Here is a 70945-nt window from a genome sequence, read left to right as displayed (position 1 = left end):
ATATCTCAAAAATCATCATATTATCTTGAATCAAAGTTAAAGTAGGCTGCGACAACATTAGTAAAATCATTTGTATTTGAAACAAAACAGGTTGGTTGCAATTGAATACTTGAAATCAAGAAGGGCCCAATTCCCACAAAAGTGTGTTTAAAATAAATGTGTTGTAGTTATTTTGTAATGGAATTTCAGGGGGCCCACAGGTAATAGACTTTTGCGTTTCAGTAACAATGTGTTTTTTAGTTGTTAAAGTTTACTGCGTGTAGCCTACTTGTCCATTAAGAAGATAATTTAGGCCCGGTACCAATGAGATGCTGGGCCCTTATACCAAAACATCTCTAAAAACACCACATTATCTTAAAGAAAAGTTAAAATACGACAACATTAGTAGCCTAAAATTACCTGTATTTGAAATAAAACAGGTTGGTTGCAATTGAATACTTGAAGTTAAGACGGGCCCAATTCCCACAAAGGTGTGTTTAAGATAAATGTGTTAATTATTTTGGTTGTTTATTTTTTCGTATTTTGTGGTAGAACTTTGGAATTGGCAACTGTTGAACTGAAACCATTTTATACACTGGTAGGATCACCATACTTTGTAAGCTACTGTTAAACCACGAAGTAGACAGCTCATTTTAAAATGATTGTCATAAATGGGCAAATTATATAAGACATTTGCATAACTTAATTGCAATGCCTTGTCTAAATTTTACAAAAGCATAGATTGAAACCTTTCTTTGGCATACCGGGTAAGGTGAAAGCGTTCATGTTTTGTAGGTTAGCTTCTCTTTAGCATAAACTTTAAGAGTGAGGTACGATTGATTTTGAAGTCTGCCAATAACTAAACAAGACACATAAAATACTTTTTGTAATACTGGTCTAGCTGAAAGTTTGGTTGGTCTATTGATATCCCTTTTAACAATAAAGTATTTTTCTACATCTACTGGTATAACTTGCAAGGTAAAAGTATTTTTTGAAGTGTCATAAGCTGCATTAAGGCTGTTGCACTTTTAGCTTAACGTTTTGGTTTTACAGGGTGTTTTGTTTTCTTAAGCTTAACTTCAAAGTGAATGTTACTACTGGTTTACAACTGGTAGTCTAGTTCTAGAATGGTGTAACCTTGCTATGTACCAAGATTTCATTCAGCATTCCATAAAGAAGATGTCTTGTTTGAACTAGCGACATTCTTGCTTTGAACATTTCAGATTTATAAACAAAACTCTCAAAGAGGAATTCTTTGAAATGGCTGACCATGGAGGTTTGTCAGAACCAAGCAAACTTTGCTTTGCCATTATTGCCATTGAAGTACATTCGTTTACTATGATTACCAATGGTGCAGACGTGCTGCAAAAGTTTTGCAGATGTTCCAAACAAGGGAATGTTTTTCTCAAAAAGCTCTTTGCATAGTTTTTTATTTCAAAAGTTATGTTGAGCCAAATGTTAAACCTTGAATGTACCAGAAACCATGAAGCATTTAATGCGATCTTTACCCATGTCTTTAATTGCTGTGGTAAGATCCAGATAAAGTGACCAGCAGGCCACAAGCTGAAGAACGACCACCAAAAGTAAGGCAAACAATTCAAAAACTGACCTCAAAGGTCAGCAAGTAATAAGCGGACAGCGGACATTGAGTAGGCCATAAAAATGTCTTATTTGTAGCCTATTCCATTTCTGCAGTCATATTTTGTTCACTGCTAAAAAATTGTAAACAGTAAACAAAATAGCATTTCTCATAGATTAATTAGCATTTCATTTTTAGCATTTACAATCCCGTAATTATAAATATCCCTTACTTTTGGTAGCTATCAGCAAGTGTAACCAGCATACATTTAGATACCAGTATAATAAGTATTTTATGACAGTTGCCAGGATTTTGTTTGTGATTTCAAATCGTTGCCGCTTTATATTTCACTTCTTTCATTCCAAGCAAAGATGAAGCTATAACTTGATAGACCTGTGTTTACTATAAGTTATATTTCTGCTGTGTTCTGTACACTGCTGGGTTGATGGTTGTTTTTGAAGTTATAAAAGTTTAACTAGGTAGTAGTTATTGTGCAGTAAACATTACAACATTTCATTAAGCACCAGTAACCTATGAAGGCTTTCTGAGTACTGCAAAGTTGTCAGTGAGTAATGAAGCTGTTAGATCTTACCTAGAAACCTCTTAACTAGTGTTACACTGTAAATATTGCTCCGTTTTGTTAAAGTTCATAGTAATTTTCTTATGTATATATGCTGTGATTCCTGTGAAGTAGTTGCAACATGTGATAAAGTTATTAAACTTCATCTACATAAGTCAGCATTCATGCCCATGCACCATTCCAATAACAGCTGCTTTTAGCATGACCAATGGTGTTTGCATATGAAAAAAATAATTACATGTAGTAAAGTTAATTCAACAGTTAGATTACAGCAACTGCTGCTCATAATAATTGTGCTTCTTAAATTCAACAACCACAATGTTCCAAAAATAAAGCAATTAATAAAAAAAATGTTTTAGTGAAATATAGCATGATTAACAACAGGTTTCTAATAATAGTGTATCTTGTGTGAGTAGGCCTAGTTAATAAACCATGTACGCCATTCTGTGCTGTTATAAATTAACACTGTTCTGTTGTGAATTGAAAGTATATCACTCGATTGGTAACTACTGTTTTTATCATACTAAAGTTCCTGATTATGCACATTTGAGTTTTGAGTACACTTGAGTTTTCATGTTAGCATTTTGAATGGGTAGGCTACTTGGGTAGCTTTTTGAAAGTATTGTAATGGTGAATGGTTTAATCAATCAATCACTGGTTTATGTTTTTTCACAAAATATTACATCAAATGCACTGGTACATTATTATACATAACAGTGAGAGAGGAAGGAAGCGAAAGACCTTATGAGGTCACCAAGTCAGCCTCCACCCCGGTGATCCTACAAGGCATAACATAATTTCCACTTGGTGAAAGTGTTAAAATGTTGTTTGTTAAAGCATTTGTGAATTCACTTTTTTTTGCACTTCTAAACTGTTTTGCTATGTTATGGCTATACATTTAAAAATAATAGGTTAATGAAATTTCAAATGCCAATTGTAACTTTTGGAAAAAATTGCTTTCAAATGTAACTAACCATTTTAAAATTCTCATAATTTTGTCAATTCTTGTTCGATGTAAAAAATTGTATGAACTCAATGTGATAAGCATGTCAAATTTTTATGCTAACTTCTACTCTATATATATGTGATATAAGATCTGGGTTGAATGACCCCTACGCTTCATGAGAATCATGACCGTTGCCAGTATGTTTAGAAATCGTTAACACTTTTGGCTTTCATTGCAAGCAAAGGTGTAGCTATGACTTGATAGACCTGTGTTTGCTCTTATTTACATTTGTATTGTTTTCTCAACTGGTGAGAAAGTCTAGTGAAGTGAACCACCTTTCCATATCAGTGCAGTTAACATACACACTATATTATCATAAGTCTGCTTGCCGATAAGGGGCCCAAAATTATTTTGGCCCCAGGGCCCACCAAGGGCTTAACACAGCACTGTCTGCAGTGACAGTGTGGACATATATTCTATAATTACGCAAAGCGCTTCTTTCAAGCATTGTTCTACGCAAATTGTAATGGGTCATAGTCCAGGGATTTGGCAATCTTGTTTTCGATGGTAATTGCAAGAGCAGAAAGCCTATGTCATCTGCCACGGTTAAGCGCAGGATATTCTTGATCAGTTTCATTCTGCTGAAGGTCCTTTCAGCACTGGCGACAGTAACTGGTGTGGTCGGTCAGAAGAATTCTGGTGCAAATGCAAAGATTCGGATGTATCTCCCGAAGGCTGTTCTTGTACGTTCAAAAAATGCTTGCCGTGACAAGTCCTCTCTCTTTCTCGATGACATAAATAAAACGATTCAATTCCATTATTAGTTCGTCGGCATCAATGTCTCCCGTTTTTCTTTTAATTTTTTTTTTCAGTGCTTATCCAGTTCCATTGTCCGCCTCATTAGCTCAGTGGTTACGTGCCCGCTCTAGACCACGCGGCGCAAGTTCGACTCTCGGGGTGTGCGCTTGAGCAACGCATTTCAGGACTGCTCTCCATTCAGCGGCACCTAGTGAATGGAATAATTCCCTGGCAACAACACTTCAATAATCGGAAAACTTCACTCTGCCAATCTCGGTAACCGGCCCTGCGTCAAGAGCCTCTACAAGTATGCGAAACTACCAGGAATAACCAATCAAGGCTTTGTCAGTCCCAGGATAAAGATTTAAAACCAACCATTTTCTCTGAGACACTTCTTCAGGCTGCTAGCGTTGTACAGAAATTCAAACAACTCCACAAGTTGGTCAAAGCGCGAAGAAACAGAAGACATGGCCTGATCAGTGAAAACAAGAAAAAATTGCGATTTGAATTTTTCTTCAGCAGAAAGACGGCTCAAATCATCAGGACATTCGTAACCAAACATTCTCTTCCTACGTCGTACCGTGTTTTTTTGAAAACACCTACTCAATACCAATAAGCTCTGCTATTTCGCGTGCGTTTGTGACCACGTGGTTAGCCTATATCCTTTATTTCGATAGTCTTTCAAAAACTATGGCGGAGGGGCCCTCATTTCTTGCGGGGCCCCCTCCGATCGGAGGGTTCGGAGGGCGGTTGCTACGCCTCTGGGTTTCGTGAACGAAGAAGCTTCCATATCAAGCGGTGCTGGTTCGATTCTCGGGGTGTGCACTTGAGCAACGCATTCTAAGCACTCCATTCAGCGGTACCTAATGAACGAATAATTCCCTGGCTACAAAACTTCAAAAATCGGAAACTTTACTCTATCAATCTGGGTAACCGGCCCTGCATCAAAAGCCTCTACAGTCTACAAGTATGCGAGGTTCATCAAATTGAAACAAACATCAGGTATTTATATGACTGTAATGTACATGCGTACCTAGCCAGCAAATTACCCTTTTTATATCGATTCAACGTTGGCAGAAAACAAATCAATGCAAAAAAACTGATTTGCTGACTGGGTAAGTCCTGGTTCATAAAGTATCAGTTTTTATTGTCTATAAAAGTAATGCGTTGAACGCTGAACAAAACAGCAACACATTTATAGAAAATAAACGCAATTTAACTGCTACGTGTGTAGAAGAAATACGCGCATCAAGACGTGTGAGGAACGGTAGGAACCACAAGATGGATGCGAACTATTAAATTAAAGATAGTTGCGGTGAGATTACTCAGCGAGTAAGGCGTTCTTTTTCCAATCGTGTAATCCTGGTTCGACTCTCGGAGTTTAAGCTGGCTGTTGATAAACACCGCTAATCTCCACTCAGGGTGTAATATATTGGGCTGGCGTAGTTGCTGAACAAAAGGCGGCCGAGAGAAAGGAGCCAACCACCCTACTCTCGTTAGTGCAGAAGGCTTGATATAGGCCTAATAGTAACCTCATCTAATCCTCCAATGCTTAGATAAAAGTATGGGGCTTACTTTTACCGTTAGTAAAAGCGTAGGCTAACTGGGAAAAGTTTTGTAGTAGGTAGCCTACCTGGGCATTTAAACTTATTCGAATCTTGACAATGCATCATACTTGTGTGACTATCAGTAGCGGATCTAAAATAAACATGGGAAGGAGGGTAGCCTACTGATGAGTGGTATTTCAAAATAGCAAAAAGGGTCTGGGGTTTGCCCCCAGAAAATGTTTTCAAAATTTATTTACTTCGTTTTGGTCGTTTTTAGTGCATTTTGTGTCCAAGTAGCAGATGTAGAAAAACAAACTGGAGACCAAAGACGTTTCAACGAAGTAAAATCTGTGAAAATTTTCGGAGAGCAAGTCCCAGACCTTTTTTGCTATTTTGAAATATATAAAAAACTGGTGAAAAGCGATGGGCAATTATAGTTTTTTGAAGATATCCAGCTCAACGGGAAAGATAATCTCAACCTTTACCTGTCCCTCCATGGGTAAACCTCTACCATTAAACAAAAAGATTGCCCATTGCTACCCATATATGATATCAGGGCCGTTGAGAGGATAATTTGGGCACGGTACCAATGAAATCCTCTGGCCCCAGATCACGACACTTTTAAAAAACGCATCATATCCAAAGAATACGCTTCTTTAAACTTCCGGGCTCCTTGGAAACTTTTCGGACTCTTAAAATCATGCCGAGCCGGGGTCCAAAAGTACCCAGTGAACCCTCTTCTTAAAGCTACTGTATAGATATATCATCACCAAGTTATAGGCTACCTTTATACTTATTTGCTCACCATGCGCGAGGTTGCTCTTGTATCCATGGTAACCGATTGCAATTATGACGTAAATAATCAGAGGTGCCATGGAAAGGGAGAAGGCCAACGAAACTATTTTTAAGACGTTTATGTCATAATCTGATTGACTGTTGGTAGAATTGATGGTGGAGTTTCTCAGTTCATCATTATTCATTGGCCAGGTAGTTGAAACACTGAGGGTCTCCGAAGCAAAGTTTACCACAGCAACCATGCTTTTTAATATCTCATGTAGCCAAAAGCTTACCATTCATATCCCAAACTGGTATGAAATAAATAAGTCCATGTCAAATAAAAAGTACCGTACTTAATTACATTATAAAATAACCATACAGATCATTTCACCAATCTCCATGCCAATTATAGGTGAATATTAGCTTAATCTTCCGAGTGAAAAAGTTTCAACGATTCAACTTAGCAAACGCATTTGTTTATTCATTTCTACTCTAAACAATAAAATAGGTAAACTTTTAAAAACACGTTTTGTGCTTGCAAAACAAGTTTTAGTTGTAGGCTTAGGCTACTGATACATAATGTGACAGTGCTTTCTACTTTCCGGCCTTCCGTGGTAGGCAAAGCTGAATTGTGACAAGAAAAGTAGCTAACTCGTGAGCAATTATGCCACTACTAGAGACAGCCTAAGGGCAAACTGCGATCTCTTATGGAAGGTGGAACATTATTCGACTTTGTCAATCCAAGACTACGCTATGTTGCGTTAGTTTATTAACTTTAGACGCTTTTTAAATGCAAGTTTAGCTGCCAAATGGTTTATGTCGACAGTATCACAGATACAAAACAACAGTAAAAATTCATTATAAGGACAAAAAGACTGCTTGTGGAAGTTTAATTCTAAATTTATCTTCATCGGTCACATGATGACTTCTGAATTTTTAAAAAAGAAACTACAATCAATTCGATAGAAAACTCCTGTTTCAGGCTAGGTTGTATTTTATTCACTAATAATAATTGTTATTACAGCATGCCAATCGCGCATAAGGAAGGTACAGTAGCCTATAAGTTAAATTTGGCAACAAACGACGATCTTTGATCTTGTACTAGGCCTACAGAAAAGTTGTTTCAACATCTAAATTATTACAGATGCCCTATTCTTTTTAATTTAATTTGTTGAATACGGTAATACAAACAGATATAATTATAACCTATTTCACTCAACGAATTGCGTCAGCAAATGGTATATTATGGTTGTTGCTCGTCCTAATTTTATGATTGCGTAAAATTTTGTAGGACTAAGTAATACCTAAACCTGACATTTGAATGAGGGTTTTCACCAGGAATTTAGTTAATGCTGAAAATTGAATGAGGCTGAGTACATGCCTAAACAGTGGCGTAACCAGGGGGGAAGGTTGGGGGTTTCAAACCCCTTTGGCACGACGGTGACGTCACGATATTGAGAATGATGCTTTCAGTCTCTTTATGTCTCTAAAACAAAGTTTGCCTAATTTTAAGCAAAACTGCATTAAAAGAGCGAGTTTTGCCAATAAAAAACATTTAAATATCTCAGCCAGGAATTAGCAACAAGAAAACATATAGAGCAGTGGTTTTCAACCAGGGTTCCGCGGAACCCTAAGATTCCGCCAGTAAGTCTAGGGGTTCCGCAAGTTTATATTCAAATCCGAGAGTCTATTTTGTTATTATATGCATATTGTTTAAATATAATCTAATATTGATTAGGTTTGCCACTATTAATAAATTTGCTACCACGGCCTACTAAAACACGGCCAAATATGTTGCTATTTGGAAAAATTTCTAAGAGTCTGAATTGTTACAATCATAGCCATGATAAACCTGTGATTTTTCCACTTACAGAAGTATGTAAAACAAGCAACATTTGCATCTAGACATATTTTTGGCTTGTTTTGCCAGAGATTAGATATGTATGTTAAGTAGGGATGCACAATACAGAATATCGAATCTTAGAGATTCGAATCTCAATGTATTCGAATCGCATTTGCAGTTTTTTTTCGGATATCAGGATTCGAAAATAAATCTGTTAAATGAACAGCTGTGCAACGTTAAACAAACATAAAGTTGATATTTTCCGTCTTGCGCGCCGACTTTTTTCTTCATGAAGTGTTTGTTCCAAGCGCCTTTTTTCTTCCTTCATAGGGTTCACGCAGTTATCAGAACTGCAGACACGCAATGCGTTCCCGTACGAGTGAATAATTTGTGTGCGCGGCCACACGTGTGCTGTACAGTGCATTCGTGCGCGCATTGATTCACTCACCACGCGCTTGAGATTCGTGAAAAAGAAAATGATCACTGTAAACTATTTTGCTAATAGTGATAGTGAACATGTTCATTATTCTGCTATTCTTAACAATATATTTTCTTAACAATATATCAATATATTTTAGCCAAATTTATTTTGGATTAACCACATATTTCATACACTTGTGCTGCTTAGAGACTAAAAGCACATGAGTCTGGTGCTTTGGGGAAAAACCCTTACTATGCTACCCCAGTGTAATTTCGCCAAAGCCAGGCTTGGCCAGCACGATTTATGATTAATATTAGATTTATGATTTAAGAAATCTGATGAGCTATATTACTATGTCATTTGATTCAATAGAGCAGCAACACTTGTATCCAGTTGGGATTAGTTAGTATGAATGGATTGTTTATCAGAGTTGTATTTACAAACTTTTCTTGCCATTTTAGCATCAGTAGGTTTATATTGTGTGTACTGCAATCTTTTTACTATGACTGTGGCATGTTTATTGTACTATAGGCCTAAGCAGTATGATGACCAAGTTTTTGTAGTAGTTAGAGGGTGCGGTCGCTCGCTTTCAAAATGTTCACTATTTTAAGAAAAAAATCTGGCAACCCTCATCGTATGATGCTTGTTTTATCATATGTTGTACTCTGTTTGACATGTGATACTAATACAATTCAAAATATTAATGTACCTACAAATATTTTTGCTTTTTGTTCGATATCATTTGGAAAAAATTGCCGCATAATTTCAGAATAGATTCGAAATTCTGGATTCGAAATTAAGTATTCTAGAATATTCTAGAATAGCCAGGTATTCTGTATTGTGCATCCCTAATGTTAAGCACAATGTATGCAATAATAATGTAAATATGTAAGACTTTCCAACTGCATCCTGGATATAGTCTCATCATACAGTCGTTAGGTTTTTTTGTAAAGCAGGAACTTTCGCCAATAGCGATATTTTTTACTTGCAAAACTAAACTTGGCAAAAAACAAACGAATTAAAATTTAAATTGACACATCAAATGAACAGTTTACAACATAGAATCCACAAAAAATCCTTGATATTTTAAATGGAACATGCAATTACACCAAACGATACTACCTCCAGGGTGCAGTTGAAAAGTCTTACATATACGGTATATTAAATTATTATTGTGTAAACTGTGCTTAACTGCTCAACGTCCATACTTAATCTCCGGTTAAAAAAGCCAAACATATTATGTGTTGGTGCAAATATTGCTTATTTTACTTACTTCTGGTAATGGGAAGATGACAGGCTTATCATAGCTATGATTGTAACAATTCAGACTCTTAGAAATTTTCTCAAATAGCAACATATTTGGCCGTGTTCTAGTAGGTCGTGTTGCTACACTTTAACACGTTCGCTGCGATCCCGAATTTTCGTTGTTTGCTTGTGGTGCGATCACTGGTGCGATTACCTTTAACTTTCTGCTTTCACGCCAAATTTCGTCGACATGTTTTCTTCGCTTCAAAGAGTTCTTTCAGGCAGTTTCATCGTTTATACACCGGTGGGTCAAATCGCCGTGAACGTGTTAGAGATCATTTTGTTTTGCCAGTATTAGGTTTGTTTTTATATATATTTATAATTTATAAAATTCTGCTTACAGCCTGAACATGAGTATTTTAATTTAATTTTATTAATCAAACGATGTTTTTTGGATAAGGCAATTAACTTATTGAACAAGGGTTCCTCGAGCTTTTGGAATGTTTGATTGGGTTCAGTGGTGCCGAAGTTAGTTGAGGATTGGGGGGGATAAATTAGAATTTTATCAAAATTTAGACGATTTTGAACATTGGGGGGATGCATACTTTTATACACAATTTTAGTGGTACTGGTATTAAGTTTATTAAACAATCACCGGACCTCGGAAAATTAGCTGCTAACAGCATAATATAGGCTACAGACAAGAAATCATCGAGATAAAAACGCTACCAGTGCTTTTGTGAATGACTGCTGCAAGATTAAGAAACAAGCAAAGAAAAATTGGTACCTCCAACGGGATTCGAACCTATGACCTTCCAATGAATAGGCCTACTTAGTTTTTCCAAACAAAAAACAAAAAAAAACAGAAGTAATACTTTTCTTCTTGGCCTCTCCTTCAGCACTAGAATCACTACACTTAGTGCACTATAGGGTAAAGTCACTAGTCAGGAGACTGAAAACAATCGAAGCTACAGAAGAACATCTGCAAATTTATGAAAAAAAAAAAAAACTTTCAAACACATCACAAGAACTTGTTACAACCGAACATATTGCGTCTTACGGTAGCGCGCATTGAAAACTCATTAGCAATGTCATTTATGCTGATGTCATTAAGAATATTGTGGTGAATGTTGCAAACAATGCTAGCATTACACCTTTCTTGTCCCAAAGTATTTCTCAGCCAGGTTTTCAATCTACGAAGATTGGAAAACGACCTCTCACAAGCAGCAGAGCTTACCGGGCAAATTAAGAGGATCTTAATCAGCTGGAGTATTTGAGAATAGAGAGGTTTTTCCAACTCGGACAATGCCAATGCCGGGTAAGCTCTTTTAGCAGCGTAGCCTACAAAGATTTTGCTCCTGTTGCCTTGCTGAATGGTTCAATTTGATAACTCATCGATTGTCTTTTCAGCTCTGGATAATTTTTGACCATTTCAGGAACTAAGCCGGTCTTGAAAATTCGTGCAAGTTCTTTATACTTTGCCGAATCGGAATTCAGGCTACTTTCAAACCGTTCGGTCAGTTCAGAGATAACTCTGTCCATGAACTGATTGTAAAGTATTTTATAACGCAGTTGAGTTTCTGCAGTAGCTGCCATCGAGCCTCCACCCAATCTTCCAGGGACTCTTCTTCGCCGTCGTGCTCGCAAAATGCAAAGGCCTGATAAAATTAGCAGCAATTTTTTCCGGAAGTGAAGCTGCATTTTTGTAATTGTTCTTAAACTCCAAATCAAGATATTTCTCTCGAGTGATTTTCAGGGTCTGAAACAGCTCTTGACAAGAGTCAATGTCAAGCTTTTCTCCTTGCAACGTGATACTAAATTGCTCTATATAAGTGCCAAAGGGTTCAAAATCAGCACAAGTCCCAAATATGTTTCTGCAGTTTCTTCATTACTGCAGTGCCGTGGCCAGTGGCTTAGTCCAACTCGTCCTTAATACATTCAATGAAGGTCCTTCATTGTCTAGCGTCAAATCCAAAACAATTCAGAACTGTGATCATACAACAGCAATTGGAAATGCTTGCAAGCAACTAAATAGAAGTAGGCCTACAACTTCATAGCAAATAATTTTTTTCTGAATTATTGGGGGGGATGCTGCCAAAATATTGAAGGGGATATATCCCCTCATCCCCCCTACTTCGGCACCACTGATTGGGTTCCGTTCCACCAAAAAAGTTGAAAATCACTGATATAGAGACTTATAGCTTTATATCCGAAAAATGCCGAAGAAAACATGATCTTATCCTTTTGCTATGCCACCGGTCAGCTCCATTTTACAGGAATATTCATACGCACATTTTCGTTGAAAATGCTCTCAGAATGCACCAAATTCAAAGTAATTTTTCAAAAATTTTTGGGGGTGGCCTCCCATACCCCCCACCGCTAGGTCTCGTCTTAGGCAAACACGCCGTCGGGGATCGCCCGTCGGCCGTCAAAATGCCCCTCCTTTCAAAATTCCTGGCTACGCCACTGTGCCTAAATGCTTAACTATATGCCTAATAACTAATAACTATAGGCCTATGCCTAAACCTACTAACAGTGTAGAATAACAACAATTTCAAAAGCCTGTTGTCCAAAGACATTCATCACGTTGTTTCGCTATAGCCTACGTAATTCGAGCTTATTGAGTTAAAGAGTGACGCTTGTCAATCTAAATTTATATTGTAACGCATCATGGTATGAGTGGTGTACCAACGCAATATACCGCCCTTGGATTTTTACACGAAATGCCGCTCCCCTTTAACACCTGTGTGCTTGAGAAACGCATTCTAAGGACTGTTCGCCATTTAGCAGCACCAGCACCTAATGAATGGAATAATTCCCTGGAAACAATACTTTAACAATCGGAGAAACACTGCACAAAGAAGTTTAAAATTACTTTTACTGGATTTGATAATTTGATTGCTTGATAAAAGGATTAAGGAATCATAAGTGAAGCGTCAGTGTGTTCGAATTTTTTTTTGTTAGAGATCACACTAATTTTAGTGGGAAAACACCACCTGACCTGACAGACCAGAAGACTTTTCCTGTTTTCCACTGCAATGTGGTTTTTGTAACTGTCCAGGAGTTACTGCGGTCTGAAAGTTACCGTAACTTCTGGACCGCGTATACGCGGTCTGAAAGTTACTGCCAGTCCAGAAGTTACTAAAACAGGGTTTTCAGATTTGACGCTTGCAGCAGATTTGTATAAATGATTTCAACATTGGAAACATGTTGAACTTGAAGACTTATCCACCATTGCATCTTAACAACATGATTTATAGCAAAAACGTAATTGGGAATGAAGCGAAAATAAGATAAAAGTTAAAAGATGAATTTTGTACCAAAAATTGTTGCTGTATTGGAATGAAATTTTAATTTGTAACCTAACAATTTACGTAGGCTATCATTTTAACCTGATTTGTTTGTATTACCGTATACCATTTGAAGTTGTGTCCGTGCCTTACGTGCGTTGGCAAATAAATTTGCATTGGGAGGTGATTGACTAGATGACCACTTAGCCTATAGTCTTTTGCTGTCATCCTGATTCTGTTATACTGTAATGTAACCTACGATTCACAATGTAGTGTTATGAGTGTTTTATTGACTCGTTGTAGGCTATATGGCGCTGTGGAAACAAATAATTTAATTGATCATCGCTCCAAACATTTCAAAGTTTGAATCGTGGCTATAGGCTACGTGAATCGGTGGCATTTAATGAGCTACAGGCCTTAATATATCGTGCAAAGTTTGCATTTGAAGGCTGCCTTGTTAGCCTCTGGTTTTGAGTTGTAGTTGACGAGCATAGTCTTTGACTATATTTTATGTACCGGTATTTCATGAAAGTTAAAACCAAAGTTTTCTAGTAAATGAAGCACTGAGCCTATTTTTGGTCTGGTTTTTCATAACTACCGTTTTGAAGAAGTATAAAGTAACTTAGGCTACATGTAGGCCAACCGGTAGTCAAAACGTCATCAACCTTTAATGAGTAGGCCATCACAGTCTCACACGCGGGGAAGGCTTTAACTTTTACGAAAGTGTTGAACACTTTGAGATTCCAATGAATTTCTGTTGGACTCCAATCGAAAACACGTGGCACGAAACTTAAAGTCAAGAATAATGGTTTCGTGGTGAGAATATTTATCCTTGGGATTCATCTTTCGCATACTTGCAGAGGGTTTAATCCAGGGATTGCTGACTCTGTTTTGAAGTGGACAATAGGAGGGTTACTGCATCATTACTGCACAAACTAAAATGTGGATTTCTCAATATTTACAACTCATTTCTTGTTTTTAAAATGATGCTAAAAGATAAAATAATTTCAAAAAAGCAAATAAAATTTTGAAAATGTGGCCGTTTTTCCCCAAACCGCCACCAAGTGGTGAAAAATACACAAACTTTAAACACAAATATTTTTAATACCACTTACTGAATTTGAATCAAATTTTAACAGAATGTTTATAAGTATCAAGACTGAAGCTCTATGGAAGAAAATAAAGATATTTTGAGAAAATAAAAAGTTATTCGAATTGTTGCATTTTTTCAAAAATTTTTGATCCTCGGACATGAAACAAATGAGTGCCGACAGCATCATGGACAAAATTTCCAAAATTCTTTGACCAGAGGCTTTGCATGTTTACTCTGTCTGATAGTGTTAAAAATTTGAGAGCGATTGGCAAATAAATGAAAGAGATATTTGGGATTAAAATTTGGTACTTAGTCAAAAATCACATTTTACGAAAAACAACAATAAACATTTTCAACACCTTAAAGCCTCCTTTATCATAAGTAGACCCTTTTTTGCCTCTGCTTGGGTTTGTAATTTTTTCTTAAGTGCTTTTAATGTTTTTCTCCTGCTGGCCTTGGATGTGTCAAAGCTTCTTTTTTCTTGATTTGTCAAGTCAAAACTTGTCGAGTATTTGGCAGATTTCTGAATATGCAGAGATTTTGCTATTGTCTTGTTTTCCTAATTTGTTTTGCTGAAGTAGAAGGTTGGCAAAAAGGGCTTTGATCTTCTGTTGTTGGATGGCTTTCTAGTGTTACAGGAAAGGTTACACTTGTGTTACAGTAACAGTTCATCAAGTCTACCACCATTGTTAGACTTACAACCAACCTTATCCAACTTTTTTTGTTTAGCAATACCACAAAATTGAATTTTCTTACCGTACTTCTTTTCATGTTTTTTTTTATTTCCTATTTTTGATGACTAAAGCTTGCCCAAAAGTGATGCAATAATCAATTAAATATGAAAACTAAAGCTGTGTTCAATACTCAATAGTCTTGGATGACTAACAGCAAAAGTTTGCTTTGAAATGATGATCTTAAGTTATAGACAAGGCCAGCCATTAGTTGTTGCTATGGGCGTTGCTAGGGAAGATGCCTAGGAGTGCCCACTTTCAAGACCTTATTTTAGCTTCACAGCAGGGATATCTAGAAAAGGCGACTTCTCAACAGCATAATTTGATACGAGCTTTCAACTTTTTCATTTTCGGGCGTTAACAGCGCTGACCCTTCTAGTGTCCATCGCTTTATCGAAATTTGCAAAGTCAGCAATTCCGTTGTTCTAGATATCCCTGGTTCTTTCCCAAACTCGTGCCCAAACTGCTCGAGTCCTTTTTGATCAGTTGCCAATGAGATTTCTCCAAGGTGATAATGTTCAGGAAATAGAGCAACAATACAGGAAGATAGGCTTTATTGACTTGTTGGTTATCTGAAACTGAAGTAGCTTTGCTGGAAAAATCCCAAAAGATACAGCAGATCTTTGGATTGTTGTCAAAACATATACAAATTCTGCAGGTACACATGGATTTGCAAACTTGGCCACATATGCTTTTTTTTGTTTAACAGTTCAGTTTGTTTTTATTTCTGACCACCACAACCACAAAAAAAAAACAATAGGCCTATGCCAAACATAGCAGAGGTCTAGAAAAAGGTTAACCATGCCAATCACCAATGCAGTTGTAGAAGGGATTATTTCTACCGTCACTTTGACTTGACCAAAACAAAGGAGAGAAATAGAATGCGGTTGCAAATGTTGGACTCATTGCTGAGAATAAAACCGCATTTGCATTCCTCAAAGCAATGCTGTAAGCACTTTAAAGTAACACCAAGGATGCTATCTTTGTTTACATCAAAGAACATGTATCAAACTGACAAAGTTGACGAAGGTTCAGTAAACGAAGAAGGTCTTTTGTGGCTGCTGCAAGAAGACGATGATCTCATTTAAATTTTTTGACTAGATGACTGCTATGTTTGTCTATTCGCTACAGACCCAGTCGCTTTAAAATATTGTTAAACTGTTATTTTTGTCTTTTAGTGTCTTGTCGCAACTGATTTTGTTTCTTATAAGCTAGTTTATAGGTAGCTTTGTGTCTTTTAAGGAAAAAACATAGGTTTGTTAGAGTTTGTAGCAGATTTGGCTTTTTTTTAGGCAAGTTTGGCTTTTTTTATTTTGGTTATCTGGCAATCCTGTACACAGATTACCGAAATGGACAGAGTGAAGTTTCCGGTTGTTGAAGTGTTGTTGCCAGGGAATTATTCCATTCATTAGGTGCTGCTAAATGGAGAGCAGTCCTTAAAATGCGTTGCTCAAGCGCCTACCGTAACCCGAGAGTCAAACCAGTACCGCCCTTGATCTTGAAGTTTCTTTGTTCACAAAGTCACTGCTTAATGTAAATTTGTCTAATTTGATTGATTGATTGATTGAATTTTTTTATCCTCGGACTGGGAAAGCTTCTTGCAGAGCTTAATCCTGGCAGTTTCGTATAGTTGTAGAGGCTTTGAATCACTGACGCAGGCCCGGTCACCGAGATTGACAGAGTGAAGTTTCCGATTGTTGAAGTCTTGTTGCCGGGGAACTATTCCATCCATTAGATGCCGCTGAATGGAGAGCAGTCCTTAACGTGCGTTGCTCAAGTGCACACCCCGAGAGTCGAACCAGCGCCGCTTGATCTTGAAGCTTCTTCGTTCCAGAAGTGACGCGCTAACCAATTGAGCTATCGGGGCGGACTAGCCTGCTGACTCCCATAATTTTTTCTACATGATTGTTCTTTGGATTATATTTTTGAAGTTAACAGGAGGTGGTTATAAATTTGTACTGTACAGTACTGTAGGTATAATCAAATAAAATGGCTTTAAAAATTACTATTTAGAGAACAATATTATAAACTAATACCTACATTTTAAAAATAAAATGATTAATTGATGAATTATTACTGTAGGCCTACCGTAACACACAAAATACAAAATTTATGTTTACCACACTTGTTGCCATGGTTACAATCAGGTGTTGCCAGAGTTAGGATTAAAGTTAGGAAGGGTTAAAGTAAGGGTTAGAGTTAGGAATAAGGTTAGGGTTTTGAATTTTGATCTTTGCCCCTGAGGACTAAAAAAATTTCCAAAATACAAGTTTTTGTTTTCAACATCTTTAAACTTTTCTCAAATTAGGGCAGAATTCCTTATCTGGCAACACTATTGAGGCTATTATTACACTATATAGTGTAAATATAGCCACAGCTAAAAAAAATGTTTAAAATACCGTAGGCCTACAATTTTTTGTTTTCAACAGCTTTAAACTTTTCTTAAATTAGGGCAGAATTCCTTATTTGGTAACGCTATTGAGGCTATGTTTACGCTGTATAGTGTAAATATAGCCACAGCCATATTTATTTAACAATTTTTTTTCTATGTCTTTTGTCTCTTTGTCTGGTTCAAAAGGGCAAATGCAAACCATTTTATTCTCTGTCCTTTTTTGTATTTCTTTCTTTATCTCGTCACATGGAGATTTGTAGAATCTTTAGGAAATGACACTGTATGTACAATAGCTTAAACTGGTTCACTAGACAGTTATAGGAAAACTTATTTGATATATATAATATTGGATTGTTACATTACCATGAATCATTGAGTAGCCATAACAGATGTAGGCTTAACAAGATTTGAAAAGTGTTATTGCTTCCTTTGTACCATAATAGGTACTTCTTAATCTTAAATGCTAGGCTACAAAGACTCATCACAAAAGTTACCGGTAAGGTTTTCGTGAAAGGCTAGTGGGTAGGCTTTGTTTTTTCTTTATCTAACATTTGGTTCATTCTAGATATATACAAGTTTGAGATCTAAGAATGTAGGTGAACTGTAGCTCAACTTTCTTAATTGTAGTGCAAATGTCATTGATTTAAGCAAAAATGGATACAAACAATGGCTTCACAGAGACTGAATTTCAAGTCAAACAAAAGAATAATGATCTTCAATATGTGAAACACAATGCACAGCCTGTAAGTCTAAAAGGTTATGTCTAGCCCAAGTCACTTTAGTTTTAAGAAGTAAGGTGTGTATTGTTCCTGTAACAACTTTAAAATTGCATTTGCTGTGGTATGGCCTATGGTGTATTGCCTCATTTGTTTTTTGTAAATATAACATTTAAGCCAGTGGCTGTACTGTAGTTACCGTACTGCAGAAACTGAGGAATATGAACATAAAACAATTGCAAGTAGTAGCATGGCAGTAGTCCAGTTTTAATCTGGTGATGTTTCACGTTACTGAGGGTGGCCAGATTTTCCTCCAAGTGCCGCAATCGTATTCACACCCTGTCTCCACATCGATCTGTCTAACGCGTCCTCTCTTGTCAAGCCCACCTTGCTGCTTTCCTCCGGATGCAACCTAGTTCGTACCATGAACAGTTCGTACCCTCAGTTCAAACCTTGAAAAAATCGAGAGAAAAAATTAAAAAAACTAAAGTCACTGATCGCAGTTTCTGCAATCATTTTAAAATTTTCTTCCTGAAAAGATCGTGAGAAAAATTAGCTCAAAGCCGAAGTCCGCTGATCGCAGTTTCCGCAAACATTTTTCTGCAGTTTCCGCTAACTCTAATCATAGAGTAATCGATGCTCTAACCCTAACCTTCGCTGATTGCAGTTTCCGCAAACATTTTTCCGCAGTTTCTGCTAACCCTTACCCTAATTCTAACCATAGAGTAATCTATGCTCTAACCCTCGCTGATCGCAGTTTCCGCAAACATTTTTCCGCAGTTTCTGCTAACCTTTACCCAAACCAAGCCTTAAAGCAACCGGCGGCCATGGCCGCTAAGTAGTGCTTAAATCACCGCCGGTGCTACCTCCTCAGTCGGCCAAGTTTGGCCGCCGGTTTCTTCTAGCCAATTATTTAATTTTGCCTTAGAATGATCGTGGATTAAATGTCGAAAATATGTAGTATCAAAGAGTGACGCAGAATTAGGTCAGCGCCTCATAATCACCATTATTGTATTGCGCGGGAACATTTGCAATTGTAGGCCTATATATTGTAAATGGAATACATCCAGCTGCGATCACCAGCGCTGTAAGTCTTGTTTGCAATTCCCGACGTTTATTTTAACAAAGTGTTAATCCGAAGTGATAATTTACATCGGCTGGCAATGTTGTTGTTTTTATATCGATTCAATGTTGTCGGACATTGAATCGTTGTTAAAAAGGAGAACTAGGTTAGTTGAAATCGGAGGGGAAAACACGTGTCTTCATAGTTGAGAAATGTTCCGGCTGTGGGTTAGTGACTTCACATCTTCAATGGTGACATCATAACTGTTTTTTTGTTTTTTTCGGTCATTGACCGATTTTTTAGCAAAATGTCCAAAAAAATGCAGTCAATTCGGTCAAAATGTCCGAAAAAATATATAGTCAATTCGGTGCAATAAAAGATGGCTGCGGCCGGGTGTTGCAAGGTTGAGTTTTGCTGATGAACGTTGAAGAAACGTTTGTCTGTTCTAACTTTTCTCAGATAAAACACGACAACGTTTCTCAGCGAAACTTAATGTTGTAGCTAGTCAGGAAGTGCAAATTTTGGTTTGTATTAGCTATACTTTAAAGGACTATTTTCATCAGAAAAAATGACCAAAATAAATAAAAAATAATTGAAGTTTTTCAAGTCATTTCACACAAATGACCGAAAAGTCTCAGCAAAAAAATCCAGCATCATAACGGAATAAATGGTCAGGTTTTATGAAAGGCGGTTTAATGCAGTTGAAACAATCTTCTGAGCTGCGAGTAGTTGCAACAATGTAGTGTCGTCAGATGGTCCTGCAATACCGGATTACAATCCCGATAAAGCAGTTATTCCGTGGTACAACGATTCTATAGCAGGACGTTGCCCAGACTTCAACAACGCTAAGTGATCATTGTAACACTGTTGCAAGTTTAATTCTATTTACTTGTCCTATCATTTTATATTTTGGCCTCCAAGCGCGCAGATTTGTCCGCCGAGACGGAGCTCTCGGTAGGCCACAATGGCTGCCGGAAAAAAACACGAGTTTTAAGGCCTGCAAACCATAGAGTAATCTATGCTCTAACCCTAACCCTCGCTGATCGCAGTTTCCGTTAAACGCAGTTTCCGCTTACCCATGGATCACGGAATTAGAAATTAATAAAAATTAAAAATAAGAATTAAAAATCTAATTCAGTGATTCATGGCTTACCCTAACTCTAACCATAGAGTAATCTATGCTCTAACCCTCGCTGATTGCAGTTTCCGCAAACATTTTTCTGTCGTTTCCCCTAACCCTCGAGTTTGTTTCAAATTGTTTGGGGAAACTCCGATCAGCGACTTCGGCGTTGTGTTATTAAACTGCGATCAGCGACTTCGGCTTTTTTTAATTTTTTTCTCTCGATCTTTTCAGGGTACGAACTGACTGTATGAACGGTTCAAGGTACGAACTAGGTTGCACCCCTTTCCTCCTCAACTCGCCTTTTTCTTGTTTTCTACGACACTCCACTTGCAACTCCAGCGCTCTTCTCAAAACATCATCTTCATCCATTCTCAAAACATGCCCATACCAACTCGCTTTCGCCAACTTATCAACATTCTCATTCAACCCAAGCAAGTCATCTCACTATCGCTCTCTGAGTTCTTCGTAAAATCACCAATTTGTTTTCCCGTAAGCACCATGTCTCAATTCCGTACAGCGTTGCAGATTTCACACAACTAGTATATATAAATTCTTGCTCTCATTTTCAAAGTGAATAATACAATTTAAGAAGTTGCCTTAAATAACAACTAAACATGTCTATTGTCTATATTTCAGGAAAAAAGCAAGCATTCAGAAAAATCAAGACTGAAGACACTTGAAGTGGATAAACAATGTAGGTATTGTGGTGATCGTAATAATAAGCATGTTTTATTTTGCATCCATTAATTATTACCTTCATATTGGGTGGTCCCATGCTCAGTCATTGAGCTTCCAGGAATGAGAAGATTAGATTCTCATTATATATACTAGGCTTTCGTTACTATAATGAGAGTAGTGTGACCACTGACCAGTTCATCTCTTTTAGTCGCCTTTTTTCGGCAACTACGCCCAAGTCGCCCATCCAAAGGTGGTCATAAAAATTAACTTCCTTGCTCTCCTATTCAATTTATTATCACTGTGCGGCAGCTAAGGTGATCTATGTTGTGTTTCTATGCTGCATTTTGTTTGTTGCGTATTTTTGTGTTTCTTGCGTTTGTGTTGTGTGATATCATAATTCACAATCCACAAAAACAAAATGATTTCTATATTATTCATTGAGTTGTTGAACGATTCTCTTTTTAATGATGAAATTGTTGTCATGCTTTGTTTTCACTTCTTTCCAGATTTAGTAAATAATGAAGATGATACTACTTCTTGTGGACAGTTCAATACAGATCCAACCAAAAGATGGAGAATGTCTGCACTACTTATATCTTGGTTTTCAATTTTTGCCACTTTGGCAATTGGCATTGCAGAATTTGGTATGGACTGACATTGACATAAAAGTATTTAAAGAAGATAAATATGCTTTTTAGTACTCTTGTTAATATAGAAATAGTGACATAGCAAGTGAGATATTCTCATTGTTGAATCAGCTGCAAAATTACATTGCTCCTTTTTATGCTTTTTTTTTTAAATATTTTGATTTATAAAATAGGCAATAGCTAACAGCTATATAACCACTTAATTTTTTTCTTGCCATCTTTGATTATGTAAGTAGGCTACCATGTGGATTAGTTTTGCTCTGTTAAGACATGTTTATCAAATTTTCTCTACCTTATATTGTGTCTGTTTTCAGTGGTTTCTCAGGAAGAAGACAGTTCTGCTGCCTTTGGATTGGCTGTATGTTATTGTTTACTTATTTACATTACAATTTACAATGTCTTTATTTTTCTGTGAATAAAATTTAACCTTAGTTGGGCCAATATTCTACTGCCACTTTTAAATTTTTGGGTAAATTCCTCAAATTTAAAAATTGATTATATATATCTCAGGAATGCAATTTTGAAATGGCAGAAATATTATATATACTGTGAATAATAGAGAGTAGAGACCCTTTGCACCGGGTCAATTTCAAGGTTGAAGCATAACTTAAAGGTTCATTACCCCAAAATGGAGTCAAATTCAAAAAAGAGATGGTAATTACGAAAATAGATTGTATAATATCATTTATTATGGAAAATTTCTTAACCATGATGGTTCATATGTTGACATTCTTCAAGGGGTTGCTGAGATGCTTAAATTTGACAATTTTGTAAAATTTGTTAAAAAGGTCTTAGTTTAAGTGCCATGTCGTAGAATGTTGGTCCTATTGAGAACTTTTCTTAGATTAATAATAAATTAGTCTTTACCTACCATTCCTACCAACATCATTTTTACCAAGTTTCTAATTTTCAATGACCACATTTTTTATGACGAAACATCGTATTGTTAAGTTTCTAAGCTTAAAGACTGAAATGTTGAGAAGTCTTGATGATCAATCATAGTTTTTTCGCCGTATGATTTCATCATTGCCACATTATCTGCTTTGCACAAGCTGTTCATTGTACCTTATTTTTTTGCATTTTTCCCAATTATGTATAACCTTTGTCTTAATCTGTTTTCAGTTCAGCTCTACACTGGATGTATTGACATCAGCAGTTGTTTTATGGCGGTACTACAGAATCAACGACACATTTTCTTTGAGAAGAGAACACATGTAAGCCAGCATATTGATTTGGGTTTAAATTATTTCTGGAAACTCATCATTGTTCAAGCGATTGGTCGAACAGAGATAAAATTTAGTGCCTTGTTTGCACGATAATTTTGAGGTGTAGGGTGGACGAGTAATCATAACACGTTTGAAATATAAAAGTGTTTATAAGAGCTTTTTCTAGCCAACAACTCAGCCTCTTTTAAACCGATTCAACGTCTGCAGACGTTGATTCGCTGAAGCAATGTAAAAAGGATCGATTTGCTGGCATGGTTGTGTCATATAACGAATATGCCGTCGCATGCACTTAGGTACACTTTATTTCAATCATGCAGTTGATATGGTTTCCAAATGCTCTTATCGCCCAAATCAGTACTTTTTCCTACTTAATTTAGATCTTGTGCAGTTCTCGGCGTTTTATTTGTCATATCAGCGGTTGGGATTGCTGGAAAAGCAATATTCGGTTTACTGAGAGGAGATAGTCCAATTATGTCTGTAAGTCGATGGGTGATTGTGGTGTGGAATGCGCGTGCTAATGTATTCGTTATGGCTTACACATGACTTGTGGTCATTTACAATGCCACAATGCATTGACAAGTATATTTGCCATGTGCCTAGTCAAGGCATGGCATCAAGTGAACTTTTTAAAGACGACTAGTTGTTTTACTGTGCAAGATCTGTTATGCTTACCTCTTGCGAAAGTATATAACTAAGCACCCAAGTACACACTACATATATTTTCTTGATTACAGTAAATATAAAACAGTCGTTTTCAATGTAGTATGCTCAGTGTTTTTTCCATGAAATATGAATACAAAGTTTTTATAGATGTGCAAATTGTTATTTAACGTCGTAGCTATCACTGTTGCAAGTTGCTCTCAACTCTGGGCATTCTAGACAGTGCCAGAATAGCTAAGCTTCATATATTGAACGACTGTATTCGTGATAACCTACCCCTACTACACTACGTGTGTATTCTGATTTACTCAACTTGATTTTACCATACCTTGCAGTTTGTTGTGGTTTTATGTTCTTATTTCTTATAAGGATATCTATAAAGGAATTTTTCAGTTTGGATCTTGTTTGCAGCAAGCATCAATGTTATTTAATGGGTTAACATAATTGCCTTATTAACTGACTCAGCAACTGCTTTATTATTATGATTCTGTTGCTGACTGTGCAGTGTGCATCTCACGAACAAGGCTCCTGTCAATAATAATTGATTAGTTATTGTTTTATCCAGGAGAAAGGCATTGCTCTTTTATTGATCACTTCAATTGTGGCAGCATGCACTTGCTTCGTTCTGGTCCTCATCAAAGCAATCATCGCAAAGAAGCTTTCCTCATGGACTCTCTTCACTGATGGTGAGTTTTAGTGATGTTGATTAATGTTCGTTTTATGTACTGTACAAGTGTACAATCCAGAGTAAAACGTACGTTACTGCACAGGATTTCATGTTTCCACGCACTCATATAGCAATTAGTAATATTGTGATAAGCATTTGTTAGAATATTTGAATAAAAATTATTTGTGTAATTATAAAAAGATCATTTCAAATGATTGCTTAGCTTAATTGCTTAAAATAGAATTTGAATTCTGCTACAACTGATTGTTTAACTGATGTTCTCGCCTTCCAACTCAGAATGTCTCAAATTTGGTAGTATTGTATCAATAATATCGGTGGTACTGTATAACTGACAGTGAGCACTGTAAAGACAGGTAATAAGGCCTCATGTTTCGAATGATGCTGTTCATCGCGACGCTTGTTCATGAACATGAAGTCTTTTAATCACCCATGCAAACGACACTGTTTTACATTGATCCAACAGTTGATGGTCACTAATTTCGTTTGACAGCACCTTTTTATCACAGAAGTATCACGAAAGGCGGCTGCAAACTTGAATTCGTGTCAATGACACTGAGTAGTTGTTCAGTTTTACAATTTGTATTTCTGCAGCTCTTAACTCTCTTATTGGAGGAGTCATCGCTTTATCAATGATCATCACAGTTCAAATAACGAAGACGAATCCCTATCTTTGGTATCTTGATTCAACTGTTGGATTGACTGTCAGTCTGTTTTTGCTCATTTACGGATTCTGGTAAGTTTCACGTTTATTGAATGAGTGAGACACATGATTAGTATGATACCAGATTTGTATCCTGGTTTATTGGCATTGTTAGGTGATGGTACCACGTTAAAAGTTCGATTCTAAACAATATTTAAATGCGCAAAAGATCGGAAGCTGAGACACGTCTTCAACGTTTTGGCTGATTTAACCTATTTATATTTGGTCTCAATTCATGGGATGTTACATCAGCATTCAGCACTATAGAATCTTATGTTAGCCACGAAGCCTTTCTGTTTATATCAGTATTCAACACCTACCGTTTAAAATCTGTAACTGACAAGATTGCCAAAAGCATAGGCAAACAAACATGTGATTTGACGATTTGTATGTTTAGATCATGTCATTTTATGTAAGTTCCAATTACAATTGAGGTTGTATAATTACCGTATTGATGATAGGCTTCACGTAGTCATTTTCGACTTATTGTCTAAGCTGCAAACCCATTTATGAAGCCACAACGCTGTAAATGTAACGTCACATTAATGTTGTTCCGACCAGTATGTGGATGATTTACAATAATTTGCAATTGCAACTAGCACAGGTTGATCTGGGATTGTATTTTAGTAACAATCTTCGAAAAGCTTAGACTGCTTTCGCGATACAGTTAATCCAAGAAACTTTTATTTCAGCTAAACAGGGTTTGACGACGTAAGATCTACATAGAATTATGCAATATTCAGGTTTACTTCGCATGACGCATTGCATGTTTGTGTATTGTTTTGCTGTGGCCGGTCAGTGACGTCATAGCTGTCATTCTTTGCTCAGTGAACTGAAGCTTCTGTGCTCGTCGTCATTTCCAATGTGTTGCTTGCTGTCATTTTTAGCTTCACAGCACACACTGTGGTTGACTGCATTTCAAGACTATGTATTTGCATATTACTGCATTTCAAGACATTTCATTTCAAGCGTTCTATGCGAAGAGTTGCTTTTGTCGTTTCATCCGCACCAACCAAACTTGAATTTTACAAATGAAATATGCAAGTTAATGCTTGACAGTCAAAAATAACGGCAAATCAAACACAGCGTAACAACAATTTAACAATGTAGGCTCTCTGCTTAAGCTATATGCACACAACTGAACAAAAAGTAGCATTTTTACTCGTGTTTCAGAGGGTAACTGATAGATAATGTAATCGGTTTCTGGTCAAGTATACTATATATATGCTACGTAGACATGCAGCAATGAAAGCGTTTTGTTTATTGCTTGATAGACATGCGTAAAGTATGTTTTCATTTGTCAAGTGAAACTCACACTTGGTTGCAAAAGGTACTCGTACAGTCGTACACCTTACTTTACAGTAACAAACAAATGAAATGCGTTTAATAGCCTACTGTGCAACTTATTGCTAAACCCATTTTCTGTGCCAGGTAGCAACCGCCGAATGAAGCGCAATTTATCGGTTTGCTTTCATTCTGCGATGCCCAAGCATTTTGACAACATTTTTCCAACCACCCAGTGTCATTTTCCATATTCGTATATTCAGGATATGTTTTTTTATCAGAAAGAATAAGTTACTCAACTGCACTTTTTCGTTTGGTAAAGCAAACATGTCACAGTGGGCAAATGTTCTTTACTTTGATTTGACATCGCCAGACGTCAGACCTATTCAAAAAGTTTATTTTTATATGTACTGACGCTTAAGTTGTGCACTGATATTACAACAAACTGCGTTCGCAATGACATAGATGTGGACTGTAGCTCATTGTTTATTTTGTTAATGTCTAGCCTGAACTTGTTCCAACCGGATTAAATACTTGAAACCACTTTGTGAGTTGTCAGAATAGGATTTTGTTAGACATTCTATTTGACGAATGTATTCAAGTATGCTGAAACTAAGGTTATGTCCATCGATGTTAATCCTAAATGGCGACTTATATCGCTAAACCCTGCCATAGAGTTTGGAGTACAAAAATAATTTGGGATATAACTTTTAGAAATTATGGCAAATCCACCCCCTGACTGTCCACAGACGTCGAATCAAAGTGAAAAGAAAGGATTTTTCCCGCTAAAACATATCCAATAGATATATTTCTTCTGATCACATCAACGAGACACACACAAAAATTAACAATAAAACTGATAAGCAGTTGCGTGCATTTTACGTTTGATAACGATTCATACGCGATCCATTTTTATCAAATGTGGAAACTTTCGCATTGTTTACTCGTATTCTAATAAATGTTGTCAACGTCTGAAACAAGTACAGGCAACCTGTTTTTTTCTATCATTGTTGCTCACGCATGAAAATTCTCTGCATCGGATAGCTTTTCTATCTTTGTAATTATTTTCCTTCATTGCCTTCAGCTGTGGTTCTCGACAAGAAGAAGGAATCTGATGATGATGAAACATCACAAACACTTAGATTTTTTAGCAGTTCAAGGCTGCTTTTGGTTTCACTGTTTCGTAATTGCTAGGTTGGAAATATAAAGCAGCTGTTGATGCGGTTCATTTGTGTTCATGTGAATTGTAAACGCACTCATTGCTTCTCTTGATCATTGCGACGTGGTTCTGCACTCGTTTAGGAATAGTAATAGTTTAAATCATTTTTTAAATAATTTAATTTATTTGCATTTCACAGTTTTATATAATTACACAATGGAATTAGATATTTTTTTTAGGCAATCTTCAAAGTATTGAATGTTAGAAAGCAAGCAGCCATTCAGTGCGCAGAAGATTTGTTTTACACCGATTCAAGGCTTTCAAATGTACAAAATATTTCAAATAGACAACTTCGTATTACTTCAGTATTTCTATATCATTAATTAATGTTTTTTTATCGTCAGGCTCTTGTCGAAGCACATTCCCGAAGTGCGAAGGTTGAAGTCATAAACCAGTCGGAAGCAGTATCTCCATTCATCTGTCTATTACGATCGTTTCTACCACCCAAAGCAACACGGCGACTACTCAGGAACAACACTGGTCACGTTTCAGTTCAAACGCCCAAACCCAAAACAAGTTTTGTGTAAATTTTTACTGTGTATAAAGAGTTAAAACTGAAGACATCTCAGCCAGCAAATCACTATTTTTTACGTTGATTTAACGCCTTAAAACGTTGAATTAATGCTAAAACAAAAGACTACTTTACTGGCTTAGATGGAGTTAACAGGGGTACTGATCTCCACGAAAATTGTAACAAAATGTTAGTAGTTACTAAATCTTAGTAGTTAACGAAATATGGAGTTTTTAATATTAGCGTACGGTATTGTAGATATGAATATGTCCAATATTTGCTGCATTCCGTGTTAATTTCAAAGTGACGTTACTGATATTACTGATTTCTCATGATACAGTTTCTCTTCAGAACGTCATACCCAATTTGCCTGTATAACCACTCCACTTCTGCAAATCAATCGAACGATCAGTGCTGTGTTGTTAATGGCTTAGCGTTTTTGCTTGCACGACTCAGCGCAGGAGTGCGTTGAGCAGAGTAAGGACTGTTTGTCCTCGCATAGTTAGAGCAAAATACACTGCACCTGTTAATGTTTTTAACCTTTTTGGAGTTGTCACGTAGCTGTGATTACAAGCAACACGATTGATTGTTTTTTTTCTCTAGTAGAAAATTTGTCTATTTACATTTTTTTTTTAAATAATTTTAATGTTGTAAAGAGCAACTGTTTTGGTTGTACTTTTAAATACTGATGCGTATTTGTGTTCGAAAGTACAGCGACTTCTACTGTTTCCAACAGGTTAATTTTAGACCTCATAACTTCCGCTTGCTACTTTTTCTTTTTTGTGAAAAGTATCGAAAGTGTTTGTGTCAAACTTTCGTTAGTTGGCAATGGTTTCGTAACCCTGAAAGGTTTTAAATAAAGCTCTGTACGAAAAACGAAAATTAGACCAAAAAAATGAAAAGCTGTGTTTGAAAAGTGATTCTACAAATTCTCGGTTTTCGGGACGTTTTCCTTGTCTGTGACATACTGCACAATGATGCCACTTTCTGTATTGTTGTATATAACATTTTTATAATATATCAGTTGTTATATTGCTAGATTATAAATATAATATATTCGTTATTGCCTTAAAAAGTTATTATTTGAAATTAGCGAGTTGTTGTGACTTGATGTACCGGCTTGGCATTATTTACATTTCCACGGAACACATTGTGCCATCTGGCGGTAATTGATCTTTCCGTTATTAATCGGTCTCATCATTGTTCGATCATAGCTCGCCATATCTGGTTCGCAAGAAGTTTTTTTTTTTTTCATTGATTCAACGTCTACACTCTACAATCGTCTCCAAGTCTAAATTCATCATTTTTTCGTGGATTTAATGTTATTGTTTACACTTTACAGTCCTTGAATCAATGCAAATAAGTCGGGATTTTTTTTAACTGTGACAACACCCTTAACCTTGCCATGACGTCTTCTGTACCTTTTATTTGATCTGGCAATCTTATTCTGTAACTAATTGTGCAAAGAGTGTTAAAACCGTTTTTTTTTTCTTTGTTTGTTGTAAAATATTTTTATTTCCTCCCGTACTTGGTTTACCACTGAATATGACGTAATTAAGTTAGTATCTTGGCGCAAATCAAAAATAGGTTAGTTATAAAATTTTAATTTAACTTTGAAGTTTTTTTTAAATTGCATGTTTTAAGAATAATAATTCCTGCTCTGGAGCGCGATCTATCGGTTTCAACGTCGCTCAAGGTGAAGAAAATGTTACTAGCTTTGCTTGAACAAACGCACTTGATGATATTCAACACAATTACACAAATTGCTTATTTGTAAACATTATATTTATTCCTTGCCTTCGACATCGTACTTATATTGCAATATCTTCTCTGAAACGTTTCCATTAGTCTATTAATTGACCAAGCATGAAGAAGTCTATGTTTGATTGTATTTTTATTTTGTTTCGTAAACATACAGCTTCCAAATAGGCCAGCGTGTTATAGAACTCTTTCATTTTCGTTTAGTTGTAATGGCAAATATGTTTTTGTCCTGTACTATATTATAGTGTTTTGTGTTCAAGGTTGTCTGTGTTGACCTCGTAAGTCTCTTAGCCATTGTCCTTCCGATCAAAGCATTACTTGCATGCGAAAGCAAACGAAGTAAAAATGAACAACCTATAACTCCCACCTGGAGTATAGTTTAGTTCCACTGTCTTTTTCTACAAGAGGTAAGATATGTTTCGTTCTTGTGCAATTGTTTTCTTGGTTTCACCGAAAAGCAAACATTTTCAGCCTTGTTTTCATCGCTGTAATCCTGTAAACAATGATACTGTTCTTATTTACCTACCACCGTAAGTTTTTGAAACCTGTTTGTCACGCATGGTTGACTTGCCGTAAAGCTGGTGTAAGTTCAACCATGCTAGTAAATTTTAGCAGAAATTACAATCTCTACCGTTCGCTTTTCTGCTAGAATTTATTTTTGTGACTGTCAATTCTTGCTACCATCGGCTGCCGGAAATCATCTCTCCTTGTTTAAAATAATTGGATCTGTAAACAACCCTACTAAATTATTATCGAATCAGACTGTAGGCTACCTAACGTACTGTAGGACTTTTACTGTAACTTTGTTGTTTGTGTCATGCATGTGATGATGTCTGTATTGTTTTGTAGCTTTTGTAGAGCCTGTGAAAATGATTGCATTTTATGTGAATATTTATGTGTGTTGTTAGCTTTTGTGATTTCATGGTTTCTGAAACTTTGTATGTTAAGTTTCAAATGTTCGTCTTGCGGAGTTGAATCAATATGCTCACATCGAATGCAGCAACTACTGCATTTGGATTCCACAACGTCTGCGTCGAATTGCAAAGTGTTACTTATTTCAATCTATCTTGCATTTACTGCTGGCGTGCATGCCGCGTTTCCGTCCTTTGTTCAATAGCTGATGTTCTTGCAAAGAGCTTGATATGTGCATCTGCTTACAAGCTCATCTTCGCACACCTGCAGGCTTTCCCTGGCATGGGTCGTGCTCTATCACTTTGTGACAGTACGCATTGGGAGTTCTCCGTGTCCCGCATGATTTCTCCCTCCACTGTTGCCATCATGTCTGTGGATAGCGTTTGTGGCATTTGTCTTGGTTTTTAACTTAATGGATATTTTTTTTTTATTTCTGACAACACATGACGTTTGTGACGTGATTGCACCTAGCAAATATAGCCACCTCCGATTTATCTGTCCATGCAATTTGTCAATGTACCGTAATGTGTTCTTGTTTGTCAAAGAGCTATTGGACAGTCTTATCTAAAATTAATGTTTTCTTTACTTCAGTTGGGAGTTTGTTTATGTACCGAAATCTATAATTAAGAACTTTATTCACAGAAGATGAACAATTGAACATGCAGTAATGACATTGTTTACATGACCAAATTCATAACGTAAATTTAGCGCAACAGCAGTTGTTGAAGGTAGTTGTATGCCATAGGTTGAGCTTGCATGCCATAGGTTGAGCTTGCTGTATGGTCTTGGTGTCGAATTATGTAAATAAAACAAAGGTTTATGTGTCTGTTTTGACGTTGGGCGATGTTTGAATAGGTCTCAAATTTATAAAAGAGAATGGAAATCACAATCTCGATAGTCGATTTCATGACTATTTTTCCTTCGCACATTATAGGCTTAGATATTTTGCTTCAGCAAAAATGTAAACTCGGATGGATAGGTCCTACATGATTGAATCGCAAAAATGTGGATTCAAACGTAATATGCGGTAACTTTGATCTTTGAAAAGTCCTTATTTTGCCAACTCACATCCGAATTCATTTCCGAAAATTAATCGTGGAAATCTTTATTCTCGGACTGAGAAGAGTAATTTCACCGGACAAATGCGTTACTATAAATGAATGTACGTAGGGAACGTTCAAATATTACGTAACGCCTTCGAGGGGGAGGGGGGGGGGTTATGCAAAGCGTTACGTTAGCGTCACATCGGGGGGAGGAGGTTCAAGCAAAACGTTACGTAACGCTTTCGAGTACGGAATGGTAGTTTTTTGTGCTGAATTCGTAGTGAAAAAGCGTTACATGGGGGAGGGGGGATTGAAAAAAGCGTTACGTTGGCGTTACATGGGGGAGGGGGGGGGGTCAAAAATTCGGAAAAAAAGCGTTACGTAATATTTGAACGTTCCCGTACTGTAATTTTGAACCCACAGCATTTTCTGATGTGGGTTTAAAATTATGCCGTAGCCCAGGGTTTCCCAAACTTTTTTGGGCCACGGACCACTATTTGTGAATCTGTTTATTCGCGGACCCCCAATACAAAGGTAAAAATGAATAATACCGAATTTTGTTTATTTAAAAAACTGACATCATTGGGATAGCTTCTTATCGCATAAGTCATCAATTCTCGGAGTTATTTGTGGTCATCTCGTGAATGAATGTGGCCATCTCGTGCCATAGGACAGAGGTGAAGTGCCTGCCACGATCCAATGATATTACGCGGGAGCTACGAATCTAGAGACTTAATGCAGTATGAATGCGTCCGCTTAGCTCTTCGCGTTGACATCTGACAGGGGAATGGCTTCTGGCCAGCAAGTAAATCTGTCGATGACGGTTAAGATATAGCCTAACAACACCCATTTGAACTAGGAAGGGGCCCTACCATACAGGGTCCACGGAAAGTCTGGACCTGTATTTTGTCTTCATGTTGGTAAGAGCTGAAAATGCTGTCTCACACATGCCGGTCGTGGCAAAAGGCAATAAAGTTTTAGTTGCCTTTTGCGATAGCAATCGGTGTTCCTCCACAACACTCAACCAGAAAGATGCAATAGCTGTTTGATTGAAACTACCGATTTGATAGAGCTCTTTCTCTAATTGAGCTGGTTTGATGTGATAGAGCTGGTCCGATTTAATAGAGCTCTTTGTCTAATTGAGCTGGTTTTGTAGCGATCCATTATTTCAACATATAAGTTTTTCTGCCTTTTACTAAAGTTTCTGTAGTTTTCCATGCAACTGCTCCCAAAGAAAATAGAAAAAAGGGCGCACACAATAAAATGGTTTGTTCGTCCTTTGACAAGAGCTCTATCACATCAAACCAGCTCAATTAGACAAAGAGCTCTATCAAATCGGACTAGCTCTATCACATCAAACCAGCTCAATTAGACAAAGAGCTCTATTAAATCGGACCAGCTCTATCACATCAAACCAGCTCAATTAGAGAAAGAGCTCTATCAAATCGTATCTTTACATGTTGTACAGGTCGACTTATAAACCAAGTCGTTCAATATTTTAAAGTTGAACTTGTAATCAATTTGCTTTGCCTTTTTCAGAAATCTTATATCACATTCATGAACACCAGAAGGACGTGATTATGCGTACTGCCGCCTGAAACGAAAAAAATGCTCCAGAGCCACCTGCACTCGACTCTCTAGCGCCTCACAGCGAATGCAAAGGCCGAATGCCAACAATTAAATGCTACGACTACGTCAATGATCTCCAACTGCGATGATCTCTAGCAAGCAAAAAGCAAGACAAGGCTACATTTGTATCAAGTCAATCGGCATGGTCTGGTTTTTAACAGAAAGAGCCAGACAAACAATGAATGCCTGCTACGGTTTTCAACGGCGCTTACAAAACAATTAATATTTCTACGAGGTGGACTCTTCAACACAGCACAAACTCAGACATTCCTTTGCGGAAGGCGGTGGAACCACGCAGAATCACTTCGCGACACGATATCACAAACACAACACCACATTATTATCATTAACACTAAACATACTTGATTCATACTATGTCTGTTAAAATTGTGTTAACGTTTTTAACTCCTTAAATTTGAGCTAAACTTGGTACCCATGGTTCCAATTTAGCCCAAATTTGGGGGGGGCTCTGTAGCGATCCATTATTTCAACATATAAGTTTTTCTGCCTTTTACTAAAGTTTCTGTAATTTTCCATGCAACTGCTCCCAAAGAAAATAGAAAAAAGGGCGCACACAATAAAATGGTTTGTTCGTCCTTTGACAAGAGCTCTATCACATCAAACCAGCTCAATTAGACAAAGAGCTCTATCACATCAACCCAGCTCAATTAGACAAAGAGCTCTATCAAATCGGACTAGCTCTATCACATCAAACCAGCTCAATTAGACAAAGAGCTCTATTAAATCGGACCAGCTCTATCACATCAAACCAGCTCAATTAGAGAAAGAGCTCTATCAAATCGGACTAGCTCACATCAAACCAGCTCAGTTAGACCAGTTCAGCTCTCAGAAAAACATTAAATTGATTGTTTAATTAAAATGTAATAACTCGTGATAATGTTTCACTATCCTGTAATGTCATTATTCTGTAATGTTTAAATTCAACTTGTGTTATAGACCTACAATATTATATGAACACCTTCTGATAACTTAAAATTATAATTCGAATAACAATTGTGTGGAAATTAGTTCATGGAGTCAGATAGCTAAATTAGATAGATAGAAATTTCATCAGGCAGTTAGACAGCCTTCATCTTAATTCAATTTATAAACAAACCATTCTCATACTTAAACTCATACTTAATGTTAATACTTGAATATAAACCATTCTTATACTTATATATAATATATAAACTGTTACCACAATGTAGTCCCACAGAACAGGATACTTGACAGGGTACGTACTGTACAACGTACATGCGTGACTTTTTAATTTCTTGTCATATCGCCACCGACCACCTGTGCAGTCGTCGCGGACCACAGTTTGGGAAACCCTGCTGTAGCCTATAATGTTCATTGTTCCAAACATTATGTTTACGAGAAGTTCACTGAAAATGTTAAAACACATGCGCTGTCTGCAGATGTCAGGCTAAATAGAAGAGACCAAGATCAAAAAATGATTTAAGCGAGTATGAAGTTGTATACTGTAAGTATGGCATACGTGAACAACATAAATAGACATCGGTTTTCTTTACACCATACAGCCATAGACCAATTGGTCTACAGTACCCCGTATCTTACACCTGCAGTAGGGGAAAGTAGTGTAATTTGGACCCCCTCAGAAAAAACTGCAATATCTTCACAAAATTAATATCAATGTTGTTCCAGACGGTTGTTCGCCTGGTCAAACGTCATGTAGAAACCGTTCGGGTCTACTGAATATTAAGTCATGGAAATTCCTAAAACATGAGCCAAAATTGCACCATCGTCCGTAAGACTCGGGTCAAACCTGTTGAAACCGGTTTAAACATGAAATGTTGCGTCGCCTTTGAGTTATCACAAATTTTTCTGATTCATTCTCGAAGTTGTTTGTTGGAAGTCGGTCGCACATTTAACTGGTTTATTTGGTGCTTGCTAGCTGGACAAATTCTCCGTCTTTTATCCAAGTAATCTGTATCGTAGTGACAGTTTTGAGGTGTAAGGCGTTGCACCGGTCATTTCGATAGCCGCGGGCTAATTTTACAGAAATACACTGTTTGAAAAGAAGTTCAAGTGTGTGTTTCTTCGGTCATTATATACAGACGAACGGATTCGGGAACTTTATGTTAAAATTTTCCCACGAAGAGATTATGGTTTACCGCTGTGACCACAAAAAATAAAAGACGGTTCTTGTCAGTTGGTAGGTCAAGAAGAAATTAAAGCAAAAAATAAAAATAAAAGACGAGTTCTTGTTAACTGGTGGGCCAAGAAGCACTTGAAGGCATAAAATTAAACGACGTGTTTGTTGTCAGCTAGTGCAGAAGAACTAATTAGAAGTACAAGAAATAATAAAAGAAGATTTGTTGGTTGGTAGCCTACACTCTTACAGAAGCAAAGAAAAGTAAAGACATTTCTTCTCAGTTTGGTACAGAAGAAAAATAACTTTGACAATCATTGGCAAAAAAGAAGATTAAAAGACAATCCATCTGTGCTTGTAGATTCAAGTGGAAGAATCCAAGCAAGTTTTGTGGACTTTAGGACTTCATACTCGTACAGCTACGGTATCGTGCATTTAAATTCTTTTTTGTATTTTTACTGTCTTTGCAGTTAAGTTTTTTATAACTACTGTAGCCTAATAATTTTGTGTGTTTGTGTAACTTAATTTTTTTAATTGTTAAATTTAGCCCCAACATTTAATATGTCTACACTCGGTGGCGACAAGGACTCGACCGCCGTAGACTCGACTGAGTTTAAGCCTGATGATGTTCTTTGCGGTCGGGCAGGCCATTCTGGGGAGGGACCCATTAACGATGAGGCTAAGTCAGTTCGAGAGGCCCGGCATCTTAGACGGGATATTTTGACTCAAATTGGGAAACTTTCTGTAGCCCTAGGTTCTTTGAGTAATAAGCAGGAACTGTTAATTTTTAGATCTAAGTTATCTACTTTAGAAGAGGAATTACGGCATTTCCATGCTCTTTTGACTAAAATCTTTAACTCTGCAATCTTGGCAGAACTTCGTGATAGGGTAGATCCCGAATTTAACTCGTTAAAAAATAACTTTGAACAAAAAGAAAGTGAGTTCTCAGATATGTTGGATGCTGACATACATCCTGAGGATAGCGCCTCAAATGTAAGCACTGGGATGTCTAGGACTTCGTCTCGGATAGTGGCACAAATTAACCTGCAGCTAAGACGAGAGGAGCTCCAGATACAAGCTGAGGCCATTCGAGCTGAGGCTGCCGCGAGAGCTGAGGCTGAAGCGAGAGCTGCTGAGGCTGCCGCGAGAGCTGAAGCCATTCGAGCTGAGGCTGCCGCGAGAGCTGAGGCCGAAGCGAGAGCTGCTGAGGCTGCCGCGAGAGCTGAGGCCATACGAACTGAGGCTGCCGCGAGAGCTGAGGCCATTCGAGCTGAGGCAGCTGCGAGAGCTGCTGAGTTCGCACTCAAAGACGCTCAGTTGAGGGCTGAACAACGTAAAGAGGTAGTTTTACCTGAATATCGATCAGAGGTGGGCTCTCGGCGTAGCTCTAAGAAGGGCTCTTCTAGGCATTCCAGAAATGAACATCAATCGCAGTTTAATTTACATAACCTTTTCCAAACGCCCGTTCAACCTGTGAGTGGACCAGGGCAATCCACACGTTTTCCAGCTGTTTCAGGAGGTCTCGGGGCCGCGGCTAAGGGTCTTCCGAATGCTGTAGAGCCAAGGTCTGCGAATTACAACCGAACTCCTCCCCCAGAGCGTACAGGTCACGGGGCCGCCATTAGTAGTAATGCTTTGCCCCCTTCACAGTTTTCTGCGCGGCTAGGTTTTGATCGCCCAGCTACACGTAATTTGAGTGGTTGTGAGAGGCGTATTGCGTCTCCTGATTTTAACGTGTGTGAGGATCGTGGTCGGGCTGTGCATGTGACTGAGCCCACTCAGCCCCTTAAGGGATATAGCTTGTCTTCTCCCGTTAAATCGAGTTCTCAACAGCAGGATTGCTTTTTTGAATACCAAAATAGTAGGACGTTTTTCGATAAGGCGGCCTTGATTGGTTACGATGGTAATAATATGCCATTTATCTTCTTTAAAAATCGTGTTACGGCCTTAATGGCAGCTTCGCCCTTTAAGGGGACTCGTTTGACTTTGTTACAAGCAGCTTGTGTTAGGACAGCTGCGCAAACGATTGCTAATTTGGTTTCTGACACCCCTGGCTTGTCAGAGGAAGACAGGATAGAAATGTCGTTAGCTCGCTTGTCCCAGCGTTTTGGGGTTCGTGGAGGTCTTTTCGCAGAACCAGAAATTAGAAAGTATCGCTATGGTAGCAAATTGACTTCGACCTCTTCCAGTGATCTGAAAGAGTTTAAAGATGAATTATCGCAGTGTTTGCTTTACGCGCAAGCTTATGGTCAGCGTGACAAATTGGAAGGACGTTTTGTTTTGGATTTGGCTAAGCGACTCCCGTTTGACGCTAAGCAGCGTTATCTTGACTTTTTAGGTGATCAGTATGGTGGCACTGATGAGCCTACTTTTCAGAGTTTGTTTGAATTTGTAGTACGGGAGGAAACGCGTAAGTCGACTGATTTTAGCATTATGCTAATGGGCGATTCTGGTGAGTCGCAGCAATTTAAAAAGTTTGGCAAAGGAAAATTGCCTTCATGTCCGGTTAGGCAGACGTCCGTAAAACCCCATGATGATGTGATGTCAGGGAGTTCGCAGTACTCGACTGTTGTTGGCGCACCGCGCGGTGGTGAAGCCAGACGTAAAAACCTACCGGCATGCATTTGTTGTTCGTCACGTGGTCAAGTTGAATATCATTTTTTGTCTAATTGTAAAGGATTTTTGCGCTTGACACCTAAAGATCGGAGAGATGTCATTGTGAAAGCTGGCAAATGCTTGAATTGTTTGCGCCAGCATATGGTTAGGGATTGCGTTCATGCAAATAACTGTCGTAAGTGTGGGCCTAACAACGATAGGAAACACTATTTTCTTCTGCATGATTTTTATGTGACGTCACGTGATTCTCTGGATTCGGTTGGGAAAGATGATGCTCGTGCCAGAGTTCCTGTGCGTAATGTTAAGATTGGAAATGTTAAAGCAGCCTTTAACCGCGTTACTGCTGCTCGTGTTTTGAATCCAATGACTGGCAAATCGAAGTTGGTGAATTGTCAGCATGATCCTGGTTCGCAGTTGACGTTTGTTTCGAGTGACTTGGTGTGTGAACTTGATCTTAAACCGTACGATAAAGCGTCGTTTAAAATGGATACCCTGGCTGGTCAGAAAGCTACTTGTGCTGACCTTGTCAAACTCAACATCCAGTCGTTGGAGACAGATGAACTGTTTTGTGATATAACTTCGGTGGTTAACCCAGCTTGGGCTGATGATGTTAAAACTTTACCGCATAAACAAGATTTAAATGGTTTCCGTCATTTTCATGACGTGAATATGTTTCATTTGAATGATTGTAGTACTGTAGATGTACTGATTGGCAACGACAACGCTTATTTGATGTGTGCAAAAGAAGAGCGTGTTGGTGAAAATCGTAGTGAACCACATGCTTTGCTCACTCCTCTCGGTTGGTTGGCTTGTGGTGGTAAGTCACCCTTAGAGGAAAGCGTTGCTAAAGTGTGCAGAGTGCAGACGTCTTCAGAGTCGGATGTAATCTCTGGCTTTCAGCGTAAAATTGAGTCTCGTGATATGGAAATAGCAGACCTGAATAAAGTCATTCAGGATTTGACGTTGCAAAATGAAATCTGTGAATTGTCTCGCAATGATAAGTTGGCTAGAGAACTTGTTGAACCGAATATTGAGTTGAAAGATGGTCGATTTGAGATACCTGTTCCGTTGAAGGAAGATATTGATCTACCTAACAATTTTGTGTTGGCGTCAGATAGAGTTGCTGCTTTAAGGAAGAAAGCTTTAAAACAACCTGAACTTCGTGATTTCCTTACTGACACCATGAAAGATCTTAAATCAAATGGCTATATTGAGCGTACTGGTGAAGCAGGAAATGTCAAGGGATTTGAATGGTATTTACCATACTTTGTTACGTCACAATTAAAAAAGCGCATTGTTTACGATGGCAAGTCTGAATTCCGAGGAACTTGTGTTAATGATGTAATGTTTTCGGGTCCTGACTTGTTAAACCCTCTGGTAGATGTCTTGGCTAGATTTCGGCTTGGTAGATTTGGTCTCATGGCTGATGTGACTAAATGCTTCTTTCAAAAGAAGTTACCCGAGTTGATAGAATCAGCTGAATTTCACAACGCCCTGAGACAGAGAGAGATAAACTGGGAATGTATACCTCCGTATGCTCCGGCGCAAGGTGGCGCCTGGGAGGCAATGGTTAAACAATTTAAAATTGCATTTTTTCACATTTTGGACTCTTCAATTCGTAAGCCCAATTTTATTGAACTGCTTACGTACACAGGCAGTGCCGTTCGGATCGTGAACGAACGCCCTTTGGTACCTTTGAGTGACGACCCTAGGGATTTTACTGTCATCACCCCTGCCTCACTTTTAACCCCATACTTAGACCCATACTGTGCTGTTGGGCAACCACATGATCGTGACCAATTAAGAAGGGATTATCGGTTCAATTTGTCACTTTCTCAGCAGTTTTGGAGTAAATGAATCGATTTTTACTTGCCAGGTCTTCAGGGCCGGAAAAAATGGCTAAAAATGGCCGAGAATTTGGAGCCTGGTCAACTTGTAGTGGTATGTTCTCTCCAGGACATTGGTAAACGTGGAAAGTATCAACTTGGGAGGGTGCATGAGGTAGTTCCACAAATTAGGAAAGGGAAGCCTGTGGTTCGTAGAGCTAAAGTTGCCGTCTGCAACTATGATGAGAGTACGGGGAAAGTGAAAGTAGACTATGTGTTGAGGGATATTTCGTGCCTCGCCCCCGTAAAGAACACCTAAGTGTTAGGGTTTGAGCCTGGTTTTGTCTGCGGTGGCCGACACTTGTCTGAGCCCAGAACAGTCGGTTATTATCGCAATCATTGTATATAGCATCATTTTTGCGTGTACCTAATACCTATGGTACCAATTTCATGTATCGTCGTGTTTATTCTTATTGCTGTTCATTCTTTGCATGCCCTTTGTATTTGCGTATTAACTTAAACGTGAGTGATTCAAACAATTTGTGTATCATGTGTTTTTATTCATTGGCTCACAATTGTCGTCAATTCTTTTTTAGTTATGCCATGTCAGACTGCCATAACTAGGGGCCGCTATGTTCCAGACGGTTGTTCGCCTGGTCAAACGTCATGTAGAAACCGTTCGGGTCTACTGAATATTACGTCATGGAATTTCCTAAAACATGAGCCAAAATTGCACCATCGTCCGTAAGACTCGGGTCAAACCTGTTGAAACCGGTTTAAACATGAAATGTTGCGTCGCCTTTGAGTTATCACAAATTTTTCTGATTCATTCTCGAAGTTGTTTGTTGGAAGTCGGTCGCACATTTAACTGGTTTATTTGGTGCTTGCTAGCTGGACAAATTCTCCGTCTTTTATCCAAGTAATCTGTATCGTAGTGACAGTTTTGAGGTGTAAGGCGTTGCACCGGTCATTTCGATAGCCGCGGGCTAATTTTACAGAAATACACTGTTTGAAAAGAAGTTCAAGTGTGTGTTTCTTCGGTCATTATATCGAGGGCTAAATAACAGAACGAGCTAAGTCCATTTTTGCATTTTTTGTGGTTAGATACTGGAAAGTGTTTCTCAAGCCCCGTATTTTTACGGACAGAAAGAGCTAAGTTCTAGCCTGAACAGGTTTCTCAGAACTGACTGCTCATTTTAAACTAAGTCCAGAGGGCTATACGACACAACGAGCTATTGCTACATAGCTCATTGTGCCGCTTCTGCATCTATACCATCTCTATTGACAAAATGAGCTAATGTGACATAGCTCATTTTGTCATCATTGCCGACTTGCCGTCACAGATCCAAAATATAATCACACAGTAAAAAAGAGTGGTTTGACTCCAAATTTGAAATTAAAATTTTAAAGTTTTAAAATGCCATTTTCTCAAAACTACTTTTGGGTGACTTGGCTCGTTCTGTTATTTAACCCTCGATATACAGACGAACGGATTCGGGAACTTTATGTTAAAATTTTCCCACGAAGAGATTATGGTTTACCGCTGTGACCAAATGTTTGTTTATTTAAAACCAAGTGCGTTGAAAATTATCAAAAACAAATGAAATAATAACAAAACAAAAAATTTAAAAACTGGTCCAAATTACACACCTTTGAGTGTAATTTTGACCGGCGGTGGTGTAGTTTAGACCACAGAGATTACACGCATCGCTAAGGGATATAAGAACTAATTCTCAGGGGGTGCGTCCTATAGATGGTGAAGTCCCGAGCTGAATCATGATTAAGGCTAGTTATCAAGTGACGTGAGAAGCTATGCTTGTTTACCGGGCATTTAATTAACGTTCTACATTGTATAGGTGATTATTATTTTTCAGCTAGCCTATTTTAAAACGAGATGCGAGAACTGTTTGGTAATTTCATGATAGTGGTATCGGATTTGAAAAGGTACAGTAGAACCGCTAGTCTACAGTAGAGCAATGTGCCATCGACTCTGCGTTCTTATGCAATGAAATCAGTCAAATAACAAATTTTCTTGAATCAACATAGCCTATACTACCTACCCTGTAGGATTTAAAAGCCTTTTTACAGTTGAAGTGGTGAGAACGAAAAATATAGGCTACTTCAGTGATATTTGAAAAAAATAAATTCGGAGCTTTGTAGCCTAAGCAATTATCCCATGAACTTCAAATAACTTAGCAAAATATTTACACCAAAAAAAGGTGCCTTTGGAGACCTAGGTAGCATTGATAAGTATAGGCTAATTAGCCTACAGATATCTAGGCAATATGTTCAGCGTTCATTTTAGGCTACAGATGCTTGAAGTGCTCTGAATTTATCTTGTTTAATTGTAAATTAACCTGGCCGGCTGTATAGCCGTGTGGTGAGAACGGTATCTGGTTGCTGAGGACCGTGGTTCGACGCTCGGTAGGGTACCGGTTCGACACCGTTGCAAAGGGCATGTGGTAGTATTTTTGGTAAGACACTTAAAAGCATGCCGTCGATACGGAGTGGCCGCCCTTTGACTATAGCCCTTGATTTCTTTCATAATTATGAATAGTAGGCATACACTCCTCTAGAGAGAAATACCTACAGTCCTTCTTAGAGCTATAGCCTGCTGACCTAAACTGACTTAGCCTAAATAGCCTACTTTTCGTTCTCACCACTCCATTTGAAAAGTGCCATTTAACAACCTCATCAAGCTTGACCTGGCATATTGTAAAAACATATGAACATATAATGAAATAATATTTTGCGTTTTGAATTAATATTATAATTACAGTAGCCTACGCTAAATGCCTGGTGAACAGTCTTATTCTTTTTTTGTATATACAGTAACATAAGTTACTATAGAAGTGAAAATAAAGTGCAACCAATAAAGACAAGATTTTTTCATTCTTTTAGCCGTTCTATCTTCTGAAGGTGCGACTTCTAAATAATGTTAGTGTGGTCAATTATTCAGTATGGTTGTGGACATGAACCTTCTTTGCATAAACTAAACGTAACATTGAAGCAGCTAAAATGTGGTTTTACAGAAGAATGCTTTGGGTTTTACATAGCGTACTGATCATATCACAAGTGCAGAAATTTTAAATCGTTTACATCAAGATAAGGAACTATTGAACAGCATAAGCAAAAGGCAACTCAAATTTCTCAGTCACATGATCAGGAAAGAAGATATCGAAGATTTCTGTTCCAGCGATCGCCTTCTCGGGAGACGTGACGGCCCATGGCAGACAACTAATAGGCTAACAGTTCTATCTAATTTTAAACAAAATAAATCAATTAGCCAATTAAAATCGTTTTGAGACAATGCACGACATATTATAGAGATCGCTAGAAAAATCTACTAACTGAGCATCTTGTTTATCTAAAGCCATATCGGCTGTGACACATAGCTATAGGCCTACTACAATATGACTCCATATAAATCAATTTAGTTTTGTTGAAGTCCTGAAGCCCGCACCTTCCAATAATTCCAATTAGCTTCAACGGCCAGTAAGGAAATTATAGGCTAAGCCATCAATGGCGAAAACAACATTTTCTTATATTGACTGAAGGAAAAAATTACAAAAAGCAAAACCAAAAATGAATTAATGCCGTAAGCCATATTTGAGAATCGTCGATGACTGTCAGAAGGAATAACAAAATTTGAAAAGATTGCAAGGAAACCATCTGCTGCTAAAGAAATAATCCCAAATACTAAACTCCGTTGCATAATCTTTTTGACTCGATCTGAAGTGGAACTTTTCACAATGGCATTTTTTCGGTCATTATCAACTACCTTTTCATGTTGAATTTCTTTTGCTTGTTTGCCAATGGACGTGCTTTCGTTCGTTGAGATCTTTGCTTCGAGAACTTTCTTCGAAGATTTGTTGTCATGACTAGTCGGTTTCTTTTTGAAGCTCAGTCGTTTTGAATACTTTCTGAAATTAGTTGTTCTAGCTAAGGCGTATATGAACAACCCTAATAATATAGCTTGGCTCAAAAATACGATCACTGCTCCTATTGCAAGAAGCAACAAACCATCACTAGGCGCTAAATATTTGCAACCTTGTGCAGTTGAGTAGTAAGAGTTTCTGGTGGAAAAAATTATGAGTGGTATTATACCCAATAGAAAAATCAGAGCTATACTGTAAGTGCTGAGACGTTTGATATTTTTTCCAAATCTTTGATTCATCATATTATTCACATAAAATGCTCTTTGCCGAAGCCACAAGACCACATGAGATGAAGACAAAACAAAGCAATAAGCAAATATTCCAACATAGGAAGCAATAGCGCATTCTTTGTTTTTGTTTTTCCCAAATCCAACATGTAAACCAGCTTGAGAGATGGCAAGTGAAAGCACACACATTACAGCGCAGGCGACAGTACTACTATAAATCACACCTGCAGTCAATTTGTCCGAGTTTGTTTGCAAAATTTGTTTCCATTTTCCAGTTTGCCTACCATGGTGCACCAAAGAAAACAAAATCCACGAAGCACAACAAATCAAAACTACATTGACCGATACAGGAATGATCCAACTTGCTTCTTTCGTTCGGACATAATCGGTACCATTAACATCATTTGTGACATTTAAAATCAAATTGTCGAAGGTTGTGAAGTTCATTCTTGCCAATACTCTAATCACAAAGACTTAGTTGTTTAAACGGCTGATTAAAAATGGCTCTTCTGATTGGAAAATCAAGCATGTGAAGCTTAGACAGTGGTTTCAATTTTTTTTTAAATTCAAGGACCACCTTCAAAAAAATTATGAAGCCTACAAAACAATAAACTTCTAAACATGACCGGTTACAATATTGCAAAACTATCTTTAACCCGAACATCCCTAGGTTTTTATTTCAACAGAATTCCCAGGTGGTGCTGATTTAGCATCAAGTTTAAGCGCTTATAACTCTTTTATTACAATCGCATCATTGTCATGTTTTGACAAAGGATAGTAAATTTATCTGGAGTTATGAAAATTGTAAAATTGCCGTTCAATCGCTTAAAACATTCTTGCTTCAAAGCTATACACAAACAGTGTTTTTTTGCCACATTTAATATAAAGAAGCCGCCCCGATAGCTCAGCAGTTGGTTAGCGTGTGACTTCTGGAACGAAGAAGCTTCAAGATCAAGCGGCGTTGGTTCGACTCTCGGGATGTTCGCTTGAGCAACGCACGTTAAGGACTGCTCTCCATTCAGCGGGATCTAATTGGTGGAATAATTCCCCGGACCCCGGCAACAAGACTTCAACAATCGGAAACTTCGCACTGTCAATTTCGGTGACCGGGCCTGCGTCAGTGATTCAAAGCCTCTACAAGTATGCGAAACTGCCAGGATTAAGCTCTACAAGAAGCTTTCCTAGTCCGAGGATAAAGACTCAATCAATCAATTATCGTGTTCGTTTTCCTACTCTTTCACGTCATCAGTGTTTGCGGTTTTCTCCACTCTTGAGGGATTGAAGGATGACAAGCGATTTTAAGATTCCAACGTTTGCGGTCAGTGGAGGCTCGTGGTATTTATAACAGGGGGTGCTGCACCGAAGGTATACGTGAAAGAGCGAGCGCCAAAGGCGCGATGCCAAGCTAGGGGGTGCCCCCCATAAAGTTTTAGTGATATTTCGTGCATTCTGAAGCTATTTGAGCACTTAAATTCCTGCTGTTCAACAGGTTTAAATAGGTTGTTTTGGCATGTGACCTTTGGCCTTAACTTATTATCATAAGTTAGCCATGAACCTAGGTTAAATTTAATTAAGTCACAACAATAATGACAACCTAGTCTAAGATTTATCTTTTTGTGTAGAAAGCAAAGCAGATTAGTCTAACCATGTAACAGCATCAGTCGCAGCCACCTAATATCGTGCTTGAAAACGATGAAGTATACTTGCAACAGTAGCTAGCCTGACTAGCAACTGCATAATTTGCAGTTTGAAATTGTGCGATTATAAAGCAACCTCAACCAAAATATGACGTCACAATTTCTGTTTGTTCTTTTATAAGATCGCAACTGCAGAGCTTGCAGTTCAGGGCTTCCAAATATAAAACTTAAAAAATCATAATACTTTTTAAAATCCAGAAATTATGAAACTTCTAGTCGGTAGGATCTATAAAGAAAATGAGAAAAAACCGTGAAATTAATAAAAAAATAAAATGCTGAAATGTGCAGGGGGTGCTGCAGTTTTGCAGTTTCTATGGACCAGCCGCCACTGTTTGCGGTTATATTTTCTAAGGTATTTGTCAATATCCTACGCAGTAAGCATGAGCTGATAACACACTGGTCTACAAGAAATTTTTACAGGACAAACTAACAATCATTTCCAAGCAAATTTGGTGTGCTGAGCTCGAATTTGAAATCAGAATTTAGCTATCACGTCAGGATTTTATGATTATCCACTTTTTGTTCTTTTTCCAGCAAATAAAAAAATATTTTATATAGTTTATTGTCTCCAACATTATAGGCCTATTTATGACGTAAGAATTGTGTTAGCATTACGATGCATTACGAACGTAAGAATTGTGTTAGCATTACGATGTATTACGATAGCATTACGAAAAAAAAAATTATATACGATGCAACAGTTGTAAGTGTTTGAGATAATACATTGGGTGTTACGACTTTGTGACATCACACATGTTATAATTGACTGCTAGTTACAGTATGTACGTCCTTTTAAAGGTGTTGTATCATCTGAGGACTATGTCTGCTTTTGAGATTGTTGGCATGCTTATGCTGCAGTTATACGTGGCCAGTGCTATGCTTTGTCAAAATTAGTATTGTTTTTGGAAGCTTAAGTTGTACAAGGTAGCTTCCAAGTTGCTGTATAAATTGTTATTTATGAGTTTATTTGCATTGTACATTATTTTATTACATTATGCTTCATAATGCTTAGCTTGCAAAAGCGATTGCAACAAGTATGAGTACCAGACCAAGTAGCTCCAGACGAGGTTTATTGAACATCCAACCAAACTTTTGCTTCATAAGCAGCAAGTAGACTTTTACCTTACTTTACCTTCACACTTTACCTGTAGACCTTTACACTTTACCTTCCGATTCTGTGAAGCTGTCTACCAGGCACAAGCTTGCCTGCAGTAATACTTTGATATGAAGTTGGATACCAAAACAAAAGCCACACTTTACATATTGCAATAGATGTATTAACACAGAGCTTCTGTTGTGGCTTGACGGTAAAAGGAAGGCAATGCCTTCTGCTCTGTCAATGGTATGGTATGAGTAAACTGCTATCACTATGAGAATATATAGTTGCTTTTGTATGACAAAAATATAAAATTCTTAAGCAGAAAGAAATCAAAAGTTTATCATCCAGCCTGCCTTTTAACTCTTTATCTCCTACCATGGTTCTGAGATAGCAAATGAGCTCCATCTAGAAGTGAAATCCTCCATTTAGAAATGAAGAGTTCTTATTGATTGATGAACCTGCGAGTTTTTTACAATGCTGTAAACGTTTGGCCACCAAAAAAAAATCCTACAATCCGGAGGAAGCGTACATGTATGTCCAATTGTCCAATTCAGCCTACCAGAAATAGTACACCTGGATTCGATTTGAATTGAAATTGGCTATTGAGATTGGCTATGGGTTCAGACGGAAATTGGTTTCTTGATTTGAAAGAAAACTTTACTGCTACAAAACTGATGCCAAACTGTGTTTTATATTTATTGGGCTATGAATCAGGCACTCTTTGCTTGACGATGACTTCAAAGAATCGTTAAACCTCCCATGCTAGAAGGATGGGTTGGATTTAAAGCAATAATTAACATTCTTTTTGAAAATTTCAGGCATGAGCAATTTAGTGACATTGTTGAGAACATATTGAAAGCATTGTTTTGCTTGTTAACATTTTTGTTCACTTTGTATCATTGTTTTTGATCTTCAAATTTTTGTTTTACGCTGAAAATAACTAAATATGGTGCTTACTGATATCTTGAAAACTTGACGTGATATAGAGAAAGTCTGACTTTGGATTTAAGTTCAGGGGCCGAAATTCGGCTAAAATCAAAATTTATACACACAAAATTCGATGATATTTAGGAATAATAAAAACAATCTTGATTTATAGAGCCAGTGGTTAAGCTGCGACAACAAATTTAAAGTGCTTGGTACTGATTCAGCGCCACCCGGGCAATATAGCGTTAAATAAAGAAATTTAAATGCTTTGATTTAAATACTTTTTGTAAAATCAAAGTATAAAAAATATATTAGGCCTACAGTTTTACATAGCCTATACACTTAATCAAAAACAATAAATCACTGTTTAAATCAAAAGCAATCGTTATCAAAACTTCAGTATTGGTTTATATGGGTTTATCGCAATGCATTAAGAATGTTCATTGTTTCATGAAATTTATGTAGCCTATTTCCTATTAATTATACAAACAGTAGTTAAACTTTCGTTAAAGGTTCTGTTATTTGCTTCCCTTACAAAATCAACGCTACTTTTTGTAGGTAGCCTGTCGCTAAAACAAGAAACATTACCCAGAGACGACAAAACAACGGTTTTGCAAGTTTAGATAAAGCGTTTTGAAAATGTTTTCTGTTTACTGGACTCTTTCTCGCTTAGGCTATTTCCTATTTGAATATTTTATATTTTCGAGCACTTTATTTCGTTTGGGTTTTGTATTTTTCATCTTTTTTTCTGATTGGCCGGTGTATTTCTATGAGTTTAATGCTTCTGCAGCGATGGATGAAAATCAAGTCAAACTAAATCGAGCTATCTGAAAGAAAATTAATGAGTTATCCTGTTCCTTGTCCCTAATGTCCCTGCTTCACGTTTGATACTGATATGTGTTACTCCAAGCATTATTTTTTATGTGAGTAATTACTCTCACAGTGTTTGTCTTGCGTCTGGCCAGGTATTCTGCATTGACTGCAATTGTTTTTCAATAGAGCCTGTTGCATTCATTAAGGGTTTTTGTTTTGGTTCCCCGTCAGTGACTGACAATAACAAACTATTAACTCAAAAGAAAGACAAAAAACAACTGTGATCGAAAAAAAATGAAGAATAATGGCTAGCCGATATTGCAATATAGTCTTACGTCACAATGGTTTTTAAATACACTATGCTTTTGATTTCTTTTGAGTCTAGAAAGTATCTTTTTAAAATTCATTGTGAGCTGTCAAGGAATTAGCTTTGTGAAGTCGTTTCCGGTGTTTCTTACTTTGTTATAAATACATTTTTGAAGTCTTTGTTTATTGCAGCAGTCTAGAAGATTCCTTGTAGACTAAACTAATAAAGTTCTGTTTATTTTATGTTATCATTGAAACTTCGACGATCTAATTAATGGATCATGCTCTGAAAAATTCCTTTGTTCACTTTTTTGCATCTTCATAAATAAAAAGTTTAGGTACTTTGTTTATTCACCATTTCACCTTCTTTACAATTTGCAAACTCAATTGTTGATCAGTCCATTAAAGATCAGCTAATAGCCTCAGCCTGCCGTTTGTAATGAAAAGACAAGATCTCTAGACCTTTGATCAAAAAATAATCTTGTGTTGTTTTGACTTTACAGAAAACTTAAAAAGCTGATTGCATTCACATAAAAATATTTTATTATTCTAAGAAGCGATTTTAACAATGCAGCTAAACTACTATGCTGTCAACTAACTGTAGAACTGTCTCAAACAAGAACACTTTAAATTGTAAAATAAGTGGCTTTATTTTATGATAAATTTTTTGTGATAGACTTTCGTAACATTGCAAAATTCCATCAATTCAAATTGTCCAGAGAATTTAGTAATCAAAACTTAATTAGAGAAATAAAACATAGTAACTTTAGCGGGTTTAACATACTTTATTTCACACAAAATATAACATAATTAAAATAAAATAAGCTCAAACGTTTTCGACACGTACGTGTGTCCTCATCAGGAATTAAATCTGCAATACATAAAATGAAAAATCAGAAGATAAATTTGACTATGCACTGTAACTGTAACGACACTCTGGACTGAAAGCACAAACTGAACAAATGATACGAGAATGATTGCGAGTAAATTATCCACCGCATAATTTACTCGCAATCATTCTCGTATCATTTGTTCAGTTTGTACTTTCAGTCCAGAGTGTCGTTACAGTTACAGTGCATAGTTAAATTTATTTTACGATTTTTCATTTTATGTATTGCAGATTTAATTCCTGATGAGGACACACGTACGTGTCGAAAACGTTTGAGTTTATTTTATTTTAATTATGTTATATTTTGTGTGAAATAAAGTATGTTAAACCCGCTAAAGTTACTATGTTTTATTTCACTATGGTTCAACAAAGCAAACTCTCTACCAAAGCTTTATCAAAACTTAATTAAATTTATCAGCTAATTCAAGCTGCCGCCACACAACTTAAAAGATCTTATTAGACGAAGAAGTTAAGTTCTTCTCTGTTGTTGTGGCAAACTATCGGGCACTCGTCGGTTAACCACTGCCATCTGCCTCTGTGATCGCCATCTAGTGACGGCTATAGGCATTTGGTATCTAGGTATCTGGTATCTGGCATCTGGTGCCATCACCATCATCCAAAACAGGGTTTGTTGTTGTGACTTGATGTACTGGGTTAGACATACTTTACTTCGCAAGATTTATCGTTTTTTCTTTCATTAATTCAACGTCTGCAAACGTCTCAAAATTCATCCTTCCAACATTAAAAAAAGTCATTAGTTTTTTTATTGATTTAATGTTTACAGTCGTTGAATCAATGTAAATAAGTCGTATTTTGCTATAGGCTAGTTGTGACAGCACACTTGACCTTGCCATGACGTCTTCTGAACCTTTTACTTGATTTAGCAATCTTATTCTGTAAAAAATTGTGCAAAGAGAGTTGAAACCGATTTTTCTATGTTGTAAAATGTTATTAATTTACTCCAATCCCTGATTTACTATCAAAAATGAGTTAATGATGAAATTTTGGTTTAGTTTTAAGGTTTTCACTGTAACTCCAATTGAGGTCATGGCCATTATTTCTTCGTGCATTACAGGCTTAGCTATTTTGTTTCAGAAAAAGTGTAGACTCTGAAAGATCCGTCCTATTATACTGAATCGCAAACATGTGATTTCAAAAGTATGTGTGCTAACGTTTGATCTTTGTTTGAAAAACATGGTCTAGCCTTCTCACGTCTAAGTTCATTTCCGAAAATTGATTGTGAGAATCTTTATTCACGGACTGAAAAGAGTATATTCGGGAGAAAACTGCATTGCTACAAATAAGTTACGTATTTTTATCTTGAACCCACAGCATGCTATTGGTGCTGTTATTTCTTTTTCTCCTTTTTTATGTATTTACTTTGACCTATAGGCACCGACTGAGTTGAATCGCTATTGACCTTTTCAGTGTAGTCTATATACAACAGTAATACAGATACTGTACATTTTTGTATTGTGCAGCAACTACGCAGTTATACTGTATGTTTTACAAGCCCAGAAGATAACTATTACAATAGGTAGGCTATACGTACATTTCGGCAATTTCAATAAAAGTTTGTAGATTTAGATTCGTTTGTTCCTCTACCTAAAAAAATATTTTGGTTCCTTAGGCTACGGCTATAATTAGACCTATGCAAAATTTCAAAACAAGTAAGCTTTGCAATGAATAGCCGTCCGTGCTTAAAGCTACATACATAGCCTATGCCGTACTACAGGAAACACTATTCAGGAACGCTTTAAAACCATTCAAGGTTTTGCCACATTTTCTCATTCAGTGACCCACTGGTATATCGCTAATTGCAGCGACTAGAGTTTTTTCATTTCAGTGAAACAAATAGCAAAAATACAATGATGAATCTTGATTGACGTCATCAGGTTGATTTGAATGCAAGACAATTAATCCTGTACTGTATAATGTTCATCGTTCCAAATATTACATGACAAGTTTTACTGTAAATGCTAAAACACATGCTTAGTCTGCAGATGTCACAAGCTTAAATAGTAGCCTAGACATCAACGATCAACAAATCATTAATATAGTAGCCTATTAAGTTGTATAACTACGCATGGCCTACGTGAACAACATTAGGCTACAATGGCATATCGGTTTACCCTACAGTTACACCACACAGCCATACATCAATCGGTCTTCTATACACCGTATCTTACATCTACTGTAGTAAGCTGTAGTGTTATCGGAGGGTACTTTTGGGCCCGGGATGATTTTAGAGGCCCTGAAACAAGCAAAGCACTTAGTAATTCGTTGTATTTTTGTTGTTTTCTTTAGACTAGTCTTATTAGAATACTAAAGCAAGTAAAGCATGACCCAAACGCAACTCAAACTTATCCGTAACATCACCACGAAAGAAGAATTCGAAGATCTCTGTCCAAGCGGTTGCCTTCTGGAAAGATGTGCCCATGGCAGACAACAAATGACATGTCTAGCTAATTTCAACAAAATAAATCAAGTAGCCAACTAAAATCGTTTTGAGAAACTGCACGACATATAGTGATAGCTGGACAAATTTATTAACTGAAGATCTAGTTCATCAAAGGCCATATCAGCTATGATACATGCAGTACCGGTACGCCGTACATAATATGACTCCAGGGGAGGGGGGAGCAATTGCCTCTTCCCACCGCGAAATATTTTACATGCAAATTTACACTCTGTTACAGCATCATTTGATCATTTTTTTTTTTTGATGATTTAGACTGAAAGTAGCTTATAGGCTACTCTCAGAACGCCCAATTTTAAGTTTTTTTTTAAATCTTCGGTGGAGGCCCTCCAGACCCCCTCTGGGTGCTCTGCCTTCGCCGACTCGTTGCCGGACTTAATCACATGTGTAAAAATCTTTATTTGCCCTTCCCCCAAATTTCGTGCTGTCTGCGAACCTGTATGACTACGTATATCGCTACTTAGTTTTGTTGATGCCCTGAAGCCTACCCCTTCTAACAATTCGTAAAAATGCAAAGGCTATTAGGCTAAGTAGATTAGACCCTTAGACCAAGCCGCTAACCCAATAGTGGCGAAAACAACATTTTCTTATATTGTCTGAAGGAAAAAACTACAAAAAGCAAAGCCAAAAACGAGTTGATGTCGTAAGCCATGTTTGAGAATCGTCGATGACTGTCAGAAGGAATCACAAAATTTGAAAACAATGCAAGGAAACCATCTGCAATTAAAGAAATAATTGCAAATACTAAACTCCGTTGCATAATCTTTTTGACTCGAACTGAAGTGGAACTTTTCACAATAGCATTTTTTCGGTCACCATCAACTACCTTTTTATGATTTGCTTGTTTGCTAGTGGACGTGCTTTCGTTGGTTGAGATTTTTGCTTCGAGAACTTTCTTCGAAGGTTTGTTATTATGACCAGTGGGTTTCTTTTTGAAGCTCAGTCGTTTTGAATACTTTCTGAAATTTGTTGTTCTACTTAATGCGTATATAAACAACCCTAATAATATAGCTTGGCTCAAAAATACGATCACTGCTCCGATTCCAAGAAGAAGCAAATCACTACCATGTGCTGAATACTTGCAACCTTGTCCAGTTGAGTAGTAAGAGTTTGTGGTGACAAAAATCATGAGTGGTATTGCACCAAACAGAAAAATCAGAACTATACTGTAAGTGCTGAGACGTTTGATCTTTTTTCCAAATCTTTGATTCATCATATTATTCACATAAAACGCTCTTTGCCGAAGCCACAAGAATACATGAGATGAAGACAAAACAAAGCAATAAGCAAACGTTGCCACGTTGGCAGCAATAGCGCATTCTTTGGCTTTGTTTTTACCGAATCCAACATGCGAAGTAGCTTGAGAGATGGCAAGTGAAAGCACACACATCACAGCGCAGGCGACAGTGCTACTATAAATCACACCTGCAGTCAATTTGTCCGAGTTTGTTAGCAAAATTTGTTTCCATTTTCCAGTTTGCCTGCCATGATGCACCAAAGCAAACAAAATCCACGACGCACAACAAATCAAAACTATATTAACCGATACAGGAATGATCCAACTTGCTTCTTTCGTTCGGACATAATCGGTACCATTAACATCATTTGTAACATTTGAAATCAAATGGTCAAATGTTGTGAAGTTCATTTTTTTTCCAATAGGTCGACTTTATTCACAAAGACTTAGTTTTGTGGTAAACTCTAAATAAAAATAGTTAAACCTGTGCTTGCCAAATTTTTTTGTTTAATTTAAAGACCACTTTCAAAAAACTATGAAACATACAAAACAATAAACTTCTAAACATGACCAGTTACAACTTTGCAAAATTATCTTTAAATAATTACTGGGTATAACGGTCATCAACAACAAGAAATTACTGTTTAAAGGCAATCGTTATCAAAACTAACTGCAACATTAATTTACATGGGTTTTGCAAGTTTACATGAAGCGTTTGAAAACGTTTTTTGTTTGCTATTCGCTTATTTTCTTAATTTTCTTATTCTCGAGCACTTCATTACGTTAGGATTTTGTAATTTTTATGATTTTTTTCTTGTTGTACACCGGCCTCTATACCCACTCTATTTCCATGAGCTTAAAAATTAAAAAAAAAAATTAGAAATCAAGTCAAACTAAATCGAGCTATCTGAAAGAAATGCGTTATCCTGTTGCTTGTTCTTGTTTTAAGTTTGACACTGATGTGTTTTACTCCAAGCATTATTTTGTATGTGCATAATCACTGTCACAGTGTTTGTCTTGCTTCCGGCCAGTTTTTCTGCATTGACTTCAATTGTTTTTCGGTTTAGCCTGCTGTATTCATTAAACTTTATTTTGTTGTGGTTAAATCATTAACAAAAACAATTTTATGAAAACTATTGAATTTAGAAGAAAAAAAGATCCTTGGTCGGAAAAGAATACGAAATGCAAAATAGTATTGCAATATACGCACGTGGATTTTTTGGTAGGCTATACGCCATGTCTACGCTTTTGGTTTCTCTGAGTCTACATAGCATTTTTAAGTATCTTTATGAGCTGTGAGGGAGTTGACTTTATGAAGTCATTTCCTGTGTAGCCTACTTTGTTATCAATTTATTTTCAAAGTCTTTCTTTATTGCAGCAATTTAAAAAATTCCGTGTGAAACAATGAGCCTTATTTTACCCTAATTAAAACTTTGACAAACTAATTAACAGATAATGCTGTAAAAATTCCCTTTGTTTACTTTTATCATTTCTTTTTAAATAAACTGTTGGGGTATTTTTTTTTATTTACACTTCAGCTTCTTTGCAATTTGTAGATTCAATTGTTGATCAATCTATTGAAAATCAGCCAATAGCATTAGCTTATCGCTTGTAGTGAAAAGACAATATCTCTAGTCCTATGAATAGAAAAGTCTTGTGTTGTTTTGTCATGGTATAAATAGAAAACAAAGGCTATCGTGATTGCAAAAATCAATCAATTCTAATTCCCCAGAAAAATTTATTCATCAAAACATAATTAGATTTATCAGCAAATCCTAGAAGTCAGTCCACAACTTAAAAGATCATATTTAACGAAAAAGGTAAGTTCTTCTCTGGTGTTGACGGAGATTTTTGATACATTTTAGGTGTGTAAGTTTTAGCTGACTATAGGTTCTGTAGTTTTTCTCTATTTTCGAATAAATTGTGTACTTATGAACTTTTCCCTCTCGTCGTCGTCGGCTCCAGCTCGTGTCCGAGCATTGGTTTCGTCTTCAAATTGAATTTGGTTTTGGATGGTGATGTCGTATGTGGCTTTGGAGCAGTGGTGCCGAAGTTAGTTGAGGATTGGGGGCCGGATAAATCAATGTTTTATCAAATTTTAGACGATTTTGAACATTGGGGGGGGGGGGGGATGCATATTTTTATAACAATTTTAGTGGTACCGATATGAAGTTTATTAAACAATCACCGAACCTCCGTAAATTAGCTGCTAACAGCATAATATACAGATAAAAAATCATGGACATAAAAGTGATACCAGTGCTCTTGTGAATGACTGCTGCAAGATTAAGAAACAAGCAAAAAAAAAATTGGTACCTCCAGCGTGATTCAAACTTATGACCTTCCTATGAATACTTAGTTTTTCCAAAAAAGTCTCTGCTTCACTAGAATCCCTGCACTTAGTGCATTATAGGACAAAGTCACTAGTCAGGAGACTGAAAACAATCGAAGCTACAGAAGAACATCTGCTAACTTGTGACAAAAATAATAACTTTCAAACACATCACTAGAACTTGTTACAACCGAACATATTGTGTCTTACGGTAGTGCGCGTTGAAAACTCATTAGCAATGTCATTTATGCTAATGTCATTAAGAATATTTTGGTGAATGTTGCAAACAATGCTAGCATTCAACTTTTCCTGTCCCAAAATATTTCTCAGCCAGGTTTTCAATCTACGAAGATTAGAAAACGACCTCTCACAAGCAGCAGAGCTTACCGACAAACTAAGAAGATCTTAATCAGCTGGAGTAGTTGAGTATAGAGAGGTTTTTCTAACTCGGACAATGCCTGGTAAGCTCTTTTAGCATCGTACAAAGATTTTGGTCCTGTTGCCTTTCTGAATGAATCAATTTGATAACTCATCGATTGTCTATTCAGCTCTGGATATTTTTGACCATTTCAGGAACTAAACCGGTCTTGAAAATTCGTGCGAGTTCTTCATACTTTGCCGAATCGTAATTCAGGCTACTTTCAAACCGTTCGGTCAGTTCAGAGATAACTCTGTCCATGAACTGATTGTGAAGTATTTTATAATGCAGTTGGAAGTTTTTCCGGAAGTGAAACTGCATTTTTGTAATTGTTCTCAAACTCCAAATCACGATATTTCTCTAGAGTGATTTTCAGGATCAGAAACATCTTTTCACAAGAGTCAATGTCAAGCTTTTCTCCTTGCAAAGTAATACTAAATTACTCCGTAAGTGCCAAAAGCTTCAAAATCAGCACAAGTCCCAAATATGTTTAAGCTTTAACTAAGCTTGTTAAAATTCCTTATGCTTTTATTTTTGCTTCTAGCGTAGACAGTAGACCAGCGAAGCAACAACTTTTGACATAGTTTTCGTGATGACATGATAGTTGACCACCGTTGACTGTAGCCTATCGGTGTTACCCTGCACAACCATCTCGTTGGGCACAATGGCCGCAGTTTGCTTCAATGAAGGTCCTTTGTCTAGCGTCAAATCCAAGACGATTTAGAAGTGTGATCAAGCATCAATAAAAGAAAAACAACAGCAATTCGAGATGCTTGCAAACAACTAAATCGAAGTAGCCTACAACTTCATAGCAAATATTTTTTTCTAAATTACTGGGGGGGATGCTGTCAAAGTGGTTATGCGTCTATTCAAAGCAGATAATTCAAAGTGGTAAATTCAAAGCCGATAATTCAAAGATAACAATTCAAAGCGGTCGATTGAAAGCCGATAATTCAAAGACGACAATTCCAAGCGGTCAATTGAAAGCCGGTAGTTCAAAGTTGACGATAATTAATCCGCTTGATTGGAAAAGTCAATAATTGAAATTAATTAATCTTATTGTGATGTGATAAGAGTGCGAGCTCGTACTGTACTCAAAAGTCCATCGTTTTGCAATGCTGAAGTTAGTCAGAAGTCGAACAAGGAGTAGTATGGATGTTTCTTTCACGAAAACGGAAAGAGGAAGGAATAAAGCATGCCATGGCGGCTACTGCTATAATCACGACAGGGATAGTAAGCTTGGTGAGGGGTTAAGCTTCTGGTTGTGTGAAGAGTATTGGAAGGAAAATAACTGCAAAGCAAGAATGCATGTCTGCAATGAAAAGGCAGTGAAATTTGTTGGAGAACATAACCACGCTCCAAATGGTCAGCGTAAGCAGGTTTTGGACGTTTGTGCCCAGGTTAAGTTGCAAGCAGCAACGTCTTACGCTACAACTCAGCAAATCATTACGGCGGCAAAAGCAGATTTGCATCCAAATGCAGCAGCTCAAATTCCTGAGGAACGTGTTTTGAAACGCAGCATTCAGCGAGCCAGAAGGCAAGTACAAAATATTCCTGTGGAGCCGTCAAATGCTGAAGAACTAGTAATTCCATTAAAATTCAAGAAATTGGATGATGGTACTGTGTTTCTGCTTTATGATTCTTTGTCGTTAATCGTTAATATGTCGTTAATATGATTCTTTGTCGTTAATATCAGCTTTGAATTATCGGCTTTTAATTGACGGCTTTGAATTTTCGTCTTTGAATCGTCGTCTTTGAATCAACCGCTTTGAATTTTCGTCTTTGAATCATCAGCTTTGAATAAACGGCTTTGAATTTTCGGCTTTGAATTGTCTGCTTTAACTTGTCGTGCTACCTGCCAAAGTATTGGGGGGATATATCCCCCATACCCCTACTTCGGCATCACTGCTTTGGAGGCCCAGTCTATGATGGAAAAGACGTGGGCCAAAGTCACATTTTATGGAGGGTGGGGGACGTGGTAGTTTTAGCTTTTCTTTTCTAGTGTTTCGTTTTTCTTGAGCTTTTTGTATCCTGTTTTTTTCCAAAATTTCCGTGCTTTCCCTAATTCTTTTTCTCCAAAGTGGTCTGTCACTAGAAAGTAGTTCCCATGAATCCAGATCAATGTTTGCATGATTGAGAGAGACTTTCAGCTGATCTTTGTATCTCATTTTTGGTCTTCCGGGGGGTCTTTTCCCTGTCTCTAGTTCACCATAAAGCATTAATCGTGGAAGCTTCGTTGGGTCCATTCGTATGACATGCCCTGTCCAGCGAAGGCGGTGTTGCAATATGGTGGCTTCCAAACTGGGCAGCCTAGCGCGATCAAGGATTTCATCGTTGGTAAGACAATCTTCCCAACGAGTACCTAGCATTTGCCTCAGTTTCCTCTGCTGGAAATTTTCAAGACGATTGATGTCACGGCGGTATAAAGTTCAGGTTTCACAAGCACATAGAAGAGTAGATAGAACGACTGCCCGGAAGACCATAATTTTGTGCGAATAGATATAGCATGGTTGTGGAAAACACAATGGTTAAGTCTTCCATAGGCACAGTGAGCTGCTTTTATACGTTGTTCAATATCCTTTGCACATGTTGGTGCTGTTGAAAGTATGCTACCAAGTTCTTATCTGTGACTTATCTACTTTTTGCACGAAAATTTCACATCTCAACTTTCTACCAAACAGTTTTGTGCAAAAAGTTGACATGAACTTTTTTCATAACGGTTTCCTTTGAACCATTTGAAATGTACAGAAATAGCATGGAAAGGACTTTTAACCATTTGTTTTTACCCTGAAACCAAAGTGTCGGTTTGTAATATTATTCGCTGATGACGTATGGTTGTAGGTTTTTGTCATAGATCATGGTACAGCATAATGAGTTCAATGATATTATCCGGTGTGACACGAAGCAACTGCAATGGTTTTAAACGCATAGTTTGCCTATTTCAAAGTTATTTTACCAAAATCTAAATACGCAATTGCCACGCACGTTAAGTTTAAAATTTGGATTGTTCATTCCTGGATGCTCAAGCTTCGAAAAATAATGCAATGAGTAGAGTATCAATCAGTAAATTGTTTTAGTTCTTCACTTTAGTAAAGTCAGATTGCAGACGAAGCACAGCAAAAACATTATCTGTATACATCGCTGTCACTGATTTCCAGCTCCGACAAAAATGGATCTTCTTTAAAAACGATTTGACACAACATAAAATATGTAAAAAAAAAAAATTACAGATAGATAGGCACAGATCATTGAAACCACAAAAAATATGTAATATTGTTGTAGAGCTCATGCCCCATATAAGAAATCGTTGGGTTTCTTTGTAAAGAACCATTTGAATTGGTAATTGTGAAATCAAACTTATTTTTCAGAAAACCTTTGTGATTTTTCATAGTGAAAAGACCCATAATCCGTGAAAATGTTTTGCCTAAGCTATACGTTGTTTCAACGTAAGTGAAATCAGTCTAGCTTTAACATATATCTTTTTATAAGGCAGGGTAGTTAAATACATGCTTCCTATTGCTTCTTCGTACCGATTAAATCATTTGTTACAAAGCAATAAAACATTGAAGCACTCCAGTATCATATGCAAACGGAAATAGATATGCTTTGTTCTTAGGCAACTGAAGCAGTTGCTTGTAGATCAGATTAGCAGCAGATAATTTTTGATTTGTTATTGAAGGTTTGAGTTGAAGTAACATCTCTCATGCTATTTTAAAAGCCTGACAGCGTCATAGGTAGTCCACCATACACAACCACCAGGACTAGAAAGATAATATTGTAGTTTGCAATAATATTGCAACTCTGCATATTATGTGGCTATTTTCGCGGGATTAAGCCTAGCTATCAAAATTAGTTTCAGCATTTGCAATTGTTGGAATCAATATTACTGCGATCAATCTTATCAGTTAAAAAATTGTTCAAGCACTTAAAAGTTCTTTGCGTTTTTGAAAGTCAATGTACAGTAAAAAAAAATAATTGCAAGTTTACTGATTCAACAAAAAGCAATGTGGCCAAACCGACTACATAATTAGCCTACGGACTTTTGATACAGGCCATTTTGATGATGCAGTCGTGAAAATTGCTTTAAGTCATCTCAATAGGATTTGTGTAGAGTGAAAATGTGGGCGTGGTGTATCGAGTAAAGAAGTTTACCAAACTGTGACCCATGATAAATTGTAGAGTCAACCTTGGATTTTTTTACTTGTTTGTTTTTTTACTTCCAGGTTAGTCTTACCAACATTTCCTTGTTGAAATTATAACGTACAACATTAGTTCTCAAAGTAGACGATATGGTTCCCTTTGAGCAATTTTAAAATTTAAGGGGGCAAACATGGTAGAACGAGCAATTGGATGGCAAATCTATGTTAGAGGGGTGGTAAAAATATTAAACTACCAGACAGATAATTATGCTTCATACACAGGTTTTTCCAAAAACCCGTTTTGTAAAACAAAAGAAAACAAACGAGGTAAACCGCTTGCCAGCAAGCTGAATGTTGAAAGCGTGTCTTAAATAGTTTTGGCAAATGCTGTAAAAAATGTGGCCTATGAAGGCGAGTTTTTACACGCTGCGCTCTAACACAAACCTCTAGGAAGCTACTCCACTGGCCGTTGCTTTAAAAACATATTTTTTTACTTTTACTTCTGATTTCAGTTGAATCTTGCCCCGATGACAGCTGGTCGATTTGGTACAATCGTGACTTACCATCTGGTTTCTGCGACTGTGAAACACTGCTCGAGATTCAATTCAATCTTCCTGGTGAAGTATGTGATGAACCAACTGACATTCAAGCAAGGGTTGTAGCTACTAAGGAAGATTATGATTCTAGCCAGTCGAATATAAGGATCAGTCCCACTTTTGGGTTTGTATGTGAAAACACCTTGACACAACAATGTGAGGATTATGAAGTCCGCTATTGTTGTCCAGGTAACATAACGTTACAACTTGACATAGCATTATTGATTTGTACATATCTACAAGATTGGTGATTAAAGAAGACTTTATTATTCACAAAACTAAAGTTCGTATGGGGTTTAGTAATTTGATTATCTATCTTGGCTATTAATATGTTCCGATGTTGTTTGTTATTTTAAGCTCCTGTTTGCCCGGACACCATGGTCTACTTTGAGTGTGTTGGATGTAATCGCACATGTGCAGATGTAAAGGAAAGCCGTACATGTTCAATACAAGGATGTCAAAGTGGATGTGGGTGTCCAAATAACACATACTTCTATGAAGGAAAGTGCATCACTGCAGATTCATGTCCAGGTTGTTTTGTTGTTTATAGAGTCGATACCTTTAAACTTTGTTTTCCAACTACAGCAGGTTAAAGGGCACAGCGAATAAGTCGTTGGTTTTTCAATAATGTAACTCTGGTTCGACACCCCGCATAAGCTGGTTGTTGATAAACACCGCTTACCTCTACCCGAGGTGTAATAAATTGGGTGGGTGTAGTTGCTGGAGAAAAGGATAATTACCTCAACAGCAATTTTATTACCTACAAAGCAGGATTTGAAATATGAAATAGTGTTAAATTGAATATTTTATAATTTGAAATAATTTCATAATTTGAAATGTAGGCTAATTTGGAAATAAGTGTTTTGGAAACTATAGCAGCCTACAGCACATTAAAGGTAAAGGAAGTTAACATGTCTTCTAAATGGACAACTTCAAGGATACGTATTATTTTCAAGCTCGTATAAGCCTATACTGAGAATAATTAAAAACTACTAGACAGCTAGGCCTACTACTTTCAGGCAGTAGATACTCATATATCTGCTGCAAGCTACCACAAAAAAATTTTTGCCAACATTTTTAAAATTATACTATTTTATCATTTTGGATACACACTGTAGTCACTTCTAGCCTGTTTAAGTTACGTCTATTTGTTTTTGGTTAAATGAAGCTGCAATTAAAGAATTCGTTTTCTTATCTTCAAAAATTACAATTCTGTTAAAATTATAAAAAAAATGTTGGAAAATGTTTTCACCATATCTTACTAAAACTTCTGCAGTAATACACACTTAAACTTTTTATTTCTCTTGGTTGTAAAAGATGGTAATTTGATGCAGGTATCAAACCTATCTACCTCAGACACTATTCACCGTTGATTTTCTTCAGCATTCTCTTCTTCTACTTTCTTCCTTTGCAAAACATACAGAAATAAAAATATAGTTGTATATTTCAGTTCAGGAATGTCCTGGTGATATGATATTCAGTGATTGTGTTCGGTGTACCAGGAGCTGCAATGCAAGAAATTTAAATTGTACAACTGCCTGCAAACCCCAATGTGCTTGCCCAGAAGACACATATTCATTGGGCGACAGATGTTTCACAGAAGATAAATGTCCACTTAGTAGGTGCAATACTAATTCTTTCTATACTTTGTAAAAATGTTTGTCGAGGGTCATCGTAAGTTTAACTTTCTTCAAGCAAGACTTACTTTCAGCAGGCGACAAACGAAGCTCAATGCTGAAACCCTGACTTCACTTTAAATTATACTAGGCCTATTTCGATTTCTATTACGACAGCAGATAAGTGGTTCAGGCAACTTCAATAATATGCCTAATCGGCGCCGGTTGGTGCCCAGAAAGTAGGCAAATGCGTAAATCATACAAGTATGCCGCACACGTAAAAGCGTTGCTTTCGAACATTTTTCAGAAGTTGTTACATTGCATGGCATTAAGTTTGCTGAGTCCGAATTTATCAAATTTCAAAGGCGATATATTGTTTTTTTTCATTAGGGGATTGCAAGTTGGATGCCCAAGGTTTGAGGTATCGTGGATCACAAAACATTACCAGAAGTGGCTTTACGTGTCAAAGATGGAATTTGCAAACACCTTGGGCTCACAAATACTACAATGTGTAAGTTCTACATGTTTTTTGACTCTTTCCTGTTGTCTATTGTGTTACAACTGTAATCGCACTATAGTGATGTATGATGTAGCAACGGAAACAAAAAACATGACAGTCTGGCTGCCTCGGCTATTAGTTCGAGCCACGGTTCGAGCAGATAAAACCGTCAAACTGTAAAGCATAAGTGCATCGGTTTTGAAATTACATCCATAGATACAAACCTGCTGCTTAGAACATTAAAATTCCACAAAAAATTGTGTTTTTTTGCAATTAGAGTGTTTGATTGATCTTTGCTGGAATAAAATTTCGCTTGATGAAGGAGTGCTGCCTATCGCTCTTTTAGAATCAGCGTTACAGACCAGCCAGATCTTATTTCAACGTGCAGATCACACTTTCAAAACAGTCCAATACTGCAGTTTGCACCAGGTCATACTGTATATGAACAAAAACATAAAGTTTAAAAACGCAAATTTTTATCAATTACTAGAATATTGTGAACAGGGAACGATCGTTGATACAAGACCTTTTGTCTTTTCTTGTGCTATTTAGCTCATCAAATCAGACGATATCCGACCTAGAGGAGAACTACTGCCGTAACCCTGATGAAGATATTGGCGGGCCATGGTGCATAACTGCCACTTTGGATAACTTTTGGGAGTATTGTGACCTAGCACTATGTGGTATGGTGATTACTTTGTAACCACTCTTTTTGTCATAATTATTTGGTAATAAATATCATGCTAGCGTACTATTTTAAACTCCATCCGTTTTGTTGTTGTTAGCAAGCGCTACAAAAATACAACATATCGCTTGTAGCCTATTTAAAGCTTTTTCAACGAGATATAGATTTAGGTAAAAAAAAATATTATTTTTAGTTCTGCTGGAAGCAGATGATTCACAAATAATATATTGCCCTTGAAGATAAAGAAACTTAGTTTGTTTTAATACTTAGAATAGAAAGTTTTATAGTGTGCCACGTGTCTGTTTTGAAGCAATTAGTTTAGTCAGAAGGAAGGTAAAAAGATTGGCTCAACTTGCCTTCCCGTCCATTAAATCTTCGACCACCGGATACGACATTAGTTTAGTTGTGCGAGAAAAAAACTTTAGGTAACATAAATGTGTTTTGGATGACTACTTCCAATTGATCTTCATTATTACTCTGTAAATATAATTTAAGAATTGTTTACTAAAATTGTAAATGTACGAAACTAAATTAAGAAAGTGTGTTATGACAACAAACTCATGATACTGTATTTTTCAAGATAAAAGATCTATTCTCTGGCATTTCTTATCTGACCGATACTAATTAGTCGTTTCTTTTTTCACATGCTTGAACCGTTTTATTGTACATCTTACTCTACCATTTCGTATTTGAGCAATGCAAAACATTTTTCTCAAATATTTGAATCATTATTCTGCGTAACGCTGAATATTGTCAAGCATTTTTATTTAAACATTGTAAATCATTTTAAATGCCTAAAGTGGGTTATGACAAACTCATGATCGTGAACAATGCCGCATTGCCTTCAACCCTCAACACGAGAAAGGAACGTGATGATGATAATAATTACTCTGCAAATATAATCTAGGATTTTTTTTACTGTAGTCCAAGAACATTTCTTCGTCGTTGATCTGATTTGGTACTGTCCAAGATTCCACGAATTGTTTTGCTTCTTGCGCAAAGTCACGTTGCGTTAGGTCTCATTGTATCTGTTTTTCTAGAAAATACAACGTGTGGGAACCTTGGTACTTGTGTATATGGTAGCTGCTATCTTTCACCAAATGGAACTGAATGTCTTTGCATGCCTGGCTTTAAAGGAACATTATGTGAAAACGATATAAACGAATGCACTGAAGTCGGAATATGCAACTTTGGAACTTGTCAGAATAACTTTGGTGGATTTAAATGCGTTTGCGATTTAAGCTACACAGGTAGATGTTACCATTTATGAAATGCATTTGACAAATAATAGAGTTATTTAAGTTTTCTTTCTTGGCTTCTACGCATTTTAGTTGATGCTTAATCACTTCCGTAGCAGCTCATAATAGCTTGCTGTCACAGGGAAAGCCTGTAATATTTCAGCTGATCCATGTGTTTCAATCAACTGTCCTCAAAATTCCACATGCGACAATACTTCACCTGGTGGCCCAGTGTGTATCTGCAACAGTGGGTTCTGGTGAGAGAAACTTTGATGAAGATTTGTTTAAGCTCATTAAATTATTCTAATATTTTTGCTATTTATTGTTGATTTTTTGATGTAATGTCAAAAGAAACAAATGGGGAAAACTTCATTTCAATAAAATTTAACGAATTACGTTTATCATTATATTAGATCACTCTAAATAGGTGAGTTATTGCATTATTTTTATACAAACGCTTTGTTATACAATTACGAAGAACTAAATTATAAATATATTTTAAACTAATTTTATTAGTTACCAAACCTGATTGTTTCTGTTTACTGAAATGGTTATTTTTTTGCAAGTTTTCACTTAATTGATGATTGGCTTTCAATAAAATGCCTTACACAAGACTTTGATTCTTCACAGTGCTGGAAAGTTACTTTCAAAATTACATATCGAGGACATTAGGTCCATGCAAATGCGCGACAAAATTTTATATTTTGACCGTATAGTTAATAGCTTACGCCACTTTCACAATCACATTTTGTCTTACAGTGGAGATGGCTACAATTGTTCTGTTTCAAACTTGCTACTTTTAAAAGATTCTCCAGACTTTCCTAGCAACATATTTTCTGCTAGCGGATTATTTGATGCAATTCCAATCATTTTAGAGTAAGATAAAAGTCACAATGAACTTCTATTATAACCTAATACGCATCCGAGCAATCATACATTAGTTTTGATTGAAACGTGTTGTACAGTTGAAAACGTTTTCTTACTTAAATAAGAAGGTTAATCTTTTTATAAGGTCAACAAGAAGTCAATCAATGCTGAAAAATTCAAAGTGTAGATTACGAAACTCCTGTTTAATTTTAAACCATTGTTTTTTACAATAGGCTACCACAACTACATAAATTTAGCACATTGAGTTTGAAAAAACGATGTGTTTGACTGTGTGTGCTTTTAGAGTTCCCATAAGATTTGGAGACGAATATCATCAAACGATTTTGGTGCATAGAAACGGATTGTTGTACTTTTCTGAGTTTTCCAACATCTTTAGCCTTACTAATGTCCGATTAAATCTTAATCTACGAGTCATTTGCCCATTTTGGACAAATTTCCGCTCATCCAGAAACGGTCTGGTTACGTGGAAAGTAAGTTCATGATTTTGAAATACAGTAGTAGTCTTTATTGATTAGTAAGTTTACTTGCGTTTACTTACGTTACTTAAGTACGTTACTTAAGTTTACTTACGTTTATTGATTAGTTCGAGAACTGATAACCGATCACTGTAATCAGCACTTCAAAAACAAATAGTTACCTACAATCAAGTTTTTCTGATTAAGGAAACAGACGAAAGGTCTTTTCTTAAATTGTTTTTATAAAAAATTCTAAATTCCACTTAATTTAAATAGTGCGAATGGATTTTAGGTTTATCAAAACAGCTCTGGACTTCAGCCTTTAAATGCTGATCAGACCTTAAAGCGAACCTTTGAACTCGTTACGAAAGTATCAAGTGCAATATTGACACCACGTGTTGTGTTTGTAACCGAGTGGAGAGGAAGCTCTACTTTGTCAGAAAGTTCTTTTGACGTAAGAAATACTTTGTTCCAGATCAACTGAAATGCCAGTCTAATTGTTTTGTAGGCTATCTTTAACTTTAGTTTATATCTCTCTGAATTCTTGTTCAACAGCTCAATAACTCAACGTGTTTGTATCTCTCTGACACACTTTCAAAATCATTTGTATTAGCCTACTTGTATTTTCATTGAAACGTTTGGTGTCAACCATCACCAAAAGATTACATAATATATTAATAAATCAAATATAGTTATTACTATCTGAAGCCTTTACAAATTGTTTCACCTAACGGATCATCAGAAGGTCTTATTCAAATAGATTCTATTTGAATAAGACCTTCTGATGATCCGTTAGGTGAAACAATTTGTAAAGGCTTCAGATAGTAATAACTATATTTGATTTAATTCGCTCTGCTTTGCCTTTTTGCTTGGCATTGAGCACTTTTTGTAGTATTAATAGTTTTCATTGTTTTAATATATTAATATATTTTTTAAGATATTAATATATTTTTTTAAATATTAATATATTACTACTTATTATTTTAGACAGGAACGTTCCAATGCATTTTAGTTTCGGATGGAGTGACCACTCTTCTATTCTTCGTGTATGATGCTTGCAACTTTCGCCTTGGCGTTCTAAATCTTGCCGATCGTTTTTTCATCGGTTACATCAATTCGGAAGGCGTAACGAATCTTCCCATCAACATACTTCGACCAGGAGTTGAATCGAATATAGGTACACATAGTTTTGCTTGATGATATAAATTCTATTTTAAATGAAAAAAGAATTCTCCATCAGTAGGCTATAGGCCTAACTCACGTATTGTGATGCAAAAGCGCAGCTGCGAGCAGAAGTTATTTTAGTACAAGTTCTGCTGGTTAGTCCTTTATGAGACGTCGATAAGAGATCATTTAAATGCTTTAAGACGCACTTGTGGAGGAAAGTTTACCAAAAAGTTACATTAGTGAGAGAGAGTAAAGCGTAATATGATGTGGGGATTTTTACTATCTTGCATTTCTATCGGTTTTTATTGATATCGTGTCACTCTTCTTTATTTTTCTATCTTTTATGTTTGCTTTTTTATGAAATTAAACGACATATCAGCATCTCTTTGAGAAAAAATGATGGAATAAAAAAAACTGAGCTCTATTTTTAATTTACCTCACGCACCACTTTTAAGTGTGGTGTTATGACATTTGAATAGCTTTCATGATAAATTAGAGCTATCAAGTTTCACAGCAGAAATAAGCCTTTGGACATGTTTTTTTTTTAAACTGTTTATGACAACCTGCATTTTATTGAAATCGCAACAGATTGCTTCGGTATCGGTTTCCTTGCCTTTCTTCCGAAATAGTTAAAAATAGCACATGGGCTAAAAGTTTAAAGAATATCTGGCAATATGTATTGATTTACGTATTCTAATCGCAGCGTATAGTTTCGTATCTTGTATTTACAGAAATCCTTACTCTCACCTTAGCTGTGTTGATAGATCTTTGCTTTCATTCGCAGATTTGGCAAGTTTCTCACTCATTATTATAAACGTCGCCACAAGTTCATTTACATTCTTGTGAAGCATGCATTAATAATAATGTTATCGTGATTTCTCACAGGATGTCCAGGTGTATATGGGTATGTTGTGTCTGAGTCAGCACCACCGCCAGCAATGGATTGCACTTCATGGTTTCGCAATGAGATATTGATAGCTACCGCTCCTGCCTCCGCTCTACCGTGTCCATGGACAGCTGCACATTGTAGACGAGACTTTCGATGGACGTTTGCTCCAGGACAATTCTTTGCTTTGCGAAGGAATGAATTCGATCTCTCGATATTTTCTGTATCTGGTAAGTTAACCTATTTTCGTACGTTATTTCTCTACAAGCTCACTGTGTATTGAATTACTGTACCTATTGTTTAGATATATTTTATACAGGAGCTTTGCACAGGCTACCTTTATAGGCTACCTATCGCCTACACTTACAAGCTAGCCGATTTGTAAGCGTATTTTTTCGCTGATTTATGCAAATAAATAAGTAGCTTTCTCTCACTGTTTAAGTAAATGAGTAGCTTAACTTGAAAAAATTTTCCTTTTTTTAAAATATTATTTTACAATGCACTGCAGGCGCAACATGTTACCAGCCTCGTTCATTTCGCAGCTCCAGAAATATCGGTGGATTTCGTTGTTGCTATAACAGGCGCTCAGGACGATTCCTACCTCGGCAAAGTTGGTATCAACGTATACAGATTCCAATATTCGCCGTGACGTCTTTGTCCTTTGAATATAATCGCTACGTCGGTAAGTCAATCACGTTGTGCTTTGAAACACTATGACTTTTGTGCTATTCGCAATATTTTGTTTAAAATAAAAAGTGTTCTTTTAAGGCACCAAAATTTTTGGAAGATATTTTTGAAAAAAGTTGTCTCTTTCACGATACACCAGTGTGTTTGCGACAAATTTGCGAGGTACTACAGTAATCTATATAGACCCATGGCCATATACGGGGCATGTTTTTCCATTAGGGTACATGACATCGGCGCTATACACGAAGCAAAAACCTACAACTACCCTTCTCCAAGTTGCCAATGCTGATTGTGCACCCCGGCAACAAGAAAAGTATTTGAAAATATTTCAAGCTTTTGAAACAAGCTTAGAAAAATGTTTTATTCAAAAACTGGACTCCTCTTTTCAGCCAACAGAAGCTGTAGCATTATTAGACTCTGTAATGGAAATTTTTAGAGCTATTGTAACTTTTTCCTATTTACTTACTCTTTAATTCTTTTAACAGGTTCCTTTTCATAAAGTCTACAAATATTTAAAAAGAAGAATTGTAATTTGGGAAACGTTTGGTACTGAAAAATAGGCATTGTCGAAAATGCTACTCTCTTTGTATAGTTTGACGTGTAACCTACACCTAATATTTTTTCTCCGAATTCTCTGTGTTGTTTCCTAATGGTCATTTCCTCTAACTATTTTTGCCACTCTAGCTTATTCTGAGATTTATGTTTCTATTTAACGCGATTTGTTTAGATGTTGAATTTTCCTCTGCCAGAAATTGCATTGCAGCTGGTTTTCCGTTTTGGAATCTTTTTATATCTTTGAGACCACGTGGTGCTACTAATAACTACAGACCACGATTTAGACTGCGTCGTAAGTGACAGCTTTTATGATTTTGAGTTGAAAATTACACTTTCCTAACTACTTAAACGCATTCACCATTTTGCTGGCTGAGGTGATTTTTATAGTTTTGCATCTGTGGTTGATAATGGCAATGGTTTTTAATTCAAATGAAACTGACTGATCTTTAACAAAACAGCAAACGACGCTTCAAAACGTGTTCTGCTAACAGAGTTCCTGTTTGTTTTGACCAACGGCGATATTGACGACAACTATCTGAAATATTTTTTCGATTTGCAAATTGAAAAACTTCTTGTTTTTGAATGCTTTATGAAGATTTAATAGCGGTGTTTGTACTTTTAGGAGAAACAATTATTTTGCAAGTTTCCTGATTAGCCCACAAGTAAAGTTAAAATGAGCGTAGGTTGGCCATTGCACATTGCACAAGCTAATGCAATATTTTTGCTACAAACCACTTAGATGAAATTCACTTGCTTACGAAGCAATTTGTCACCAGGCTACTGTATTTGATTTGCATGTACAGTGCTGGACAATTCATTATGGATTTTATTTTTTTTGGACAATTTTACAGCAAATTTCAGATTCTTTTTTGATAACTGAGCGCACTACAATAAATGTAATGGTGGTGCAAAGTAAAGAAGCTGCAATTCTCCAACCTCGGTAATTGGTATTCAATATCACGTAATAATTCCAGATTGTGACGTCATAATGGCGCAAGTCTCTACTACAATGCCAGCAGTTCAGTTGAGCCTTTCTGACGTCCATTATGACGTCACATTAGGCACTGTTAAATACCGATTGTGTAGAATGGCAGCTTCTTTGCTTTGGGTCACCATTACAATTATTTGCGAGCTCTCAGTTATCAGAAAAACAAAAATATTGAGATTTGCTGTAAAATTGTCCAAAAAAAAAATCCATAATAAATTGTCCAGTACTGTAATTTTCTTTCATTTTAGGTCGTACGTGGGGTGATCCACATATCCAAACAATACAAGAAAGAGAATACACCTTCAACGGATTGGGTGAATACTTCCTACTTATTATACCGGAAAACTTTATTGTCCAAGCTCGCATGGTCAGAGCTAGAGACATTGATGGGAACGTTACTGAGGCCACTGTGGTAAACGCCTTGGTAGCAGTGGACGTGATGCGTGGAAATAAGGTAAAGAAGGCTATATTTGATCACTGTGCTTTTTCTACAAAACTACCTACAAAAGCAACAAAAGCGATGATACCGTTTTTTTTTTTAATTA

General features: G+C 36.9%; 2 protein-coding genes across 2 annotated transcripts in view; one reads left to right on the top strand and one right to left on the bottom strand.

The window, feature by feature from the left end:
* Window positions 1-6493, bottom strand: part of LOC145765580 (uncharacterized) — an 8688-nt gene extending 2195 nt beyond the window's left edge. The window contains exon 1 of the mRNA XM_082577417.1: window positions 6235-6493. Within this exon, the coding sequence (XP_082433543.1) occupies window positions 6235-6466 (232 nt within the window). The 5' untranslated portion in view covers window positions 6467-6493. The remainder of the gene's footprint in view (window positions 1-6234) is intronic.
* Window positions 6494-17874: 11381 nt separating this feature from the next.
* Window positions 17875-31235, top strand: LOC145764325 (transmembrane protein 163a-like). The gene is made up of 9 exons (XM_082575943.1): window positions 17875-17964; window positions 20760-20817; window positions 21308-21445; window positions 21763-21806; window positions 22571-22662; window positions 23052-23151; window positions 23900-24020; window positions 24614-24755; window positions 27570-31235. Exons 1-9 carry the CDS (start codon window positions 17875-17877, stop codon window positions 27613-27615), a joined length of 831 nt encoding a protein of 276 aa, XP_082432069.1. The 3' UTR covers window positions 27616-31235.
* Window positions 31236-70945: the final 39710 nt, after the last annotated feature.

The sequence above is a fragment of the Aplidium turbinatum genome, chromosome 2 (genome assembly GCF_918807975.1).
Source record: "Aplidium turbinatum chromosome 2, kaAplTurb1.1, whole genome shotgun sequence".
Classification (NCBI taxonomy): domain Eukaryota; kingdom Metazoa; phylum Chordata; class Ascidiacea; order Aplousobranchia; family Polyclinidae; genus Aplidium; species Aplidium turbinatum.
The sequence above is the reverse complement of the archived record's forward strand: the minus strand, read 5'-3'. Positions and strand labels throughout refer to the sequence as shown.

Excerpts from the sequence above, each read along its gene's own strand:
- LOC145764325 (XM_082575943.1), top strand. The coding sequence starts at position 17,875 with ATGGATACAAACAATGGCTTCACAGAGACTGAATTTCAAGTCAAACAA. Across the intron at positions 17,965-20,759 it reads TGAAACACAATGCACAGCCT|GAAAAAAGCAAGCATTCAGA; the intron begins GTAAGTCTAAAA and ends TCTATATTTCAG. Across the intron at positions 22,663-23,051 it reads TCTTTGAGAAGAGAACACAT|ATCTTGTGCAGTTCTCGGCG; the intron begins GTAAGCCAGCAT and ends TACTTAATTTAG.